The following is a 72,089-nucleotide window of genomic DNA, read 5'->3' on the forward strand; positions in this document are numbered from 1 at the left end:
ATACACACGGGCTAAAAATGTCGTGATACCGCCCGAACAATGATATGATGTGCCAAATAACAATAATCGAGACTGTGGTATCATATAATATGCATAAACAAGACTGAGTACACAATATCAATGAAACAAATGATATGACAGCAAGAAACAACCTTCCGGGTCACAACAGTATTGGTGTAAAGCCTTAACATGATAATTAGCATGATTTATAGCTCAATAACTTGATCACATAATTATAACACAGATATCAGTAAGAAAGAGTCACTAAGTAGTGCCATGGAATGATCCAGGCCGCGATTCTCACGGTACACGCCACATGCCCATCACTTGGCATTTGCGTCACCTCAATAGTAATCATAGAACACATAGTTCGGGGTTTCGAACCCTCAGAACCAAGTTTGGAAGTGTTACCTACTTCAAGCCAAGACAAACTCTAGCCCGCGACGCCCTTGCCTCTCGATTCGGCCTCCAAATGCCCCTAATCTAACCAAAATTAGTATATAACCATCAATATACGCTAAAGGAATGAAACTCATATGAAAATTATCAAATTAACTCAAAAATCCCTTAATTGGCCAAATCCGACCCCCGGAACCACGTCTCGGAATTTGATAAAAATCACATCACAAGAATCCCCATCCTCCTATGAGTCCATACATACCAATAACATCAAAATCGGACCTCAAATGGCCCTTCAAATCCCCAATTTAAATTCTTCAATTCCAAGCCCTAATTCCCCAGTTTTTGGCTTTAAATCCCACTAATTTCATATCTAATTAGTTAGAAATTACCATAGAATCGAGTATTGAGTTCAAAAACCTTACCTCCAAGTGTTTCGCTTCGAATCCCTCTTCAATCCTTCTCAAAAGCTTCAAAGTCGTTCAAAAATGGTGAGAAATGGGCTAAAAATCGCGAAGATGGGTTTTTATACATTTTGCCCAGGTATTTTCTTCTTCACGAATGCGGTAGCTCCCTCGCGTTCGCGAAGCACAAGCTGCATCAGACCAATATTTCCCTTCTTCGCGAAAGCGAGGGCCCACCCGCGAATGCGAAGACCAAACAGTCGACCCTACGCGAACGCGGAACGCTCCTCGCAAACGTGTAGCTTTAACTCATGAACCTTCGCGAACGCGGGACCTACATCGCGAACGCGGAGAGCAGACATGCTGACTCTCTCAACAACCCTTCGCGAATGCGAGAGCCATCTCATGAATGCGAAGAAGCATTCTCTGCAACAAAAATACCAGCAATTCTGCCAACTTTCTAAGTCCTAAAATGATCCGTTAACCACCTGAAATTTACTCGAGGCCCTCGGCACCTCAACCAAATATGCCAACACATCACATAACATCATTCAAACTTGTTCCAACCTTCGGAACGCTCCAAACAACATCAAACATCAAATTACAATCGGATTCAAGCCTAAGGATTCCAAATCTTCCGAATTCCGCAAACGATCAAAAAGTCTATCAAACCTCACCCGAATGACCTGAAATTTTTCACATACGTCACAAATGACACAACAGACCTAGTCCAATTTCTGGAATTCCATTTCGACCCCGATATCAAAATTTTCCACTGTCGACCGGAAAATGTCAAATTTCCAATTTCGCCAATTCAAGCCTAAATCTACCACGGACCTCCAAAATATATTCCGATCACGCTCCTAAGTCCTAAATCACCTAATAAAGCTATCCAAACCATCAGAATTCACATCTAAGACCTTTTTCACATAAGTCAACATCCAGTTGACTTTTCCAACTTAAGCTTACTCAAGAGAGACTAAGTGTCTCATACCTCTCCAAAACCACTTCGAACCCAAACCAACCAACCCAATACCACATAATACAGCTGAACAAGACATAAAGAAGCAAAAATGGGGAAAACAGAGTGGTAACTCATAAAACGACCAGTCGGGTCGTTGCATCCTCCCCCTCTTAAACAAACGTTCATCCTCGAACGAGTCAAGAAATATACCTGAAGCCTCAAATAGGTGAGGATATCTGCTCTGTATCTCCCGCTCGGTCTCCCAGGTAGCCCCTTCCATGGGCCGACCTCTCCACTGCACTTTTACTAAATCTATATCCTTTGATCTCAACTTTTGAACCTGACGCTCCAAAAAGCCACTGGCTCCATATCATAAGTCAAATCACCGTCCAACTGAACCGTGCTGAAATCCAAAACATGAGACGGATCGCCAATATACTTCCCGAGCATAGAAATATGAAATATCGGATGTACACTCGACAAGCTAGGTGGAAAAGCAAGCTCATAAGCCACCTCCTCAATCTTCCGAAGCACCTCAAAAGGCCCAATGAACCGAGGACTCAATTTACCCTTCTTCCCAAATCTCATAACACCCTTCATTGGTGAAACCTTCAGTAGAACCTTCTCCCCAACCATGTAAGACACATCACGGACCTTCTTGTCAGCATAACTCTTTTGTCTCGACTACACTGTACGAAGCTGCTCCTGAATCCCCTTCATTTTGTCCAAAGCATCCTGCACCAAGTCTTTACCCAAAAGCCTAGCCTCACCCGGCTCAAACCAACCAACTGGAGATCTACATCGCCTCCCATATAAAGCTTCATATGGAGCCATTTGAATACTCGACTGATAGCTGTTGTTATAAGCAAATCCGCGAGCGGTAGAAACTGATCCCATGACCCTCCAAAATCAATGACACAAGTATGCAACATGTCCTACAATATCTGAATAGTACGCTCGGATTGCCCGTCTGTCTGAGGGTGAAAAGTTGTCTCAACTCTACTTGAGTACCCAACTCTCTCTACACGGCCCTCCAGAACTGCGAAGTGAACTGAGTACCTCTATCTGAAATGATGGAAACTGGGACACCATGCAAGCGAACAATCTCTCGGATATAAATCTCTGCTAACCGCTCTGAAGAATAGGTAGTACACATAAGAATGAAGTGCGCGGACTTGGTCAAATGATCCACAATTACCCAAATGGCATCGAACTTCTTCAAAGTCCGTGGGAGCCCGACTACAAAATCCATAGTGATCCGCTCTCACTTCCACTCTGGAATATCTAACTGCTGAAGCAAGCCACCCAGTCTCTGATGCTCATATTTCACCTGTTTACAATTGAGACAGCGAGCTACAAATCCTACAATATCCTTCTTCAGTCTTCTCCACCAATAATGCTGTCTATAATCCTGATACATCTCGCGGCACCCGGATGGATGGAATATTGCAAGCTATGGGCATCCTCTAGAATCAACTCCCGAAGCCCATCTACACTGGGCACACATATCCGTCCATGCATCCTCAATACTCCATCATCACCAATAGTCATATCTCGGGTATCATTGTGCTGAACTCTGTCCTTGAGGACAAGCAAATGAGGATGATCATACTAGCGCTCTTTGATGCGATCAAACAAGGAAGACCGAGAAACCACACAAGCTAAGAACTGACTGGGCTCCGAGATATCCAACCTCACAAACTGATTGGCCAAGGCCTGAACATCAACTACAAGAGGTCTCTCACCAACAGGAATATATGCCAAGCTGCCCATACTCACCACCTTCCTACTCAGAGCATCGACCACTACATTGGCCTTCCCCGGAGGGTACAAGATAATGATATCATAATCCTTTAGCAGCTCCAACCATCTCCACTTCCTCAAATTGAGATCCTTCTGCTTGAACAAGTGCTGGAGGCTACGATGATCAGTAAACACCTTACAAGACACACCATACAGATAATGCCTCCAAATCTTCAATACGTGAACAATGGAAGCCAACTCTAGATCATGGACAGGGTAGTTCTTCTCATGAGGCTTCAACTGACGAGAAGCATAAACTATCACTCTACCCTCTTGCATCAACACACACCCAATACCAACTCTCGAAGCATCACAATACATTGTATATGAACCAAAAGCTGATGGCAAAACTAACACTAGAGTTGTGGTTAAGGCAGTCTTAAGCTTCTGAAAGCTCGCCTCACACTCATCCGACCACATGAAAGGAGCACCTTTTTGAGTCAATTTGGTCAAGGCTAATGCTATAGATGAAAATCCCTGAATGAACCGATGATAATAGCCTGCCAAACCAAGAAAGTTGCGAATATTTGTGGCGAAAGACGATCTGGGCCAACTCTGGACCGCCTCTATCTTCTTCGGATCAACCTGAATACCCTCACTGGACACTACGTGCCCCAAGAAAGCCATTGAACTGAGCCAAAACTCATACTTGGAGAACTTTGCATAAAGCTTCTCCTCCCTCAACCGTTGCAATACAACTCCCAAAAGCTCGACGTCCTCCTCCTGACTACGCGAGTACACCAGAATATCATCAATGAAAACAATCACAAACGAGTCGAGATAAGGCCGAAACACGTTGTTCATCAAATGCATGAACGATGCTAGGGTATTGGTCAACCCAAATGAAAGCACAAGGAACTCATAATGACCATATTGGGTCCTGAAGGTTGTCTTAAGAATATCGGAGTCCCTAATTTTCAACTGGTGATACCCTGAATGAAGATAAATCTTGGAGAACACCCTTGCTCCCTGAAGTTGGTCGAATAAATCATCAGTACGAGGCAAAGGATACTTGTTCTTGATTGTGACCTTGTTCAACTGCCTGTAATCAGTGCACATCCTTTTTCTTCACAAATAGAACGGGCGCACCCCACGGTGACACACTAGGCCAAAATAACCCTTTATCAAGGAGTTCCTGAAGTTGTTCCTTAAACTCCTTCAAGTCCGCTAGTGTCATACAATATGGTGGAATAGAAATAGGCTGAGTGTCCGACACCAAATCAATACCAAAGTCAATATCCTTATCCGGTGGCATGCCCGGCAGTTGTAGGAAACACATCGGGAAAATCCCTCATTACCAGAATATAATCAATACTAGGAGTCTCTACACTGACATCCCTCACAAAAGCTAAGTATGAGAGACAACCTTTCCCAACCATCCGATGGGCCTTCAGAAATGAAATCACCCTACTGGGGACAAAGTCAATCGAACCTCGCCACTCAATCTGTGGCACATCCGGCATTGCCAACATCACTATCTTAGCATGACAGTCTAATATAGCACGATATGGAGATAGCCAATCCATGCCTAATATCACATCAAAGTCCACCATACAAAGCAACAAAAGGTCCACTCGGGTCTCCAGACCACCAATAGTCATCACACACAACCGGTATACATGGTCCACAACAATAGTATAACCCACTGGAGTAGATACATGAACAAATGAAACAAGAGACTCGCGAGTCGTATCCAAATAATGAGCAAAATATGATGACACATATGAAAAAGTGAAACCAGGATCAAATAATACAGAGGAATCTATGTGGTAGACTAAGACAATACATGTAATCACTACATCTGAGCAGTAGCATATGGTCTGGCTGGAAGGGCATAGAAACGGGCCTGACCACCACCTAATCAACCTCCCCATCTAGGGCGACCCCTAGCTTACTGACCTCCATCCCGAGCTGACTAAGCGAGTGGGGAAGTAATTGGTGCTGAAGTCGAAGGCTAACTCCTCTGCTAAGATGAACCTCCCATAAGACGGGGACAAAACCTCTTAATATTACCCAAGTCTCCACACTTGAAGCAACCTCTCCCGGCAAATGGCAGTGGGGACTAAAGGGATCCCCATGCACCGGGATGCCCACTAGAAGAACTAGGCATAGATGACCCCTAAACTGATGGTGCCTCAGTCGAACTTTGAGCTGGAAGGGCACTGAGAGATGAGTGAACTTGATGTGAACTGTGAGAACCGTGGCCAGATGATCCACCACGGTGGCCCGAACGGGCTGGCTAAGCATGTCTGAACGGATGGCCTCTGCCATGCTGAAACTGGATGGCCTCTGTCGTGCTGAAACTGACCTCCAAAAGGAACACCACCAAAACTACCAGATCCCCGAGGCCTCTTGGCCTCCCTCTTATCTCGCTCCTGGTAGCGAATTGACTCTATCCTCTGGCATTGTCAACCACCTCCTCAAAAGAAGCGCCAGATACTCTCTCTCTGGTCAGAAAAATCCGAAGCTGATAAGTGAGGCCATCAACGAACCTCTTGATCCTCTCCCTATCCGTGGGAACTAGCCAGATAGCATGACGGGCCAACTCGAAAAATCTCATCTCATACTACGTCACGGTCATATCCCCCTAACGCAGTTGCTTGAATTGCTTGTGTAGCTCCTCTCTGCGGTAATGCGATACATACTTCTCTAGGAAGAGAATGGAGAACTGATGCCAAGTAAGGGGCGCTGCACCAATAGGCCTACACCTCTCATAAGCCTCCCACCAAGTGAAGTCAGCTCTAGAAAACTGAAAAGTAGTAAATAAACCCCCACTGGTCTCCAGAATACCCATTGTACGTAACCTCCTATTACACTTGTCTAAGAAACCCTGGGCATCCTCGCCTTCTGCACCACTGAAAGTCGGAGGCTGAAGTCTACCAAACCTCTCCAATCAATGTTGCTCATCATCAGGCATAACTAGAACCACATAATCCTGAGTAGGTGCAACCGGCTGGGCTGGCAGTGCCTCCGGTGTCTGCAGTTCTTGAACAACCTGCTCGGGTGTACCGGGGGCGGGAGTCTGAGTGCCTCCCCTAGCTTGAGAAGTTGTTGTTGTGGTAGAAACTGCGAACGCCTGATCAAGGCTAGTGCACACGGTCAAGATCTGAGCCAAGGTCTCCTGAAAATCCGGAATAACAATAGGCATAGCCGGTGCCTGAGCTGGTATTGCTGGAGCATCACCCGTTGGAACCTGATCATGAACTGGGGCGGGTGGTGGATCTGTAGGTGCTGCCCTAGCTGCTATACGGGCTATACCCCTGCCCTTACCACGGATTCGACCGTGTCCTTGGCCTCTAGTGGCAACTAGTGGTACTGGTGGTCGTCCGTGTTGACTGGTAGCACGTGTCCTCACCATCTGTGAGGGAATAGAATAATAGGAGTTTAGTGACCAGAATCAATAGATTCGCACGACAAGAATTAAAGAATGTGACATTTTTCCTAAAGGTTCTGCAGCCTCCCGAGGATAAGTACAGACGTCTTCGCACCGATCCGCGAGACTCTACTAAACCCGCTCATGACTCGTGAGACCTATGTAACTTAGGCTCTGATACCAATATGTCACAACCCCAAAACCGATCCGGTCGTGATGGCGCCTATCGTGAAACTAGGCCAGCCAACTGATTTCCAAATACTCCATATTTCATTTAAGACTTAAGTAAAACCATGTTATTAACAGAAATCCGATAAAAGATATAAAGTAGAAAATCAAAACAAAGCAAAAAATACAAGCCCGACCTCGGGTGTTACTAAGTCATGAGCAAAATACTACAACTGTTCGAAATAAACAAGACTAACATGGTCTGAGAGTAGCCAACAAATACTCTAAAAGGGGGATAAAGAAGGAGAAGGTGGGACTGCGATGGCCAGGCAGCTACCTCACTATCTCCAAGGAAAGTCCACCACTGAAATGATCAGCAACCGCTACCGTGACCCGAGATACCTGGATCTGCATACAAGGTGCAGGGGGTAACGTGAGTACACCAACTCAGTAAGTAACAAGTCCAAACTATGGACTGACAGGTAGTGATGAACCAAACCTCAACAGGCAATACCATTAAACTATACAGAAAAGTAGACATGTTTGCAGTTCAAGTAAAAACTCAATAGTAAATAAATGCAGTCTGAACAGTACGGAGTAATAAGCTTAGGAAATCTCTATGTACCAATGCACAAATAGCATGTTCAATGTTCTGTGTGCCTCCACTCACAAGCGCTCAACCACTCGCCATTGTATATGGCCATCCGGCCCAGGGAAGATCCATCCTGGAGTATATATATCACTGACCGCAGTCCCATCCCAAAGTATATATATCACTGACCGCAGTCATCCAATACCGAGGAAGGTCATTCCAGCCCTATGGAGAAGATCTATCTCCAGGTATAAATACTTCGGACAAGATCTATGTTCAGGGAAGATCCATCCCTCAATATCATCAATTGCGCTCACTGGGGGTGTAAAGTCTCCGGAGGGGCTCCTTTCAGCCCAAGCGCTATAACAAGCCAACGAAGGCATAATCAATATCTCGATGTGGCGTGCAGCCCGATCCCATACTGTCACTCAATATCAGGCTTTCGGCCTCACTCAGTCATCAATCTCCAGTCTCTCACACACGGGCTAAAAATGTCATGATACAGCCCAAACAATGATATGATGTGCCAAATAATAATAATCAAAACTGTGGCATGATATAATATACATGAACAGGACCGAGTACAGAATATCAATGAAACAAATGATAGACAACATGAAACGACCTCCCGGGTCTCAACAGTATTGGCGTGAAGCCTTAACATGATAATTAGCATGATTTACAGCTCAATAACTTGATCACATAATTACAGCACAGATATCAACAAGAAAGAGTCACTAAGCGGTGCCATGGAATGATCCAGGCCGCGATTTTCATGGTGCACGGCCACACACCCGTTACTTGGCATTTATGTCACCTCAATAGTAATCATAGAACACATAGTTCGGGGTTTCAAACCCTCAGAACCAAGTTTGGAAGTGTTACTTACCTCAAGCCAAGCCAAACTCTAGCCCACGACGCCCTTGCATCTCGATTCGGCCTACAAATGCCCCTAATCTAACCAAAATCAGTATATAACCATCAATATACGCTAAAGGAATAAAACCCATATGAAAATTATCAAATTAACTTTAAAATTCCAAAATTGGCCAAACCCGACTCCTGGGCCCACGTTTCAGAATTCAATAAAAATTACATCACAAGAATCATCATCCTCCCACGAGTCCATACATACCAAGAACATCAAAATCGGACCTCAAATGGCCCCTCAAATTCCCAATTTAAATTCTCCAATTATGAGCCCTAATTCCCCATTTTTTGCCTTTAAATCCCACTAATTTCATGTATAATTAGTTAGAAATTACCATAGAATCGAGTATTGAGTTCAAAAACCTTACTTCCAAGTGTTTCCCTTCGAATCCCTCTTCAATCCTTCTCAAAAAGCTTCAAAGTCGTTCAAAAATGATGAGAAATGGGCTAAAAATCGCGAAGATGGGTTTTTATACATTCTGCCCAAGTATTTTCTTCTTCGTGAACGCGGTAGCTTCCTCGCATTCGCGAAACACAAGCTGCCTCAGACCAATATTTCCTTTCTTCGCGAATGCCAGGGCCCACCCACGAACGCGAAGACCAAATAACCGACCCTACACGAATGCGGAACGCTCCTCGCGAACGCGTAGCTTTAACTCATGAACCTACGCGAATGTAGGACCTATATCGCGAACGCGAAGAACAAACCCGTTACCTCTCTCAACAATCCTTCGTGAATGCGAGAGCCATCTCGCGAACGTGAAGAAGGATTCTCTGCAACAAAAACACCAGCAATTTTGCCAACTTTCCAACTCCTAAAATGATCCATTAACCACCCGAAACTCACCCGAGGACTTCGGGACCTCAACCAAACATGCCAACACATCCCATAACATCATTCAAACTTGTTCCAACCTTCGGAACACTCCAAACAACATCAAAACATCAAATTACCATCGGATTCAAGCCTAAGGATTCCAAATCTTCCGAATTCCACAAACGATCAAAAAGTCTATTAAACCTCACCTGAATGACCTGAAATTTTTTGCACACATGTCACAAATGATACAACGGACCTACTCCAATTTCCGATTGCATTCCGACCCCGATATCTAAATTTTCACTGCCGACCGGAAAATATCAAATTTCCAATTTCGCCAATTCAAGCCTATTTCTACCACGGACCTCCAAATACATTCCGATCATGCTCCTAAGTCTCAAATCACCTAACGAAGCTATCTGAACCATCAGAATTCACATCCAAGACCTTTTTCACATAAGTCAAGATCCAGTTGACTTTTTCAACGTAAGTTTACTCAAGAGAGACTAAGTGTCTCATACCTCTCCAAAACAACTCCGAACCCGAACCAACCAACCTGATACCATATAATACGGCCGAACAAGACATAAAAAGCAGAAATGTAAAAATGGAGCGGTAACTCATGAAACAACCGGTCGGGTCGTTACAATTCTGGATTCTCCCATTAACAAATAGTACCAAAGCAAATGTTTTCGTCTTTTTTTATGTGCCTAGGATTTGTTTTCGTTTGTGCATGTTCCTGTACATACAAAGATTAGTTGGTGGAATAAGTTTAACTAAAAAAATAGCATTATTAATTTGTTAAGTAGGATGATAAAATAGTTTAATAGCCCGTTTGGCCAAGCTACAAAAATCAGCTTATTTTGAGAAGTGCTTTTTTTAAAAGTGCTTTTTTCAAAAGTACTTTTGGTGAGAAGTAGTTTGTGTTTGGCTAATTAGTTTGAAAAGCACTTCTGAACAACAATTAGTGTTTGGCCAAGCTTTAAAAAACTGCTTCTAAGTGTATTTTTCTCAAAAGTGCTTCTCAAAAAATTGCTTTTGGAGAGAAACTACTTTTTTCTGCTTCTCCTAAAAAGCACTTTTTTTTTCTTCCAAAAGCTTGGCCAAACACCTCAATTTCTGGTCAAAAGTGCTTTTGGCCAAAAACAAAGGACTTTTGGCCAAAAAGAAGCTTGGCCAAACAGGCTATAAGTTTGGTAAATAAAACAAATATTTAATTTTGTTTTGATATTAAAAAACTACAAATGATCATTTTTATCATAATATTTCAGATATTCCTATCATCTACTCCTTGCATACATTTTTATTCAATAAATGAAAAAGGACTCATTATCCAATTCAATCCTTCATATCTACAAATGACATTATAATTCTAATATATATATATATATATATATATATATATATATATATATATATATATATATTGTTATGAAGCAATAAAAGAAGAAGAAGAGTATTACAGAGAAAAGTAGAGAGAGAGAGAGAGAGAGAATTCTTATTGATTTGGGATAATTTACAATAGAATAGAACCCTCTATTTATAGGGAGATGGTGACTTAGCCACCAAGTAATAAACCCTAAAATTTCTCTAAATATAGACATTCACCATAAATAAAATTCTATTTATAACACTCCCCCTTGAATTTCTATTCAATAGATAATGTGCCTCGTTAAAACCTTAATTAAAATAAAACCCAGTGGAAAAAAATTCTAGAGAAGGAAAAGAAGTACACATATCTAACAATACGTCCTTTTGTTGCCTCGTTAAAAACCTTGCAAGGAAAATCCAGTGGGACAAAATCTTGTAAGGAAAAAAGAGTACAACGCGTATTAACTCCCCTTGATGAGAGCATCAATTCACATCCTTGAGCCTTCGCATTCCAATCTTGTGCACCATCTTTCAAAGGTCATTGGTAATGATTCGATAAACAAATCAGTCATATCAACTTGTATGAATATGTTACACCTTGAAACTATCATTCTTGATAGAAATGTAATGTCTTCATATAATGTTGTGGAATAGTCTTTTTAATATCTCCATAGAGGTATTCTCGCTATCATATTATCATGCTTATAGTTATAGCAAGATACATATGTACACAAATTGCACTTAGGATGTAGTACTTCAGGACCAAGAATTGTATATGCTTTAAGCGATCTGAATCCTTCATGGATTGTCATATAAGTATAGTCATATAAGTCATTTAAATAGATTTTAGATGCATATCAAGTTTCCATGTCATACCAATATATAAAATACATAAAAGTGATTGCACACACCTATTGACTTTATACTTTTGAGTGTTTGAACAACATAGACAAAACTATATGTCTTACATATGAAACCAATTCTACTTAAATTGTTTTTCTTCCATTTGGCTAATATTTTTGTGTATGTATTCGACAGACTTAAGATCCTCATCAGCGCTATCATACATGTCGACGACGAATATTTTATATCGGTTCCAACCTCCTTATTTTTATAAAGACATAACATAGAGATCTCTTCATTCATATTTTCAGGTACCTAAACCTCTCATGAGATTTTATGAAGTGTTATGTCATGTGATCTTCTAGATCACTTGTCTCCTTTATTATGATCATTTGCTCATCTTCTTTATGAAAAGGTTTATTTGAAACCGATTTGTCTATATGCTTTAAGCGTACCATAGACTTTGTCCTTCTAGGACTTAATATGAGCATTTCCAATGAGAATATAGTTACTTTCTTTGGGTCAGCAAATGCGTATGGCATGTTTTGCAATATGTTGCAAATGAATTATCTTTTTATGAACTTCAAGTTCATATTATCTTATTCGAGGATCTAGATGTACACACAATAATTCATTCCACGAAACCTTTTCCCAATTATTTATCCAGTTTCCCCCTCATGTTAGAAAATTAACTTGTTTCTTCAACTTTGACAACCCATTTTTGTGCGTTATGGTGTTAATCAAAGTATACACCGCACATCAATAATAATAAGATGGAATTATTTGGTTCCTGACCTTGAACCACTTGTAAGGGGAGAATGTAATATACTTTGGTATATAACGTATATCAAATTGATATAGATAACTTTGTTCTCGTAAGCAATTATTTAGCTATTAAGTGGAGGCACTCAATAAATTATTCTGTTAAACCAACTTATCAAGATGAAGTATCTTGAATAAAAAAATCTGGAATATGCTCTAAATTAAATTATTGAGCAGTTACCTCGCAAATACCAGGTTGCAGGTTAATAATAATCGCACATGTAACCATCTCATAGATGCATCTTGCGTGATATACATGGCAGGTGAATGAGCCCATATTCACCTTTGATATTTCCAGCATTCATGGGATTTAATCCCAATTTTTGTTGGTCTATTAATTAATGAGAACAACATAAGAGAATTCGTATAAAATTTTCTAGCTCTTCAATATTTACCCATGTGAATTCCCTTTTGTTTTTCACATCATACTTAAATTAACATGGCTAAACCAATTATGTCAACTGAATAAATTATCAATATTAATAAAGTTCAGGTTTACATCATGACATATGCAATCATCAATAAACTCTAAGTTTATTCTGATATGGGTTTTTATATCAATAAACTTTTATTTTATTGTGGCATTCTTTTGTTTGTGTAGTACAAACTGGAGAATAAAGCGGGTAATTTTTCACATACATATTACCCCGCTACAAGTTGTAGTAATAGAAGATATTAAATCTTTCCTTTATTTATAGTCTCAATATAATCAACCGCTTTCACGTATACTTTGGAAACTGAATAAGTTTCTTTGAGACTTACTACAACACAATACCTTATTGGTAATCAATTGTGTTTCTCCAAAATAATATAATTGGCTCTTGCAGAGTTCCCAATTAATTTTGTAGTGTAAGCACGTGATTTTTGCCCTATATGAGAATTACTCCCAAAAAATTCAAAAAATAAAATAATTTTTCTTGGTGTGCAATTTTTGTGATATTTTGTGATATTTTGAATAATTATTTGTATTTGTCTGTACATGTTTATTTGCTAAATTAATAAAAAATACAAAAATATGTTGCATTTTGCATGTAGGATTTAATTCTACAATTGTTAGTAATTAAATTTGTTTTACAAAAATTAAAAATTACAAAAATAGGCATTGTTTGCATTTTTAGCATTTAATGTCCAAATATACAATTTTATGCTTAATTATTACTTAATTGTGCGTTAATTGTTATTGGGAGTTAATTTGCGCTTTTATAACTTAATTTAGTTCTTAATAATAGTTTAAGTATTTTTATAATTTAGTTTTAGAAAAATAAAAGAAGAAAAGAGGGCGAAAATACAAAAAATCGGAATTGGGCCTCTTCTTCAATTTCAAGCCACAGGCCCAAAAAATTGCCCAACCTTCCCTACGACCCAGTCCATTTCGAACTGGGTCGACCCAGTCCATAACCCAACACCCCTATTGTCTAAAAAACAACACAAAACAAAAAAAAAAAAACCCTAAAAAAGACCTAAGTCATCCGCCCCCCCCCCCACTTTTGCTTCTTCTTCTCCAAGTTTCTCCAAAGCTCATCCATGGCTTCCCCCTTAAGCTCCAGCAACTTCGTCTCCTTCGACACAAGCGCACACACCACCAAGAAGCTCATCTTCTCCATGTCAAGCTCAAAAGGCTCGTCCATGGCTACGTCTTCGTCGTCGACCCATCGCCATGGCCATAACGCCATGTTTGTTGCTTCTTCTTGCTGCCTCTGCGTCGTCCATGGCTTCCCGAACTGCTGCTCCATTTTCTCCATAAGCTGCTGAACGCAGCAGCAGTAGACGACCAGCAGCTTCCTCCGTCGTAGTTGTCGTTGCTGCTGCTCGAACTTGCTTCAACTGTGCAAGGCTGCGACTCCAGCTCCTCGCCATTGTTGCTGGCTGCAAGCTTCTGCTTCACGCTGCCATGGTCGCCACTGCTGCTGTCGTTCCAGCTCGTCCAGCTGCTCCTCATCAACGCAGGCAGCCATGGCTGCCATTGCGTCTCTTCTCTTCGAGCTGCGTCTGCTTCACGTTGCTTCGTCTTCTTCGTTTCGTCAAAGTTCGAAGGTCTTTCGTTGAGTCGAGGCCCGAACAGATTTGTTTACAATCGTTGTTCGTCGTTTCATTTCCGGTTAGTTGGTTTTGAGTCTATTTCGTTTTTATATTTTTTTTCGAAGTAAAAGTCGATAAATGTTCGATCCTTGCTTTGTTCATGTCTTTCGAATTAATTTTTAGTTTGTTCATGTGTTTTGATTGAATTAATTTTCAGATTTCAAATGGAAAGTTAATTAGTGTTTTTTCATGTTTATTTCATGTTTGTTTTGTTGTTTAGGTAAGATTTTGTTAGTTTGATGTTTGTTAGATTCAAATTGAAATTTAATTAATTGTTTCTTCAATTTGTTTCATGTGTTTATGTATTGTTAGAAATTGTTAATATTGTTAAGTTCAAGCTTAAGTTCATAATTGTTTCTTCGTCGATCTTGTTATTTGTCTAAAAAGAATTTAGTTGTGTTAAAGGAAATATATTGATTTAATCGTTTGAATCCGTCATGTTTGTTGTTTAATATTGATTTCATCCATGTTCATACTTTGTTTGTTTGATCTTGAATCCGAAATTTGTATAGTTTGATTTTTGTTTACCATTTATGATTATTTCTTGAATTTGTCTCATAATCTTGTTTAAAGTTTAATATAGGAATTGTTGGTTGTAATGTTGTTAGAGTTGATTTTAAGTTCAATATGATTGAATTTAGAAATCTAAATATACTTGTTTGTTGTTGTTGTTGAATCCGAAAATAGGATTGTTTGTTGCTAAAATATTGTTCAATCAAATTTTAGTTGTTCTTTGTTGTTCAATTTGTGTTCATGTGATTTGTTGTTGAAATGTTGTTGAAATCATGTTCATGTGATTTGTTGTTGAAATGTTGAAGAAATCATGTTCATGAAATTTGTTGTTTGAACATTGTTAGAAATTAATCATATTGTCTATATTTTGGTTAAGTTTGATTAATTGATGTGTTATAGCTGATGGGTAGTTTGGTAATTTGCAGTACGTTCAGGGGTAGTTTGGTAATTTCAGTAAGGTCGGAGGGGTAGTTTAGGAATTGTACATTTTGTAATTTTTTTATGTGAAGCATGGGGGACAAAATGAAATGGGGTGGGTTGTGATATAGTTGTTTAATATAAAGGAGGGACAAGACAAAATTTAGTAGGGGGAATCTTGTATTTATTTATGTTAGGCATGGGGGACAAAATGAAATGGGGTGGGTTGTGATATAGTTATTTAATATAAAGTAGGGACAATACAAATTTTAGTGTGGGAGAATCTTGTATTTGTTTATGTTAGGCATGGGGGACAAAATATAATGGGGTAGTGTGATATATTTATTTAATGTAATGGGGATGAGTGGGAAGATAATGAGTTTGGTAGAGAAAATGGGTTGATTTTAATTGGTTAAAAGATTTATGGAATGGGATATAAGTAGAGGTCTTGTAAAACAGAACAAAAAAAAACAGACACAGACAAAGAAGAACGAGAGAGAGAAACGAATCTGAAAATAAGAGAGAGAAAAAGGGCTGAACATTTAAGAGAGAGAAAATTCCAAAAAATATTTAAACTTTCAAAAAAAAACTAAAAAAAATCTTCTGCTTTCTTTCATTGTTTGAAATCAGAATTAATTGTTGTTTCATCAAAGCTTGAAGCTTTTGTTATTTTTTTTGGGATTACTGCTCCACTGGTTTGCAAACTCTGTTCCTGGGTTGTTACTGTTGCTGGGCTGTTGTTGCTGTGTTGTACTATTATTACTGCTGCTGATTCTCATCTTCATTTTCTTTTGCTTCCAATATCAGGTACACAACTGAAAAGCTGGTTATTGTAATCCGAATATGAAGCATGAATACGAAAAATGAAGAGTTGAAATTCTGAATTAGCTTTAATTATATTTTGATTTTTATTTGTATGTACAAATTATTTAGCTTGCAAAAAAATCAGAATCATGTAGCTATTTAATACACATAGTGGAACGTTCGACGATAGTTTAACAGTTGAACTATCTGCATATATTGCCTAAATAAATAAATGGTGTAGTAACTTCGTCGAGTCAAAAATCAAACGAATAGGCCATCTAGTAGGAACTTGGTAGAAATATTGTTTAGAGTAAATATTATTGGTTAATTTCAGCATGTAAATAAATTAAGACATTTTTTTATTTTATTTTGTAGAGACAGATTTAATAGAAAATAATGTAGGCATTTTAGGATTGTCTTTTAAAAATAAATGAGATGAGCCTCGCCCAATAAAATGCACCAATTGCGGGGCCCTCAATAAATGTTTAATTGAGTATTTAGAATTCGGGATGGACTGTTTAGTGAATTCCACGGTCTTACCCATAAATAATAATACGTTAATCGCTTTAGGCACGATGTTAATAATAATACATTCTTAAACACGGGTGCGCATTTTTGCGACCCAAATCCAAATCCCAAAACATTGAATAAAATGTGTTCCGGATTGCGGGTGCATTTCATGTGACGTAATCCAAAGACATGTTTTAAACAATGTTCACATTCTTGTAAAAATAATAATAATAACAATAAAAGCGGTTAAAAGTTAAAATTGCACTATAGTTTTTGAACATGTATTAAAATCAGATATTTTAGCCATTACAACAGTTTAAGCGACCGTGCTAGAACCACGGGATTCGGGGGTGCCTAACACCTTCCCTCGGGTCAACAGAATTCCTTACTTAGAATTTCTGGTTCGCAGACTTCATTTGGAAAGTCGAATATTTTCCTCGATTCGGGATTAAATTGGTGACTTGGGACACCCTAAATCTCCCAAGTGGCGACTCTGAAATAAATAAACAAATCCCGTTTCGATTGTCCTTTAATTGGAAAAAACTCCCTACGCCCCCCGCGGGGGAGGAAAAAGGAGGTGTGACATGTAGTACCACATATTCATCAACATCCATATGATGAATATCTCTTTTAAAGAGAAAGTTATACCATTATGGTAATTGTCAAAATTATATGCAAGATTTGTTTCTTGCATCATTGTTGTCCTTTAATAATCACATTGCATAATATTTTGGCGTACAACAAGTACGTGGTCAGTGATATTCATGCCATATAATGATATTATTTTCTTATTTCATCACAAACCTCCCTCTAGAGATGAGTGTGGTATATTCACTACCACTAGCATGTTCATATTCTTCCAAGAATGAATATGTATTCATAAATCAGATGTTGTCACATTCACATCATGAATGGACCATAATCATATATATGTGCTTTATAAAATCTCATGTCAAATCGATGACAAATATTACTTTCACAGAGTGAAGAATTATTTTGAGAATCCCTATTATTTTCATTACCACAATGAGACGATTATAATTTCGTCTATTGTCACGTCTACATCCATTGATATATTTATAGTAATAATTTTATCTTCTTTCAAACGTATCATATATTGCTATCACATTCTCTTAAGGGAATGAGAATGAAGCAAATTCAATGGGACGGGTTTTCACTTCTTTGCCCACAATCATACATGAATTTGATCATGGCAAGATAGAGAAATTTTACCACTTCGAGTGGTTATAATTTCTTACAAACTCTATTCGAGTTATAATCAAAGTTTATTGTCTTTTCTTGTATTTAAAATCAAATTATAGAATTCAAGAATTTAAAAAAAAAAAAGAAATAAGGTAAAATACTTACCTTAAATCCAGAATTTAATCATGAAGGAAGTTCATGGATCAATTGACAATCATTATGCTCCATCCCAAAGCTTCTACTCAATAGGTTAGAGTCTCATGTTGATAACGTGTTATGAAACAATAAAAGAAGAAAAGAGTATTACAGAGAAAAGTAGAGAGAGATAATTCTTATTGATTTGGGATAATTTACAATGGAATAGAACTCTCTATTTATAGGGAGAGGGTGACTTAGCCACCAAGTAATAAACCCTAGAATTTCTCTAAATATAGACATTCACCATAAATAAAATTCTATTTATAACATATGTGTGTGTGTGTGTGTGAAGAAGACGAAGAATTTGTGCATGATGTGTTGGTTTTTTTAAGGTAAAGTGTGAAAAAAAATGGAGGAAAAAAATATATTTGAAATGATTCATTTTTGCAACCGAACTTTGTCCTTCACTGGAAAGGAAGAGAAAGATAGGTGTTCCTCAAGCAAACTTATACCTACGTCATCATTGAGTCAATTCCCTGTTTTTCTCATTTAGCCTTTTCTTTCATAAACAATAATACTCCTAATAGTTTGATCGTACATATATTAAAGTTTTGAAAGTATCTTTTCATATTTTAAAAAAAATAATGTTAACCAGTAAGAAAGGAAATTCATCTTACGAATGTTAACTTGCATACGGATTACTTATTTATTTTAAATGATTATGTTTGGACAATATTTGGTTGTAGTTTGAAAAATAAGTATTTTGCGTTTGAAGTTGGAATTATTTGACATGAATTTCACTTAGAGAAGAAGTTAGAACTTTTGTGAGGTAAATATTACATCCTTTTAGATACTCAAAGGAAACTTTTAGGTTCACATTTTTTTATTTAAAAGTAAAATTAAAAATTAGATAAAATTATAAATTAAATATTTAATTGCAAATAATGTGTGTCCAAATGCCTTTATAACTAAAGAAATTTTTAAAGCATGCATATGATAAAAGTTCAGTATATTGCAATACAAACTTTATAATAATGATATAAGATAAAGGTGCAACGCACGTTCAGAAAGACTAGTTAATTAAAAAAAAATGCAATCCTATTTGGCGCCATTTCTCCATATATAAATAGGAGTAATTTATTTTGGTAGATTTAAAGGGTAAGACAAACCAAGGACAGAACACCCCCCCCCCCCCAATATTTGTTCTTTCTTACACAAAAGTGGATCTGGAATACCAGGCAGAAAACATAGATATGTTTTATGTTTCAAATAGACTAGTGATAATGTAAATGCCCAGATAGTAGTGTCCAAATAGCTCTTTTACACAAGAACGGAAAAGGGACAAGTATATCCTTCTACTATCCAAAATAGTTTAAATATATCCTCTATTTCACTATTAGTGTATTTGTACCCCTACCGTTATATTTTTGATCGAAATTACCCTTAATTCTAACGGAGGGATACATGGCAGCTCAGGAACAAAAGGACCAATTTACACCTGGATCCAATTAAAATCCACCCTAATTTTGTACCCATACCCGACTCAATTTTCCACTTAAATCAACAAAAACCTCAAGAACATCTGATGCCAAAATTCTACAATCTTCCGGCGTCGATGCTGCTTCTGATACATCCGATGCCGAGTTCGGTTTGTTAGAAAGATTTTATTCTCCCAATTGACCCACTCTATCACAAACACAATCACAAATCACAAATTTATTTAAGTGTTGACCAACGAAGCAACATGTAAAAGGGTTTTGATTAATCGGAAAATAAAACTGTTTCCTAGTTCGATGAGGAATTTGTGATTGTGCTTTGTTAGGGGAGACCTGAGGCACAAATTTGATATAAGCAAAAGAAACTTTGGTGATAAAATAAATAAATTGAAACCCATCCTAAAGAACAAGCTTTGGATGTGGGTATGAAAATTAACTTTTGTGATTTCGAAGACAGTGATAGTTGGGTCTCAAAATTGAAGATAGGTGCCACAAGATGAGCAGTCGCACAAAAAGAAAAGGGGTCATCTTCTTCCACCGAAAGCAGCGGCAACTAAAACACTCACGAACTCCTTTTCATTTTACTCTCATTGTAACAGTTTTCTTTTTAATTCCATTAAAAAGTTTTAACTCCATTAAAGACCTCACATCATCCTAAAATACCGTGACCAAAGCTCACTCACACGCAGCGGCTCCGCCGAACCACCCCCATTTCGTCGCCGTGAAATCGATACACCACCATTGCAGCTCTTTTGGGTCTTGAATTTCCGAAATCTGAAATCGTTAATTTGTTGGAATTTTGAAAGTTGTTTGAGTTGTGAAGCTACACATTATTAAAAATCTGATTTCAATCCATTGTTGCTGTCTGAAATTAACTTAGAAACCAAAATGTTAAGAGTTTAATTTGGAGATATTCTTTTGATTTTTGTTTTTTGTCAAAACTCATAGTAATAGTAGGGAATTGAGTCGGGTTTGGGTACAAAATTCGGGTGGATTTTAATTGGATCCAGGTGTAGAAACGCGGGGTGGGTCCTTTGTTCCTAAGCTGCCACGTGTCCCTCCGCTAAAATTAAGGGTAATTTTGACCCAAAGTATAACGGTAGGGGTTCAAACATCCTGATAGTAAAACGGAGGGTAAATTTAAACAATTTTCGATAGTAGAAGAATATATCTGACCTTTTTCCGTATTAAGAACTTCCTCCACCTCAAAACTGTCCCAACATATTAACTTGCAAAAGAAGTTGCAAAGTCACGCCAAGATCGAGCTGAAACAATGTATATACTTTGAGGGAGCTTTAAACATCCATAAACTTCATCAGCAAACAACAATCTCACCCTGTAACATAATTCAACAACTGCTCGCGCAAAATCTGCACTAAAACAACTAAAGGCATTATGATCGTTCTGATTTCACAGGAAAATACACAAGAAGAGAGACAACTACCTATAATTATTTTCCCTACATTGACCTCTTCAGACATATTTCTACTGAGAACTCAAACAGACGAGAGAATCAATTCAAAATTTATTTGACTAAAGCTTATAAGTAAATTTTGTAATCAGCCTTCCATGCGATTAACTGCTGATCAAAGTGTGGTAATTGGAAAGATATTTAAGTTATAGCAACAATGAGACAACACTCACCTATGCTGCATATGTAACTTTAAGGCGCTCTTCCAAGTAGTCTCCGGCCCGAATTGGAGGGTATCTATTGAAAAATCAACAGGAAAGAACTGATATGAGACAATAAGAGATCATAATTGTCACATGCAGAAGCATCCATATGGCTTATTTATCCTGATTAGTTTCTTTACCACAAAATTCAAGTGGCCAATTTCTCAACCACAAGGAAAGAATAACGCAATCCATCTGTGAGTTCGTGCCCTGAGAATTTTTTTCTTTATTTTATCTTTTTCAGAATATAAAGTCCACATCCCCACCATTTTCCCTCTTAGTTTGGATTCTCCTTTTTTTTTTTGGGTTTCCTTTTTGGGGTTTTCCCAAATGCTAAACTACAAAGGAGTCTAGCATAATGAAATGGAATCGTATTCTGGCACCTGACAATGGTATTCGTTGCAATGAATGCCGGAAAGCAACCAAAATACTTTAATCTAAGTTTAGTATGCCAATTTAACGAGTTACCAATGAAAAGATAACAGTGTCAGTGAATAAAATGTGGAACACCATATATGAGATGGCTGGCGGTGAGGAGGGAATAGGTGTTGGCGAAACCTGAGGGCAGAGGGGCAAGGATGAAGGCCGGGGGAAAAGACGGGAATTAATTGTCTTGACCTAGGGGAAAGTAGGGGGTAGGCTAGCTTAGGAGGGGCAAAGGGCAGTACTCGAGATTGAGGAAGGAGGAAGGGGACTGCCATACACATACTCAAGAAGCGGGAGTAAGGGGAAGGCGAGAGAGAAGAAGGCTCGTGAAAAAGTTGAGGGTAGAATAGCATTTTATAGACCATTCCTTAATTGCACCCTTTAATGGAATGGAAACTCCACTGAAGGCATGAACGGTGTCAACTACTGAATCAAAATTATGAAGGAGTCAAGAATACCAAACATGAGAATAGAACGAAACATCAGAATTACCTTTCTGTTCTGGGAGAGTGGGATAATCAATTTGCATCAAGTAGGCTTAAGGGGCAGCCAGAAAACCAACTTTGGAAAGAAAAAGTTTTGGGAAAGACCAGGAATAGGAATTATGACGGAATCAAGATTACCAAATATGGGAATAGAATGACCACCAGAATCGTATTGCATTTTGTGATCATCCTACCGTATCGAACAGATCATATGAGAAAGCCTGCAGCTGCCTCTGAAGGAAAAACTTTATGACAAGAGCATAAAGGCACATCGTCAGATCTCCCAATCAAAGAAGATTATGATTCATATAAGAAATTAATTAAGTTTGCAGAATTTCACGATAGAATTTTCTTTTTACGACTTCAACATCCATGAACAATAAGAGCAAAGTCTAGGAGATGTTAAAAGGACAGAATAAAGCTTTGACCAAAGTCATCAACATATTTTCAAAATAACAGCATCAGGCTCACCACTAGCACAAAAAACTTGCAAGTACCTGGGAGGAGATGAATCACTACAGCAACTCTTCAAGCACTCCACCACACAATCTGGATTTGGCTCTAAAAAGAAAGCCATCTACATGTTGCCACCAGTATTTGGTTAGCTTAAGTTGCATAATTCTAATGCCAGCAGAATGAAGAGTCAAGAGTATATTTAGAATGCTTTGAATTGTTCATACATTATCAGATTGCATATGGCAAGAAATGAGATATATTGCATAAGCCGCAACAGAAAAAGCCAGAGACATATATTCTTTTCACTAAAACACTTTACTTCATAGGAACTTCTTACAAAGTACTTTTTAGGATATCTCATGTAAGAATATGAAAAAGAAAGATTGCGAGAATGTGTCACTTAATGCGGAATTCCTTCATAGACATTCTGTATAATATATACAACATTCCACCGAGCAGTGGAGATATTTTCCAACATACAATAGCTACCATCTGCGCTAGATCAGCTCTCTTGGGAGTTCCCTTTAATTGAAAGTTCAGAGAATACGGCTATTATTTCTCTCTCCCCACCCCACTGCTAGTAATACTTGTATCCTCCTCTCTCCACTTTCAAAGATGATAGATCCAAAACATGTCAGAACAAGGATTCAACTAATCAAACCATAAATACCAATATTTCCCAGACATGCATTGATATGAAATAAGGGGTAAAACACAAAGAGTTTGACAAGAAAAAGGAGAGCAACACATGATGAAATCTTGATTACCGAAAAACGTTCTTGCCCTGTTGGCATAACTCTATGCAACGTAGACCTACAAATGTATAATTTATGTTACTGAGAATTTGGTAAAATGAACTTTCAGCACAGAAAAAAGCAATATGAAGAAATATAACATCTCTCGACACAGAATAGGTAAAGACCCTAGGGAAGGATTATGCTGTCTTTAGATATAAAAGAGAACAGAAGAGATTTGCACTACCGAAATAAGCAGTTTGTCCATCTCTCCATCATATCTCCAATATTAACTATGAAAGTCCTGCAGAACAACAATTGGAAAGAAAATTCAGCAGTTAAGTGATGATACCATGTATTATACTACATAACCAAGCCAAAGAGAAGATTAAATATTAAACAGAGTAGAAAGGGAATGTTGGCGATGACATAGGAAAATACTGGCCGAAACATTCATGGTATAATGCTTGGAAATAAATTAGCCCCTTAATGAAGCAATTCTCAAAAACTTTTCCAAAAAGGTAAACAAGAAGGTATTTAGACTCGTTCACGGAGAGAAAGACATACAAAACACACCTACTAATAAATCTCTGACTTTATAAAGCAGTTACTTTTGAATAACAATGCCGCGAGAAGTACCTTAGTTGAAGGGATCTTGGAAATTAACAAAGAAAGATGAGAGAAGTTTTGAGGCTTTTGCCTGCTATTCTGACAATCTTCCTTCGCAATTTAAGTGAAGAAAACTTGGTCAACTCGAACATATCTGGTTCTGGTATCTCATCTACAAGGGAACAATCTAAGACTAACTCATCCAGTTGAAACAAGGTTGAATTAAATCTAGTTAAAGCAAAGGATCCTAAATTTTTCATTTCCATTTTGGATCACTAATCAACAGCAATCTGTAACCTGTAATTGTGATAGACTCAAGACCGTAGGACTGTTTTTTAAGCCGAAGGGGAAGGGCTCTTTCTTCTTCTATTTTTTTTCTTTTTTGGGTGGAAGTGGGCATCTGGGAAGAGGTCTAGGACAACTTGGCAGCCATTAGAGAATATTAAGCATGATAAAGAGCTCGTTCAACTGGTTGAGAACATTCATGACGTCACTACAGGATGCAGATAGGAAGCCCCTATACGTAGAAAAAAAAAAGGAAAAAAGAAAGATAGAAGAGAACTTCTCACATATTAAGTAGTGGGAAGCTCTCTGAAGTAGTAGACGACACTCAGGATGTGCATAAGAATGCAGATATAGGAATGTCCCTTTATCTCAACAAATTTAAGAGATGAGCTTGAAATGGATCTAAAAGGATCATTTGCAATAGAACCCCAAATCATTAAATGTGGTGAGAATATCCCATTATAGCATCAAGAAAACAGAAGACCTTTCCACATCTGAATAGAGTTTTGCAGATTGTCATCCAGCATCAGCAGATTAATCGTAATGATTGACACCTCACATTGGTTGCAACCTTCTAGAGTGGTGCACATGGACAAAAGGGAAACAGTGGAATATTGCAAAACTAGATAAATATAACAATGCTCATCATTTTCACGTTGAAACTTTTCACTCATTAGGAGAGGCTCAAATTCAATCTTGATCAGGCTTGTCTCTGACTCCAGAATACATCAATCAAAAATATCTGTATTTGAATGACCATCGAACCTACCCACTGAGGTGATGCACATCTTCCCATATCTGAGGTCGCTTAAATTTCTCCCGGCAAACCTGTTAGCTCTAGAACCAGTTAATATATGCATTCATGAGAACCAACATTTGGATAAAAGAAAAAACATTTCATATCAGACGTGCCTGAAGTCCACCAACACCATCAGTAGCTAGAAGAGTTAACATCCCATAGTCTGAATGAGCAGAAGCACCATACACCACTTGTTCAGATAATTGTAACTCACCTACAGAAAGTTTACATAAAGCATTTGATTTAATGATCAAAAGCCCCACTGTTCAATTTGCATGATTTAAATCATTTTGCCAAGCACATCGTTATCCTATAGTTTATAGGAAATTCAAGTATTGCATAAGATGCAGTTATCAAGCATGGAAACATTGACTGTGTAAAAAGGAGCAATAAGTAGTCACTTCTCCAGTTCAAGATGCGTCATTAAACAAATACGCATAATCAAAAGAAAGAACACTAACAGCACAGAAACTGCAGTCCACCCTGAAAAAACTTTTTTGCATATTCACAAGCAGCAATCAACAAAGATGTTTCCCCTTTTCACTCCCTCTTCATATCATCTTGAGGTGCAACAGCAAAACTAATATTTAGACAGGAAACAGGTACTGATCACCTATTAAAATACAGGAAGAAAAAAACTCAAAAAGATGGATGCCGTTTAAGGGACTAAACCTGGATAATGTAACAAACGAAGGAATGCATTAGGTGAGTCACATGCCCCTGCTTTGTGAAAGAAGTCCTCATCCAATTCCAATGCCAAAGCAATCAGTGAAATTAGTCTTATCCCGGCATCCCTGAGACAAGAAAGTCAAATCAACCACAAATCAAGTAACCTAGCCATCTATAAAACACTGAGCTTTTAGCAAGAAGATGAAGACCAATGATCAGAGGTGCAACTTAAACATTTAACTTTCAGTTACACAAAATTATAAGCACAGGGAACTGAGTGGTATGAAATATTTATAGGGGTTGGTGTTACAGTTGATTATATCAAGAGGAAGTTTAGGGAATAAGGAAATCTAAAATTGCTTTTAAAAAATATCAAAGTGATACTCACAAGACTCTTTTATAGTAATCCTCCATGATTGATCTCCAACATGGCAGAATTTCTGGACATTCCAAATGTAAGAAAACATCAAAGAGTCACCACATAAGTCTGGAGAAATCTGTGCTTCAAATATAAATCAGTCTCGAGGCACACGTGAATTGATGCACGAATAAACAAATCCGAGCATTTGATGGTAGTATCTTGTTACAACTTACAAGGATTATCCACCATAATAAAGACAAACAAACCCCAAGAGCCTAAGTATATTAAGGACAAGATCATGCTGTAACCTCAAATAAAGATGTAGAGAATACCTACTGCAGGCCACTGATTCAAGGTACCAACAGCCGTACTGTCTTCCAGAGGACCAATGTAGAAGCTTTCTTTTGAGTCGCCTGCACTCCAATGATGAGACAAAGATTTAAGCTACCTTCTGTCTTACCATCCCCAAATGCAGATCACAACTCGCAAATGTAACTAACAAAAGCCTACTGAAGAAAAGTGGCATAAGAGGAAAGTCTATACACGAAAAACATTTGTTAGGCAAAGAGATAGCCTTTAGGTAAACAAGACCTTGGATAGGACAAATGTAGCTTAATCTATGCTTATACCTAATGAAATTAACTGATTTACCACATGGTTGAGACCAACTCAACCAAATTGTTTTAATCATGTTGTAAATTCAGCAGCAAAATTAATTTTTGTACAGAATTTCAGCCGTCTGCTATGCAGCAGCTAACGTTCTGTGTCAATGCAAACAACAAAAACATCTCCATAGAATGTTCAGATCAGATCAATAGACATTCCTCTTTTAGATAAATTTTATCACCTTAATTAATATGCATTCTTACCTCAACCAGTGACTAGTGCTCTCATGTTAGTGCTAAATTAACTTGGTTTTGTGCAAACGCCGAGGGCATGAAAAAGCAAAACTACCTTGGGTACCAGAAGAGGGATCGAGATTCTCAGCATAAAGGGGAGTATAACCTCTGTTGTTCCTCCGTACCAGTTTCATCTTCTCTTCAACTGGCAGAGAGAAATACGTTTTGCTGTGTTCAAGCACTTTCTTAAACAGCTTTTCCTCTACCCCATGGTTTATAAGGTAAAAGAAACCAACTTCAACACATGCCTACACCAAAACAATTCACAATGGATTGAGTAACTGGCCTTATAATTCAAGATCAAAAATTTAGTAAAAGAGTCCAATTACGTTGGTTTTGAGATAATAAAGAAAAAGAGAGACCTGACGAATTGCACGAGCGGTGGAAACACGATCAGGGGAAATAAGGTCGATAATGGGTAGTTGAAGTGATTCTGCCATTATAACTACTCTTACAATGTTTTGTTGGTCCGTCCAAAAATTGAATGGCTTTTCTCCGGTAAAAATTACGACACTACAAGAAGCAGACCGTCAGTCCAAAAAATCAAAACCACCTCTAGTTTTTCAATTTGTGACCATTTCTGATGACTTCGTTTCGATTTGTGGGTCAACGTTTGTAAGAAAAGATTGTTTATGTTTTAAGTTGAAACAAAAGAAGTAAGTGTTTGGATAGTTGTAGTCTTTAGCAAACCACGAGAGGAAAATTTTTACTTTGGTATCTTTGCTCGCTTCCGTGCTACCTTCCGTGACTAGCATCAATATATTACACGCACCAATCATATTTTGACATGTGTTTTTCTTATTTAACTGTTTATATTTTCTTTTTTTCACTATTTATTTTAAAATTATATTTTATTTTATTTTATTTTCCTTTTAAAAATAAGGTACTGGTAAAGTTATTGACATGTGACAAAGAGGTCACGGGTTCGAGCCGTGAAAACAACCTCTCGCAGAAAAGTAAAGTAAAGCGACCCTTATGGTCCGGTCCTTTTCGAACCCCGCACATAGCGGGAGTTTAATGCACCGGCCTGCCCTTTTTTTCTTTTCTTCTTCTCCGTTTCGATCTCTGAAACTCCATCAATGGCAGATGGATATTTATCAAGTTTCAGTCATTCAAATCAATATAACCTCAAATTTTAGCATCGAATATCAAATCCCACAAGGTTTGAATAGCCAATCATATTTAAATATGAGGATTCAAATCATCGGTAACGGACTTTCGAAGAACCCGCAATGAAGTTCAAAATTTGCGTTTAAATCCTAAAAATAAAATAAAAAATCCGTAAGCAACCCGAATTTGCACTCCAAATTTGATTTTTGGACTTTAAAAAGAGGTACCACAATTTCCTTCGATAATTTAAGTTCGATTCTTCAAAACCCATCATTTCGTTCGTCGGCTTCAGTCCTTTTCGTAATCAAGGATATTGAAATAGTTGTTGCGGAAGCCAAATGTATATGGTGTGAATGAGTCACAACTATTATACAAAAAATTATGACAGCAACCAAATAATAAATAAGACAATAAAGCAACAATAAAAGGAATACCAGAATTTATGAGGTTCGGCCAATTTTGCCTACTTCCTCGGACACAACCAATATTTTATTCCGCTCCAAAAATACAAGTGAAATAATACTAAAGAGAGAAGATACAAATGCCTTAAGAAGATAAGAAGGCAAATGAGAGGTGTGTTTAAATCCTAAACATTAGGCCTTCTTTTATAGGGAGAAATTCTTCCAAAATTAAGTCTCCCACCGATGTGGGAGTTTGCCATTTTCAACAAATCTCCACCTTGGCAAATTTTCACATCTTTAATTTTCTCTCGGTAACAATTTTTGGTTGTGTCTTCATTTTCAATCTTCAGTGTTCAACAATGTTGATCAAATCCAAACAATGTTGAAACTTGACCGCAGTCACCACTTTTGTCACCATATCAGCAGGATTCTCTGTAGTATGAATTTTCTTCACCGTGATCCACCTTCTTCTATGATTTCTCGTACGAAATGATACCGAACATCAATGTGCTTCGTCCTTGCATGATAAACTTGGTTCTTCGCTAATTGAATAGCACTTTGACTATCACAAAAAATTGTGATACCTTTTTGTTCAACACCAAGCTCCTTTAGCAATCCTTGAAGCCAAATTGCCTCTTTCACAGCCTCTGTAATAGCCATGTACTCTGCCTCTGTTGTAGACAAAGCAACTGTTGACTGCAAAGTAGACTTCCAACTAACTGGTGCCTTTGCAAAAGTAAACACATAACCAGTAGTTGATCTTCGTTTGTCCAGATCACCCGCAAAATCTGAGTCACAATATCCAACTACAGACTGATTGTCTTCCTGCTCAAAAACTAACCCGACATCTACAGTATTATGAATATACCGTAGAATCCACTTCACAGCTTGCCAATGCTCCTTCCCTGGATTGTGCATATATCTGCTAATAACTCCAACAGCTTGTGAAATGTCAGGCCTTGTGCAAACCATTGCATACATCAAGCTACCAACAACATTTGCGTATGGTACCTTTGACATATACTCTCGTTCAGCTTCATCCATTGGCGACATAGTAGTACTTAGCTTAAAATGGGAAGCAAGTGGAGTACTAACTGGCTTAGTCTTGTCATCTATGCCAAAACGTTGAAGTACTCTCTTCAAATATTCCTTTTGAGATAAACAGAGTTTCTTTGAACGTCTATCTCTAATTATCTCCATGCCAAGAATTTTCTTTGCCTCACCCAAATCCTTCATCTCGAACTCCTTCTTCAGTTGAATCTTCAACTTATCAATTTCTTCCGAATTCTTGGAAGCTATCAACATATCATCAACATATAGGAGAAGATATACAAAGGAACCATCTTTAAGCTTGTGCAAATACACACAATGATCGTATTTGCTTCTCTTGTACCCTTGCCGCAACATAAACTCGTCAAATCGCTTGTACCATTGTCTAGAAGATTGTTTCAATCCGTACAACGATTTTTCAAGTTTGCACACCATATTTTCTTTTCCAGCAACTTTGAATCCTTCTGGCTGAGTCATGTAGATTTCCTCCTCCAAGTTTCCATGTAAAAACGCAGTTTTTACATCCATCTGAACTAGTTCCAAATCCAATTGTGCTACCAAAGCCAACATAATTCTAATGGAGGAATGTTTTACAACTGGAGAAAACACTTCATTGTAATCAATTCCCTCCTTTTGAGCATATCCTTTGGCCACCAATCTTGCTTTGTAGCGAACATCTACTTGGTTAGGAAATCCTTCTTTCTTTGCAAATACCCATTTGCACCCAATTGCTTTCTTTCCCTTCGGGAGATTGGCCAATCTCCATGTATGATTCTGATGAAGGGACTGTATTTCATCATTCATGGCAATCCTCCACTTATCTTCTTCTGAACTTTGGACTGCGTCTTTATAAGTGGTAGGAACATCATCAGCTACAATTGAGGTTGCACAAGCAACTGTCTCTATGAGACGAACAGGTTTCGTTATTGTTCTTTTTGGCCTGCTGGTTGCTATTGATTCAAGTTGTTGTTGAGGTTCCTGAGTTGGAATCTCCTCTACTGGCTCTCCTTCCAGAGGGTAATCTTCATTTGTTTCCTCCTCTGCTTCTTGTGTAGGAAAAATAAATTTTCCCTCAAACTCCACTTGCTTAGAAGCACCCTCATTTTGTTTGGTATCTTCTGTTACCTTATTTACCATAGCAGATTCATCAAAGGTAACATCCCTGCTGAATACTACTTTCTTTGTCATAGGACACCATAAGCGATATCCTTTGACTCCAGAAGTAATCCCCATAAAAATAGCCTTCTTTGCCCTTGGATCCAATTTTGACTCTGTCACATGATAATATGCAGTTGAGCCAAATACGTGCAAAGAGTCATAATCTACAGCAGGCTTTCCATACCATTTTTCAAATGGTGTCTTGCCATCAATAGCAGTAGATGGTAGACGATTAATGAGGTGGCATGCATATGTAACTGCCTCAGCCCAAAATTCTTTGCCCAAGCCAGCATTGGATACCATACATTGTACCTTCTCCAGCAAGGTCTGGTTCATACGTTCTGCCACTCTATTCTGTTGTGGTGTATGTCTAACAGTGAAGTGTCGGACGATGCCATCATTTTCACAGACCTTATTGAAATAATCATTTTTGTATTCACCTTCATTGTCCGTGAGAATACACTTGATCCTCCTGCCTGTTTGATTCTCCACCATCGTCTTCCATTTGAGAAAAATTCCCAATATTTCATCTTTGTTCTTCATTGTATACACCCATACTTTTCGGGAAAAATCATCAACAAAGGTTACAAAATAGTGCTTCCCACCCAATGAAGGTGTTTTGGAAGGACCCCAAACATCAGAGTGTACATAATCTAAAATGCCTTTAGTATTATGGATTGTTGTACCAAATTTAACCCTTGTTTGTTTCCCTTTGACACAATGCTTGCAAAACTCCAAGTTGCAAGCCTTTACTCCTTTTAACAATCCTTGATCTGATAAAGTTTTCAAGGATTTTCTTCCAGCATGTCCCAAGCGCATGTGCCATAGCCTGGTTGCTTCTGCCTCTTTTTCGTCACTGGATGTTACTATCGCTATCCCAATAACTGTACTACCGCGATAACGGTACATGTTATTGTTCTTCCGATTGGCCTTCATTACCACTAGTGCACCAGAGCATACTCTCATCACTCCATTTTCTGCAATGATTTTGAACCCTTTTGATTCTAGGGCTCCCACAGAGATGAGATTTTTCTTCAAACCCGGTACATATAGAATATCTATTAATGTTCTGATCATGGTTCCTTAATCGTATTGAACCAATGTCATATGAGGTAAGAGGGCTGTTATCTGCTGTGTGGATGACTCCATATTCTCCTTCTTGAAAATCCACGAACCAGTCCCTGTTGGGACACATATGATAGCTACAAGCCGAGTCCATCAACCATATGTCTGATAATGTTGATGGCTCTGTTGTAACTAATGAGAAGTCTGAATCATCACCATCAGCTACATTTGAATCCATAATGGCCTTTACATTATTATGTTTGGCCTTATTCTTCAACTCCGGACAGTCTTTCTTCCAGTGCCCCTTTTCTCGACAAAAGGCACATTCATCTTTGCTGGGTCTAAATCTTGACTTGGATCTTCCTTTCTTTGTCCTCGTTTGATTTTGAGGACGACCCCTCACAACCAGTGCTTCTCCTTCTCCGCCCTTCTGTTTATCTCCCTTTCTTTGTTCATAGTTGTACAAAGCCGAACAAACTTCTCTGAGAGAAATTTCGTCATTTCCATGGAGTAGAGTAGTTTCAAGGTGCTCGTACTCATTAGGAAGTGACCCCAACAACATCAAGGCCAAGTCACCATCATCAAAAGTTGCATCCATATTTTGCAAATCTGTGACAAACTTATTGAAACTGGTGATATGTTCATTTATCGTGGTACCGGGAACATAGGTGAAGCGAAACAGTCTCTTCTTCATGTACAATTTATTTTGACTGTTTTTCTTCAAAAATTTATCCTCCAGTGCTTTCTATAATTTACTTGCAGAAGTTTCCTTTGTGTATGAATATTTCTGCTCTCTAGCAAGGTAGGATCGAATGGTACCGCAAACAACACAGTTGATAATTCTCCAATCTTCTTCTCCAATAACATCTGGTCTTTTTTCTTCAATGGCAAGATCTAGCCTTGTTGAAAAAGGACGTCTAGAACCTCACCTTGCCACATCCCAAAATGTCCTGACCCGTCAAAAATTTCTACCGCAAATTGTACATTTGACACAATTCTTGTCATAAGCGAAGATGCCAATGATGACGTATTGTTGACACTTGATGTAGATTCTTCTTGTTTATTGTCTCCCATCTTTGACACAAATATTATTTAATAATTGACAACACAAATCAAGATTATTTCTTTTCTGGTGTGGAAGATCAGACTAAGCTGCAACCACAGAGCATACTCAGACAGAACCTTGACTCAGTTACCAAGATAAATCTTTTCTGATGTGGAAGATCAGACATCCAGCTAAGGTACTGTCTAAGTATGCTCTGTGGTTGCAGCATAGTCTGATCTTCCACATCAGAAAAGATTTATCTTGGTAACTGAGTCAATGTTCTGTCTGAGTATGCTCTGTGGTTGCAGCTTAGTCTGATCTTCCACACCAGAAAGGAAATAATTTTGATTTATGTCGTCAGCTATTAAATAATATTTGTGTCAAAGATGGGAAACAATAAACAAGAATAATCTACATCAAGTGTCAACAATATGTCATCATTGGCATCTTCGCTTATGACAAGAATTGTGTCAAATGCAAAATTTGCGGTAGAAATTTTTGACGGGTCAGGACATTTTGGGATGTGGTAAGCCGGGGTTCTAGACGTCCTTTTTCAACAATAGTAATCTCAAACAAAGACTAATGGAGCTACAACTAAGAAGAAGAAAGAGAGATGGAGAAGAAAGAAACCTGAAAATGGAGAAATAACCAGAAAGTGGGAACAGAGGAAAAAGAAAAAGTAAAGGAAAAAATAAGAAAAATGGAGAAATAACCAGAATTTGGGCAAATTTTTACTTCCACGTGCATTGATTGCATGCAAAATACTAAAGGTGCCCCGTCATCTCTAAGGGAGATAGTTATTATTCTTTGAACAAATATAAGAAGGTCATAGAACGCTCGCAAAGTTTGAGGGTGTAACTGAAAAAGTAAAATAACCCTAGAGAATAATTATGTATTATCCCAAATTTTTTGCATCAAGAGAATCTGCTTTCAAGGAATCTTACTGCAATCACCGATCTTACCAAACTACAGTATAATTTTTTTTAACACCTAGCCGAGTAATTGACAAGATTGTGAACTCAATAGCTGTTTTGTTCAGTCGAAGCATATACTCCCTCCGGTCCACCATAAGTGACCAATTTGGGCACGTTCATTAAGTAAATACTAAATTCTAAAAATAGTTAGTGTGACTAAAATACCCTTAACTAAATATTGCAGCATAATTTAATGTGAGGAGTAAAAGACTTTTTAGGGATACGTACATAAGGGTAATTTAAAAAAAAACAAATTGAATATTTTCTTGATTATATAAATGGACACTTATTTTGGACCAGAATAAAAAAGATCACTTATTGTGGACCGGAGGGAGTAGCATTTTTGGGACCTCAAAATTTGTCAGAAATACTACCCGTTTTTCCGATTTTTTTTTCAAACAACTTATTTGTCCATGAAATTTTACAAGTTTTTTGAAAAACTTTCGAAAATGAATATTTCAGAAACCAAAAAGTGATTGAGATGCATGTCCAAATATCAGTTTTCAACTCAACTCCAAATACTACTTTTTTTTCAAAAATTACAATTTTTATGTCCAAAGCATACTAAATTTTATCACAAAGAATTCGGAAACTTGAAGAAAGATTCCAGGGACTATGCCAGGAGCAGCATGTGTTTATTATTGCACGTGTCACACTTCATATTCACAAAAGGTTTAAACTAATCAGGAAAAGAGGGGAAAAAAACAGACAAGAGACGCTTATTTACTGTTAAGGCGAGTCCATCACATCATTGTAGAATATCATCCTTAACGATGAACCAATTAGTGACTGAAACAAATCAGAAAGTTTTCAATTCGATGTCGTCAACTGAACCAGGATGGGGGGATACACAAATTGTAGAATATCAACACTCGTTTATGCTAATCTAATGAATACATAACGTGTACCTACACATACATTGTTATCACTAAACCATAGTTAATATATACATATTCTCACTTCTATATATCATTTAAGCATAGTAAGTTAATATAGTCTTGTGTATACGAGAAGTTAGAGATCTGGCATCTATCATTGCCATTACAGCAATCTTTTTAGCTTTTCTCCCATTGATGACAAATACCATAAGTTCATCTGTGAGACTGTGACTTTCACAAAAGGAGAATCTCATGAAGAGGCATCTCTAACTAATAAGTTATAACAATGCACACACACAAGTGTGTGTGTGTGTGTGTGAGAGAGAGATTGCACAAAGGGGTATTTGTTATTAGAATTAAGATTTGCCGCCACATATTTTGCATGAAATCTTGGAATAATATAAATATATAAGACGAAGCTGACTGCATGTTGTAAATGCTGAGAAGCGCAACAATCTCGTACTGAGAAAAAATCACTCCATCTTCAAGTGTTCATTGGCCTGAAAACAAAAAACGTGAAGAACAACTCAAATTATTCTCTTTAAACCAAACAATTCCATGTCCCCTTCCCACACCCTCAACGACAAATAAGAAAAGATTGATTTTGGGGGGTTCGGGGTTGGTTGGGGGGGGGGGGGGTTCAAAGGTAAACTCTGAGAGGATTGGTGTGATCAGTTGGACATTCATCAGCATATTAAAGTGTACCCTAAATTATGGTTAAATACCAAAGAGATACACCACTACTACAACAGTAGGGAAACCTTACGAAAGCAATTCAAAATTTCTCATATTTTGCATCTTTAAAGGAGATTTGAGTTATCCAACTTCTAAACACAAGATATACGATAAGACAAAATTTGTTTTGTTTCTACTAATTTAGTAGAGAGACAGGTTCAGGGGTGACAGGCAAAAAGAGCAAGGTTTGTTTTCGAAAGCGAGAGATATTACCATTCACAGCTATATAAATGTTATACATACCATAGTTTTGATGCACCTTTGTGAATTTATGGATGGCTTTTATGAGGGACCCAAATTTCATGGACTTCAAGGGCCCCATATGTCTGCAACCATAAATGAATATGAACTCAGATCCAAAACCCTTTTGTAACATGTCCTAAAAATAGTGCATGCTCCAGAAACATTAGCAAGTTGCTAATTATTAAAAAAAAGAAATTCTAACCAAGATTTGACCACAAGTGAAAAAGAAGAAGAATCAATTCAAATATGGACTAGCTTCATACTAGGAATACAAATTTAAGAGAATCTTGTAGTATCCCTTATGTTATTTAGTGACTCCAGATAATCAACAATAAAAATTTCATAATAGATGCATGGCGCGCTGTCACTGTTCAAGACTATACCACAGTGGCAGTACCTTGATAGAATCAAATCAAATGAGCTGAAGCATTATCTAGAGAGTACATCATGCCACAGATAAGCAAAAAATGGCTAAGTGTTTCAGCAGGAGTTTACTTACACAATCTCAGTGTATCGGATTCTCCATGCTGGGAACCCCATGTGACATCTCACAGGACCATAAACTAATAAAAGATCAGGCTCTCGTCCCCCATAACCTGCAGGATTGATAATTTATTCACCTTTATAGAAAGCTATTGTTTAAGTAAAGATGAAACATATTGATGAATACATCAGGCAAACAGGGGGAAGGAAGATAAATCGACAGACCTGCTGCTTGTAGAGCCTCAGACATGTCAGACTCTGTAATATTCGGTTTTCCTGGTTTAGTGCTGGCGTAATGCTTGACAAAAAGTAAATTAGCTGCTTTGGCCACGGCAGGTTTTGAATCAGCAAAAGAGACAAACTCCAGATCTACATGCTTGTGGCACAGAAGGGTATCGGCAAAAGAAACATAAAACTGTCATTAGTGCAATATTATGTAGATTTAACTTTAAGCTGAGACCCGGACGGCATTTGCCATTAAATCATTTAAACCTCATTATTCCACAGTTTTCATTTGATTTTATCACTTAGTTTGTTTTTGGCTCTTTTCACTTTGTATCCAGTATTTCTAGGTGTGCTTGGCTCTTTATCACTTCTCATTCAATCTTTCAGGTCTCTGCACTCCTCCCTTTTCATTTGTAAGATATTTATTTATAAAACTGGTTGCAAAGAGCAAAATTTTAAAAAAAGCAAAAATGACAATTGTAACTGGAACAAAGTTAGATGTCAATCACATAGAACCTACTCGAAAAAATTAACTTTCTTATGTACCAATAATCTCTTCCCCTCCACCCCCTTAACCTCACCCCATATAACAAAAAAGAGGAAAAGAACATAAACATTATATAGAGAAAAAGTGACGAGAAAATCTTAACTTATTTTGTTTATCATTTCTCATTCTTCTTTTCACGATCCAGGTTCACAGTCCATCATAATTGTGAAAATAGCACTGGTGACAATTCATGTGTTTAAAGTTGCTTCAGATTAGCATTCGGTAAAAAAGAAGAGAAATATAATTCGAAAGAAAATATTGGTCACTGTCCTAGGCACGTCAGAATATTAGGATTTAACAGACACCCTATAACTTAGAGAAACTAAAATATACTGAATGACGAGAAAGGATCTTTTGAGGGTCTTCTGTTTTTTCTCCGACTTTCCTATTTTAAGTGACATAATGAAAACTAGAGGTGGATAAAATATTCTCAGTAGGTTATCATTATTGAGCTAGTTAGAGATATCTTTAAACATAATATTTTCTAGATCCAGAAAATGTAAGAAATATATGTCATTGTAAAGGTAAAAATATTGGGCACTCCTCCCCCTTCCCAGAGCATTGCCTGTGTGCTTTTCGAGAGTCAACAGTCTAATGTTCTGAAATGAGAAAATCTCAACTCTTGTCCATTTTTAATTCCATAGCTGTCAAATTATTTGCAGAATTCAAGAAAATCATGGGGGGGAGTAAAGTTTACTATCATCCATTAATCAGATTCCTCACAGATATAACTTCTGACAGTATGCCAATTTTTTCGGAATAATTCAAGCTAGAGAGCACGTCACATAGATTTGCAGATGCCTTAATTTCCAACAAGAATCACGCTTCACTTGAATATATCAGGACTTAAAAGAAAAGAAATGAAAGTAAAGGTAAATGTGTACCAAAATGTAAAAAGTACCATAACCCATAAGTCCAAAACTACGCAGGAATTTGACAATACCTCAGGCAAGGTTCCATGATCCGATCCTTCTATGATGGATTCCTGGGACTTGTTCAATCCTTCTATAATGGCTTCCTGGGAATTTTTCAGCACTCCTACAATAAGCAACGGCTGTGGGAATCATATTTTTAGCAGAGTCTTGTAGATGCATCATAAAGCACTCGAACAAGCTGGTGATAACTTTTTGACGACCTTACCTTCTCTATCATAGAGGCAGATGCTTTTTATACCAATAGATGCAAGCCAATGCAATAATTCAAGAACTTTTGAAGTTTGGCGAGCTTCTTCGCTTTCAATCACAACAGCCAGGTATCGCACTTTATTAATGTTAATGGCATTGTAACTCTTTAGCAGCCGGCTAGAAATGAGGGTACTCTCCACTTTATGAGCTATACCCAATACAGAGTACCAAACATTGATGATCAAGTGTAGGATAAGCCAGATCAAATGAAGACCAAGGTTACCACACTGAAAAAGATGTCCAAAACCAAAAGTAAGCTAACTGCTAATATATAGATTTTAAGAAAAATGAATATTATGCTCCTCTAAACAAAGAAGGAATCTTTAAACCTATGTTGCCTAGACTCTCCAAGGATACTCCAAAAATACACTATTTTGGAGGATCCGATACGCACCCGGCGACATTTTCGAAGAGCCCTTGCAAGATAGCTTTAAACTACAATCCCCTTAAAGCTGATAGCCTAATCACCCAAGAGGCTAAAAGAGTGATTGAGGAAAGGGACTTCTACTTTATCAGCGTTTATTACTTAGAGAGCTGAAAAGCATGATGAATAACTTTTTATTCATAGCATTCTTCATTGCTTACAGGAAGAAACTGCAAACGATGGTTGGGCAGTGTTGAGTCCTTAGTAAATGAATTAGATTCAGCCATAAGGAGATTGATACATTTCATCTCTTTCATGTTTTACTGCTCGCTCTCAATGAACTTGAATGAGCTACATTGTAAAACAAGGTATCGGTTCAGTGTGACCAAAGATACTCAAAAATTAAACTCAATCCGGTAGAAGCTCAAATGTTCCGAACACCCCTTCATGGAGCATTTGACTTTGGGGTTTCTGGGAGGGGGAGAGAGGGGGGGGGGATATAATGATGGATAATGTAGGATCTTAAATCAACTTTTTACCACCAAAAATCAAATCAAATTTTCACAATATAACTCATTCATTGAGGGTTCGTAGGAAGCACTACATATCGTTGAAGGTATCCAGGTGAACTTTTAGTATGACTATCTCAAATTGACCTCCCTTTGAAATGTCTAGTACAATCAAGATTCTTATACTTATATTGAGCTAGAATTAAAAAAAAATACAGACTCAACACAATTATTTGCCAAGAGATACCTTGAATCAATATCAACGGGACAGGAACATTAACCAAAATTACGATGGCTTACCACAGATGTCCAGCTTAGAATCTTCTGCACCTCATTCCCTAGATCCATTGATCTGCAAATACTTCAAGCAAAAACAGGTGAAAATAAATAAATACCTCCAATTTCCCCCACAAACTAGTAATAGTAATTACCAACAATCACACATACAAGAAAAGATAAAGCAAAACTTAGTACTATCTGACATTAATTAAGCCAAACAAGAAAGCACCATAACAAGATGCAAAGCAACAAACTTTAGCAATTTGGGAGTGAGAAGCTCAAAAAGAACCTAACTTTGAATTATTTTTCCTCCAATAAAATAAACCCGGATGATACAAATTAATGAAAAGGGGAACTGAAATCCGAAAAAGTTTAACAGAAAGGAAAAAAACAGTGAGCAGCATAACACTTTAAAGAAAAAGGGATCCAAAGAAGAGATGAAACAGTCGCCAATGAAGACGAAAAGTAAATAAAAATTTTTGGAGAAAGAAGAGAGATATTTTAGAGGGCAATGAGAATAATACCTATATTTGGTCCTAATTTGAGGGAAGTAATGGGTGCATGATTTGATCTCAGTTCAGTTCTACCCAGAGAAACAGAAATACGTTGTTGCGGTCGCGGGAGCTTCGTCTGCCTCTCTCTAACTTGATGATGAAATTTGTACACGTGACGCAATCATCTAATTATTCAACCAATGCACGCGCACTGCTTCTCACTTGTCTCTCCCACTTCTTTTAGTTTTGTGGACAAAAGAAAAAACGTTCGAAATGTCCCTTAAATTCATCCCTCTTCCCTAATGTATAAGATGTGAAAACCAATTTTAAGCCTGCCACTTAAAAAATACTTACATTTAAGAATTAGTCAATTCACCTGACTAATTATTTTAAATTTTTGTATCCTCAAATTTTGAGCTACTACTTAAAATTGAGGACTTAAATTCAGGACAAAGGGTGTGTTTGGTATTAAGAAAAATATTTTTCAATTTTTTCATGTTTGGTTGGCTTAAATGTTTTGGAAAATATTTTTCTCATGAAATATTTTCCTTATCAAAAGAAGGGAAAATATTTTCCAAAACTCTTTTTCAACCTTCCCTACTCTATTCCTTATCCCCACCCCACATCTGCACCTACCACCCATACCCCGACCTACCCCCTCCCACCCTCATCCTAAACAGAAATACTATTAATAGTACTTTCTTTTCATGTTATAGATAAAGTATTTTTTCATTTCAACAAAGGAGTATTTTCTTTTTATGAGATAAAAAAAGTATTTTTTATTTTAACAAAAAAGTACTTTCTTTTCATGATGTAGAAAAAGTATTTTCTTTCATTTCAACAAAATGAGTACTGTTATAAATAAAGTGAATGTATGGATGTTCATTTGATCCATCTATAGATTCTATACAATGTACTACTTGGATAGATGCACCTATTAATTCCTAGGATGTATCTAGTGAGTTTTGGGTGTATCTTATATAGTATAAATAAGATATTCTTTGCCTATGGAAGAACACACAAGAAACACATTTGAATAAGATAACTTCTACATTCTCCTATACATCTTGTCTATATTACTATATTGTTCTATTTTACTCTCATTTCTTAACACGTTATCAGCATGAAGTTCTAACCAAATTTATTATCTCTAGGTTGTGTTTACTTTTATTTTTTCTTCTGAATAAGTTTTACTATGTCGAATTTATCAAAGCTGAATTTGTGGCACTTGACATCTCTGGGAATAACTATTTTCCATGGGTACTTGAAGCTGAAATTCACCTTGACGCTAAAGGTCTTGATGACACTATTAAAGAAGGAAATGAAGCATCAAGTCAGGATAAAGCGAAAGCCATGATTTTCCTTCACCATCATCTCGATGAAGGGTTAAAAAGTGAATATTTAACCTTGAAAGATCCATTTCAATTATGGACTGGTTTGAAAGAACGATATGACCACCTAAAGGCCACGGTATTGCTAAGAGTTCATCGTGAGTGGATGCACTTACGGCTGCAAGATTATAAGACCATAAGTGAATATAATTCTGCTGTATATAGAATAATTTCCCAACTAAAATTATGTGGGGAACCTATGAATGATGAGGACATGTTGGAAAAGACTCTTTCTACTTTTCATGCCTCAAATATGGTGTTACAGCAGCAATACCGTGAAAAGGGCTTTAAGAAATATTCTGAATTAATTTCATGCCTTTTGGTGGCGGAACAACATAATGCCATTTTAATGAAAAATCATGAAGCCCGCCCCACTGGATCAACTCTATTTCCAGAAGCGAATCTGGGAACGATAGATCCAAAGTTTGAAAAAAAACATAATAATTATCGTGGCCGTATAAATATATGTGGGCGTGGCAAGGGGCGAAATAATAATCGTCATGGTGGTTGTCGTTATAAACAAGAGAACAATAAGGGTTTTCAGAATAACCCTTCAAAAGGCAAAGGTAATGTTTGCCACCGATGTGGTATGAAAAATTATTGGGCACGAATTTATCGTACACCTGAACATTTTGTCAAACTTTATCAAGCATCTATAAAAGAGAAACAAAATAAACTTGAGACTCACTTGACTTTTCAAAATGATGTTGAGGCGGGCCCTATGAATAATCATGATAAAGTTGAAGCAAACCTTGCCTATAAAGATGATATTATTGAAGGTCTTGCAGATATTACTCATTAGAAGCTGGAGACTTCTTTGAGCATCATAACTGAAGATTTATTATTGAGAAAATTATAAGAATAAATGTATTTCTTTTTCTGAAGTTCATATTTTGAATAAAACTTTTTATGTTGTCGGTATTTAATTTCATAAATGTAGTTTCTTTTGTTCTTAAATTTTTCAATATTACTTATGATGTATTTTTTTCTTCTTCTTGAAGAATATGAAAACTTCCCAGTCTTCAGTTGGCCGTATGAATAATAAAGAAGAAATATGTCTTCTAGATAGTGCTACGATGCACACCATATTAAAAGATAAGAGATATTTATCTTATTTAATTATGAAAAAAGCCAATATCATAACAATATCTGGTAGTACAAAATTAATTGAGGGCTCTGGAAGAGCGACTGTATTACTACCAGGAGGAACTATATTGGCTATTAATGATAGCATTATATTGTAGTAGGTCTCAAAGAAACTTGTTGACTTTTAAAAATATTCGCCAAAATGACTATCATATTGAGACCACCAATGAAGGAAAGGTTGAATACCTTTATATTACTACAATAAAAGCAGAAAAAAATATGTGCTTGAAAAGTTTTCTGTATTTTCCTCCGAATTATACTACACTAATATTAGTGTAGTTGAATCACATGTCATATTAAACAAGGAGTTTACTAATGATTTTATTATTTGACATGACCGGTTAGGCCGTCCCGGTTATAATATGATGCGCAAAATAATTGAGAATTCACATGGTCATTCATCGAAGAACCAGAAGATTCTTCAAACTGAAGAATTCTCTTGTGCTGCATGTTCTCAAGGAAAACTGATTATTAGACTATCAGTAATTAAAGTTGGAGTTGAATCTCCTGCATTTTTGGAACGCATATATGATGATATATGTGGGCCCATACACCCTCCACGTGGACCATTCAAATATTATATAATTTTGATAGATGCATCTACAAGATGGTCACATGTGTGCTTGTTATCAACCCGCAATTTGGCCTTTGCGAGGTTACTAGCTCAATTAATAAGATTAAGAGCACAGTTTCCAGATTATGCAATTAAGACACTTCATCTTGATAATGCTGGTGAATTTACGTCCCAGGACTTTAATGATTATTGCGTACCAACTGGGATAACAATTGAGCATCCAGTTGCTCATGTTCATACTCAAAATGGTCTAGCGGAATCATTAATCAAACGCCTCCAATTAATTACTAGACCAATGCTTATGAGAAAAAAACTTTCCATTTCGGCATGGGGCCATGCTATTTTGCATGCATCAGCTCTTGTGCAGATTAGACCCACAAGTTATCATAAAGTCTTCCCAATACAATTGCCTTTTGATCAGGAGCCAAATATTTTCCATCTTAGAATATTTGGATGTGTAGTATATGTTCCAATTGCTCCACCACAACTCACAAAGATGGGACCCCAAAGAAGGTAGGGGATATATGTTGGGTACGAATCTCCTTCTATTGTAAAATATTTGGAACCTATGACTGGAGATTTATTTACGACAAGATTTGCTGATTGCCATTTTGATGAATCAGTATACCCAATATTAGGGGGAGAAAATAAGCAGTTGCAAAAAGAGATAAATTAGAATGTATTATCGCTATCTCATTTAGATCCTCGAACAAATCAGTGTGAATACGAGGTTCAAAAGATAATTTATTTGCAAAATATTGCAAATCAACTGCCAGATGTATTCACTAACCTACCAAGAGTGACTAAGTCACATATTCCAGCTGCTAATGCTCCTATTCGAATTGATGTCCCGATTGGACAATCTATAAATGCAAATGAGTCTAATCCACGCTTGAAACATGGTAGACCAATTGGTTCCAAAGATAAAAATCCTCGAAAGCGAAAAGAAGCAAATGATCTAGGAGATCATAATATGGAGGCAATTGCTCAAAAAGATCCTTGTGACATAATAAATGATAAGACCTCGGAGGAGGTCCAGGTACCTGAAAATAATATGAATGAAGAGATCTCAATAAGTTATGTCTCTACGGCAAAAAGGTGGAACCGAAATAATATTATTGTCGACAACATTTTTGATTATAATGTTACTGTTGAAATAATGCAACAAAATGAGGATCTTGAACCAAGATCTGTCGATGAATGTAGATAGAGAAATGGCTGGCCAAAATGGAATGACACTATCCAGGCAGAATTAGCATCACTTGAAAAATGTAAAGTATTCAGACGTATTGTCCGAACACCTAAAGGAATAAAGCCAGTGGGATACAAATGGGTTCTTGTGCGAAAACGAAGTGATAAAAATGAAGTGGCACGAGTTGTGGCACAAGGATTTTCACAAAGACATGGCATTGATTATATGGAGACATATTCTCCTGTGGTGGATGCGATCACTTTCAGGTATCTTATAAATTTGGCAGTCGATGAAAAACTTGATATGCGTCTTGTGGATGTTGTCACAGCCTATTTGTATGGCACATTAGACAACAAAATTTATATGAAAATCCCTGAAGGGCTTAAAGTTCCTTAAACTAATAAAAGTTTTCGGGAAACTTGTTCAATAAAGCTTCAAATTTTTTTATACGGATTGAAACAATCAGGGCGAATGTGGTATAATCGCCTAAGTGAGTATTTGCTGAAAGAAGGGTATAAGAATGATCTAATTTGTTCTTGTGTATTTATAAAAAATTCTGGATCAGAATTTGTTATAATCGATGTGTATACTGATGATCTAAATATCATTGGAACTCCTAGGGAGCTTCCAAAAGCAGTAAACTGTTTGAAAATGAGTTTGAAATGAAAAATCTGGAAAGACAAAATTTTGTCTTGGTCTATAAATGAAAGATGGAATTTTTTGTCCATCAATCAACTTATACCAAAAAGATCCTAAAGCGTTTTTATATGGATAAAGCACATCCATTGAGTACCTCGATGGTTGTGAGACCACTTGATATAAATAAAGATTCATTCCGACCTCATAAAATGATGGAGAGCTTCTTGGTGATGAAACTCCATATCTTAGTGCAATTGGGGCACTAATGTATCTTGCAAATAATACTCGACCAGATATAACTTTTGCAGTAAGTTTATTAGCAAGATTTAGTTCCTTTCCAACAACAAGACACTAGAATGGTGTTAAGCATATTTTTAGATACCTCCGAAGGACTATTGATATGGGATTATTTTATTCTTATGAATTCGATTCACAGTTGATTGATTATGCAGATCCAGGTTATTTGTCTGACCCACATAAAGCCCGATCTTAAACATGCTATCTATTTACTTGTGGGGGTACAACTATTTAATGGCGTTCAAAAAAATAAACTTTAGCTGCTACATCTTCCAATCATGCAGAGATAATAGCTATTCATGAAGCTAGTCGAGAATGTGTATGGTTGAGATCAGTGACTCAACTTATTCAACAATTGTGTGGTCTTTCTTTAAAAATGAAGATTCCAACGATATTGTATGAAGACAATGCTGCTTGCATAACTCAACTTAAAGAGGATATATCAAAGGAGACAGAACAAAGACCAAAGTTCTTTTTCACACATGATCTTAAGTAAAATGGTGAGATAGATGTTCAACAAATCCATTTAAGTGACAATCTAGCAGATTTATTTACTAAGGCATAACCAACATCAACATTTGAGAAGCTGAGACATAAGATTGGAATGCGTCGCCTCCGAGATATCAAATAAAGCTTTCATTAGGGGGAGTATAATATGCGTTGTACTCTTTTTTCCTTAACCAAGGTTTTGTCCCAAGTGGGGTTTCCTGGTAAGGTTTTTAATGAGGCAGCATGCAATGCGTATTACAAGATATGTGTACTCTTTTTCCTTCACTGGGATTTTTCCCATTGGGTTTTTTCTAGTAAGGTTCTAACGAGGCAAATTATCTTTGTATATGGTTAAAATCAAGGAGTCCGATTTCGAAGTCTTGGATTAGGCTATGAGTTCGAGTTCGGGCGACTCGAAGTAGAGGCCGGACCAGGCTGAAAGACACACACCTCGAGGAAGCAGATCGAAGGCTTAGCACGACCTACATAGAGGGCAGTACATTCTCAAGGACAATCAAGAAAGAGCGGAAATTTCTCAAGGACATGTGGATCAGGGCATGAATTAAAGGATAAGATTTGTACGAAATGGTACAGGTCCGTACTAGGTTGTTATAAACCTGTACCAATAGAACTCTTTACCTTTATGAGTAATGTACTATATTGGGGTTTTTTCCTCCTATATAAAGGGGACCCCAATCATTTTGTAAGGATCAGATTATTCACACAATAGAACATTCTATTCTTCTCTTGTTTAACGTGCTCAACAATTATTCTCCAGCTTTATTGCCTTTACTTTATTATTCATACTTTATTGGTCTTAGCTGACCTCGAGGTCCCGGGATAACCGAGCTCGGGGACCCTACTGTTTCAACAACATTGATTTGGTCTATTATTTCTTCTTACATAAGCTCAATATTACTTGTATAATCACTTGTATTAGAATATATCACGTATCTTTAAAATCACTAAATATCTTTAATTGTTACTCATATTTTTCGAGGTAAACAGTTTGGCGCCCACCGTGGGGCTAAAAATAGTAGTGATTATTTTAGTGCTAGTTTTCTAATAACACACGTTATTCTTCACATTTTTTCTTGTCAAAGATTTTTTGATTTCAGGCTTAATCATGTCTAGCACGCAGAATGCACCCATTCACGAGGATGAAGGTCTAAGAGAAAACAACAAAATAGGGGCCGGTTTCCACCCATAAACCCTGGGGGAGTGCCTAACGTGGAGCCAGTTGATATCAGCTCACACACCACTCTAAACACGGATGCAGGCACAGACCCCCATAAGGAATGTACATAGGGAAGCCCAGGCCGGAGGCCAGGAAACCCGAGGACTGGAAGAAGGAGGATTCAACTTCCAAGTGATATTCGAGATGTTGCAAGCTTAGCAAGTCGCCATCGCTCAACTCCAAAGTCATAACAAAACTCCTAACACCGCCGAACCAGTAAACGCACAGCACGAACCAGTGCTCGAGAGGCCCGATGAAAGTGGCTCGGGGACTGACCCTACAATTATGAAAATGCTCAAGGAACTGACTAAAAGAATCGAGTGAGGATAAAAGAGGATAGAAGACAACGATAAAAAGGTGGAAACTTACAACTCCCCGGTGGACCAAATACCGGGAGCACCTCCAGTTTTGAAGGGTCTAGATGCTAAAAAATTTATACAAAAACCTTTCCCCCCAAGGCGACTCCGATGCCCATTCCCAAGAAGTTTCGCATGCCCAATATACCAAAGTACAATGGAACAACTGACCCTAATGAAAATATTACATCATACACTTGTTGAATCAAAGGTAATGACTTGAACGATGATGAAATCGAGTCACTATTGTTAAATAATTTTGGGGAAACATTATCAAGATGAGCTATGATCTGGTATCACAACTTAGCTCCTAACTCCATTGACTCATTTGCAATGTCGTCGGATGCCTTCGTAAAATCACACACCGGGGCCATAAAGGTGGCCACGAGAAAATCGGACATCTTCAAAATAAAACAAGGAGATGACGAGATTCTAAGGGAGTTCGTGTCTCGGTTTCAGATGGAAGGGATGGAATTACCCCCGGTCTCCGATGACTGGGCAGTCCAGGCCTTTATGCAAGATTTGAATGAAAAAAGCTCGATAGCATCTCGACAACTAAACTAGAACTTGATCGAGTACCCAGCTGTGACATGGTCGGATGTGCACAATCGATATTAGTCAAAAATTAGGGTCGAGAATGACCAATTGGGAGCCCCCTCGGGCTTAGTTCACCTAAATAGATTCGCAGTGAAGCCCCCGAGGGACACAAACCGGGAATCAAGATTCAACAAGGAAAGATATCAACCGTACGTCGAAGACACAAGGAATATTTCAAAGCGTAATGCACCTCAGAATGATCGAAGAGTAGATCGAGGCCAAAGCTCCTGGGGATTCATGGGTAAAATCGGGTCTGATAGGCGCTCAGGACCAGTAGAGGCTCCCAAGTTATTAGAATGCAACTTCAGTGTCGAAGCCTCAAATATCGTCTCAGCCATTGGCAAAATTAAAGATACTAGATGGCCCAAGCCCATACAGACAGATCCTTCTTAGAGAAACTCCGATGTAATGTGCAAGTACCATGGTACTCACGGGCATAAGACCGAGGATTGTAGATAGCTTAGATAGGAGGTAGCTCGGTTGTTCAACGAAGGACACCTTTGTGAATTTCTCAGTGACCGGGCCAAAAACCATTTCCGAGAAAGAGATGCAAACAGGAAGAATGAACCCGAAAAACCTCAACATGTCATTCACATGATCATCGGTGGAGCCGATGTCCCACATGGACCTACATTCAAAAGTACTAAAGTATCCATCACAAAGGAAAAATGGACTCAAAGCTATGTGCCCGAGGACGCTCTATCATTCTGTGACAAGGAAGCAGAAGACGCATCCTAGCCTCACAACGACTCCCTGGTAATCTCTATCCTTCTGAATAAAATTCAGGTTAAGCGTATTCTAGTGGATCCAGGTAGCTCGGCGAACATAATCAGATCGAGGGTCATGAAATAACTCAGCCTGCAAGATCAGATTGTACCTACATCTCGGGTGCTGAATGACATCAACATGGCAAGTGAAACAACGAGGGGAGAAATTATCTTGCCTATAAATGTAGCCGGGACCATACAAGACACCAGGTTCCATGTCATCGAAGGTGACATGAGGTATAACGCACTCCTCGAAGGCCATGGATACACAATATGAGGGCAGTGCCTTCGACTCTCCATCAAATGATGAAGTTCCCGACAGAGGAAGGAGTGAAAACAGTCCACAGAGAGCAGCATGCTGCAAAAGAGATGTTTGCAATCGAGGAAGTGGTGCCGATACCAGAACCCTTGACCTCGAAGACATAGACCTCCAAAGGTAAACAAGTGGCTAAGTAGTAGTTATAACTTCGAGCCTAGACGGAAGCGGAATAATAGGTAATCGAAGGTGAAGAAAGGAATTCCCCAGATCCTCGAACCCTCGTTGTTCCCGAAAGGCCCGATGCTACCAAGACAACCACTGAAAATAAAGGTATACCTGGGAATGGGATTAATCCCCACTCTAAGGAGAAAACTCATTTAGTTTCATATTGATAATATAGTCGCATTGCTTCACCCCGTTTAAATATGACAGGGATTTTGCTCGAATGATAAACAGGTAAAATAATTAAAGCTTATATTAATGATATGACCGGATAAGTCCCTGTGCACAGAGGACCACTTTAAATCATGTGCAGGAAATAATCAACATATCGAGGCAATACGACACGAAGCTGAACCTAGAGAAGTGTTCCCTCGAAGTTGGTGCGGCTAAGTTTCTCGACCTTCTTGGTATCAAATCGGGGCATCAAAATCATCCCTGACTAGGTCAAGGCTTTCTAAGAGGTCATGATCGCGGATAGCAAGACCTTGGAGTCATTGATAAAGGTTCTCACAGGCTCGGCACAATGGAAGCTCTCAAAGGCTCGTGATCTCGAGAATACCCCTTCCTGCACAGAGGCTGTAGGTCGTAAAACATGTGTTGCACTCTTTTTCCCTTAGCTCAGATTTTGTCCCAAATAGGTTTTACCAGCAAGGTTTTTAATGAGGCAACACTTATATGCTACCCGAGGAACGATCAACAAGTATTCAACGCTTCTTTTCAATCAACCTCGAATACTGGGGGGCATCACCCTCGGAGGTTACATTTATGGGAAAGATTTTTCACGCTTAATAGGGCCTCGATAGAACTTTGTAGTGGGCCAAACGGGCAAAACGAACCGTGTCCATATAGAATAGTCGAGCTTCGGCAACAAAACATGTACGCATGTATCGACTATTTGAAGAAGCACTCAGGTTATATCAAAAACACTTTGTGTCTCATACAAGCTCTACACTTACAATCCTATGGGAAATGGCTTAAAAGACAAAACATAGAAGCACCCCGAATACTAGGGGATTGCCACCAAAATTCGAATTAATAAGACCTCAAAGAGGCACCCCTTCAAAACAAAGGCCAAGGCCAAGGCCAATATTCTCGGGGTTTAACTTCTCGAACAAGTTCGGAAAGATATCGGGAAATAAGTCCAAGCGGCATACCCAAAGGCTACGACCATACTAAAGATGACGGTCATATAAAGGCTACGGCCAAATAAAAGACTACTGTCATATAAAGGCTACGGCTAAAAAAAGTGGCTCCGAGATGTCTGACTTGCATTATAAATTAAAAGGCCTTCAAACACTTTGTAAAAACCGGTTAAATCAGGATACCCTCGGCAAAAGCTAAATACTAAGGGCTTCGATAAATTCAGCCTCGAAAATTCTAAGGGTTTCGATAACATCGTCCCTGGGAAACACCCCAAGAGGTATTCGATTATGTTTACATAAACAAACCACTAATAAGGTTCCGATATGTTGGACCTTCGAAAAACCTACGAGTGCAAAAAACACATGCTAAGGCATAATTAAATTTTCACTAAGTCTTTTAAGCCGAAATGAGGGAAAAAATATATAGCCATTCTAAGAGGCCGAATCGGCCTAACTTAAAGAGCCTAATGGCCAACTTAAGAGCCTAAGGGCCAACTTAAAGAGCCTAAGTGCCAATATGTAAGAGCCTAAGGGCCAATAGATAAGAGCCTAAGGGCCAATATATAAGAGCCTAAGGGTCGATATGTAAGAGCCTAAGGGCCAACTTTGAAAAGCTTAAGAGCCAAAAACTTATGGTTCGAGACTCCGCTCTCGCTTCAATCCGAACTCAAGGTTCACAATATTCCGAGCTTCTCAAGGTTCACAATATCCCGAGCTTACTTTGAATCGATTTAAACTTAGCTCGAAGATTATTATATCTATCGATAAATATCTAAGGGTCTATAACACCCCGAACCCTAAACCAATCCTCGAACCAGTCATTCAAATGAAGTTTTCCATAAATAAAGGCAATGTCGAATACAGGCCATGTTAAAACCAGCACTAGCCAAAGACGAGATAAAAGTTTCCCTCGTATTTCCAAAAGATAATTATAGGGAATATTTACACAAGGGAGGCCTACAAGAAAACAAAATAAAATAACCTAAAAACTACTTCGGGGTCATATCCTTAACAACTGCATCTTCAGGAGTCACATCTTGGGAAGCCTCATCCTCGGTGGCTTCATCCCCATCTCTTTAACCCTTAGAGACACTGGCTGAATCATCCTCATCGGAAAACAGAGCGGCCGCCTCTTCTTCCAAAACCTTCTCCGCTTCAATATCGGTTGAAAGATTGAAGCCGCGAGCATGTATCTCCTCAAGGATCATCCTCCGGGATTGTCGCCTAGCATGATCAAAGGAACTTGTTAACTTAGCCTCCGCCATAGAAGAAGTCTCCCTTGCTCGGGCATTAGCAGCTTCGGCATCAGCTCAATACGAAGCCATAATGGCCGCAACATCAGATTTGGCCTTGGCCAGCTCAACATCAGATCTGGTTTTAAGCTCCTCGATTTCAAGGGCCCGAGCTAGGCTCTCCTCCTTCATACCTTGAAGCTGGTGTTCGAGCGAAGCTAACTACTCTCTTAGAGTTTTCTTCTCGAAGGCGAGATTGTCCATACCTTGCCTCAACCCTAGGATCTCGTTTTCTTTCATCTTAAGCTCCTCCCGAAGCTGCGCATCCAAGTTGGCTTTATGATGAAACTGCAAAAATTAAAAGTATCAGTCGCCAATATAAACTAGTGCATAACAAACCCTCGAGGGTTGTGTTACCTTTTCAACATACTCGACCCGTCCTTGGCATGCCTGCATCAACTCAACTCAGAGATCGTGGACTCCAACTCTTTTTTAGTATAAGGCTTTAACGACGTCCCTCTCCTCCAAAGTCTTCTTAAGCTCGGCCTTGCACTGAGCAAGATCATCTCGGGACTTGGAAAATTTCCTTTTATGGAGCACTACATCCTTCATAAAAAAGAAGGAAATTTAGATTTGGAACAACTAAAATAAAGGCGCAGGAAATAGAAAACTCGCTTGTTTAAAGAGTCTACGTGCCTCATTAAAAATGAAAGAAGCATCGGGGTCTGGGCCATCATCAAGCTCTGCAAGACAGTCTTGAAAGATGTAATGCCCTTCATGGTTTACTCCCACTCACGAAAATCTCATATTCGCAGCCTTTTGGATTTGCCCCTCGGAAAACGCAGGGCCAGGGGGAGAATCGTCCACGTTGATCACCCCGAGTGATCCACTCGAGCCATTCTCTTTTATTTGAAGAGGCTCGGGGTCAGGACGTTTGACCTCTCCCTCATAATAGTCTCCTAAACGAGGCACCTTCTTTTTGGACGATGGTTCGGGGACTTTGTTTGAATTCCTTTCGGAGACTTCCTCAACTCTGGAGTGGGCCTCATCAGCCGCCGCTGGTTTGGTAGGCTTCGAAACCTCAACATTCTTTCTTTTACGATTTATCAACAGGCAATCGTCATCTTCTTCTTCCTCCTGGTCCCGAAGGCGTTGGGACCTTTCTGAAGATAAGGCTGTTACATCGGCCTTATGCTTTCGAGCCAAGCTTTACTTTGGCTTCAGGGGATTTTCGGATGACTCTCTCCTCTTTTTTCTTTCTTTGGGAGGCTTCGGATCCTCCACTTCACCAGCTAGGGCCGACCTCAATTCAACGGTGTCTCCAAGACCTACTGAAATCAAGATCAGTATCCCGTAACAAAAACACTGAAAAACAAATAAAAGAACTCACCATGGGTTTTTTCCTCCCATCGACCCTTAGCTATATCTCGCTAGCAACGCTTCGAGTAAGAGGAGGCGGAGGCCAGCTTTCAGACCTAGCCCTCGAGGTCCGGGACCCCGCTGGGAAACCAAGCAGCTGCTATGCCATCGTAAAGAGGTTAGATCAAAGAAAAATATAAAGTCAAGAAAAAGAAAAAAAAGCAGGGTACACTCACGTTTCATGTTCCACTCCTCGGGGAACAACGTCTAATCAGCCAGAATCAGGTCGGAGGTCTTGACTCGAACAAACCGGCTCATCCACCCACGATCTTTGTCCTTATCAATACTAGATAAAAGGGATTTCAAAGATTAATATTGCAATTTTATCAAGCCCTCGCGATAAAGTTGGGGACTGTACAATCCGATTAGATGATCGAGGATAAAAAACATCCCCTCGATTCGGTTTGAAAAGGACCTAATTAAGTAAACAATTCACCAGAAGGAGGGGAAGATTTGGTCGAGCATCACTCGGTATCGTTGGCAAAAGTCGAGGATAACTGGGTCTATGGAACCCTGAGTTATAATTGCAGGGCCCAGTGTAAACGGGTAAGTATATATGCCAAGTACCCCGCTTTAAAAGTGGTGATATCTTCCTCAGAGGAAGGAATCACTACTTCCTTATTGTCCCATTTGCAATCCTCCGTTACTTGCTCGAGCTCGGCCTTGGTCACGAAATATATCGAGACATGGGCTCACATCGGCCTAGTGTGGAAATAGGTTTTTCGATTTTGAAATCGGATGTTATCTCTCACGGTGGGGGGATGCATTCCTCGATAAGAGGTGGCATTACCAGTTTACTCTTAGTCGATCGAGAAGATGAAGGAGTTTTTTCCTTTTGAGGAACAAATTTAGAAGTTTTAGCCATCACTATGCGGTAGATTCAAAAAAATGAAAAATGTTGTTAGAAAAGAAAAGGGAGAGCTCAAGGAAATTGAAAAAGGCTAAATGGGACTTTGAAAGCAATATGGGAATAAAGTTTTTAAGGTTGTGGGATCTATCTATTTATAAAGATTATTTAAGCGTGCCGAGGAAGACAAAAGGCCGACCGTCAGCCGCCTCCAATTAATGATTTTGGGAATCGTACAAAAAGCAACTTTTCAGTCACTTCAACCGCTTATGTCATGATATTGGCATCAGGACCAATGCATCGGAAATTAATTTGTCAAAAATCATTAAGGACGGCCTACAAGTCGAGTTTGAGCAAACACTCGCTCGACTACCAAGCCCAAGGGCTACCCAAGCTCGAGAAAATTCTCATTCGGGGACTATCTATAAAGCCTAAGGGCTATCTCTGTTTCGAGTTTGAGTTAACTCTCACTCGACTATTAAGCCCAAGGGCTACCCGAGCTCGAGAAAATTCTCATTCGGGGACTATCTATAAAACCTAAGGGCTATCTCTATTTTGAGTTCGAGCAAATGCTCACTCGACTAATAAGCCCAAGGGCTATCCGAGTTCGAACAAATTCTCAATCGGGGACTATCTATAAAGCCTAAGGGCTATCTTTATTTCAAGTGTGAGCAAACGTCCACCCGACTATTAAGCCCAAGAGCTACCCAAGTTCGAGCAAATTCTCATTCGGGGACTACCTATGAGGCCTAAGGGTTAACTTTATTTCGAGTTCAAGCAAGCACTCACTCGACTACTAAGCCCAAGGGCTACCCGAGTTCGAGAAAATTCTCACTCGGTGACTATCTACGAAGCCTAAAAAAGCTATATTTCAAATTCGAGACCTTGCTTTCACTCAACTTGGACTTAAGAGTCCTAGTGTCCCGAGCTCCCATCAAATCAATCTAAGCTTAGCTCGAGTGTTAACAAAGAACCTTAAGATGTATTATATTAGTCGATTAAAACCTAAGGGTTTATTATGTTCTGGGTCCAGTATTTAGACTAATCATTAGAACTATACACTCAGATTTTTCACAAACGAAGGTAGAATGGAATCCAAAACGAATCGAAGATGAAATAGAGAAATTCTTATATTGACATAGGATGTTTACAAATCCCACAAGCGGCCCTTACACAGAAACAAAGAAGCAAAAACAAAAGCCAAGAACCTAATATATTTTTGGGGCATATCCTCGAGAGCGACATCTTTGAGAACCTCCTCCTCGGGGACTCCATCTCGATCTTTAGAGAAAATTGTGGCCTAGTAAAAAACTTGGCAAGTATGGGTCTTGTCAGCACAACTATTTTGAAGCCACTTCTTGAGACGTTGTACCGATGTGGGATGCAAAAGTTAGTAGATGATAGTGACACCTCATTCCATAGAAAGCAAAAGGAATGAAGCGCCACACCAGGTTGAAGTTAAGAGAGATGAGCAGCAGTGTAAAGTTCGCATATCTTCTGATACGGGAAAAATGCGGTGCCCTTCTCTCATTTTTTCAAGCCAACAATACCAATAATAACAACAACAACGACAACAACTCAGAATAATCCCGCTTAGTGAGGAAAAGCTTTGAAAAAGAGAGCCATGACATAACTGATAAAGTTGCTGCCATGTGACCTTGTGGTCACAGGTTTGAACCATAAAAATAGGTGATTAAAGAAGGATATAGAGAAGGGAAAGGGCTAAAAGTTGATGAAGAAAGAATGAGTGAAGTCTCTGTTCATCCAAGTAACCCCTTATTTATAGAAAGACGACGATGGAACCGACGACACATTCAATACTTTTGGGGAAATGGACCGGCGGTACATTCAATGCTTTTGGAAAATAAACCGACGGGATGTTTCAATCACTTCAAACGCCTACGTCATGAGAATGATGTCATCGCTAGAGGCTCGAAAAAATCAAGGTTCAAATCGTTTCATATCATTTCACTCTAAGAAATGCGGGGACTATCTGTATATAATCAAAATCAAGGAGTCCAATTTCTAAGTCTTGGATTGGGCTATGAGTTTGACTTCGGGCGACTCAAAGTAGAGGCCGGACCAGGCTGAAAGACACACACCTCAAGGAAGCAGATCGAAGGCTTGGCACGACCTACATCGAGGGTAGTACATTCTCGAGGACAGTCAAGAAAGAGCAGGAATTTCTCAAGGACACATGGATCGGGGCATAAATTAAAGGATAAGATTTATACGAAATGGTGCAGGTCCGTACTAGGTTGTTATACACCTGTACCAATAGAATTCTTTACCTTTATGAGCAATGTACTATATTGGAGTTTTCTCCTCCTATATAAAGGGGACCCCAATCATTTTGTAAGGATCAAATTATTCACAGTAATAGAACATTCTATTTTTCTCTTGTTTAACGTGCTCAACAATTATTCTCCAGCTTTATTGCCTTTACTTTGTCGTTCATACTTTATTGGTCTTAGCTGACCTCGAGGTCTCTAGATAGCCAAGCTCGAGGCCCCTACTATTTCAACAACATTGATTTGGTCTATTATTTCTTCTTACATAAGCTCAATATTACTTGTATAATCACTAGTATTAGAATATATCACGTATCTTTTAAACCACTAAATATCTTTAATTGTTACTAACATTTTTCGAGGTAAACAATCTTTCAAATGAACATCCAAGGGGGAGTGTTATAAATAAAGTGAATGTATATGGATCTTCATTTAATCCATCCATACATTTTATACAATGTACAACTTGGATAGATGCACCTATTAATTCCTAGAATGTATCTAGTGAGTTTTGGGTGTATCTTGCATAGTATAAATAGGACATTCTTTGCCTATGGAAGAACACACAAGAAACACATTTGAATAAAATAACTTCTACATTCGCCTCCTATACATCTTGTCTCTATTACTATATTGTTCTATTTTGCTTTCATTTCTTAACAAGTACTTTATTTTCATGTTGTAGAAAGAGTATCTTTTTTTTCAATAAAAAAGAGTATTTTCTTTTTAGTTATGGAGCACAAATTTCAACATTATTTTGTGTAAAAAGGTGAAGCAGCACATTAGTTCGTTTGGATTTGTGTGAATTTTTAAAAGAAAATTAAATTCTTGAAGAAAATAGAATCATGAAAATGTTGGGTATTTGGAGGGGGGGGGGAGGGAGCACAAGAAATATGGAGACTTGGGGGAAGAGGGTGACGAGAGTAGCATAAGAAATTATTTTTCTAAAAAATAGTTTCTACGCTCTAACCAAACACTAGAAAATATTTTCTGGAAAAAGTTTTCAATCACCAACCAAACAAGGGAAATAGGTGATAAAACTACTCATTTTTCATGAAAACATTTTCCATGGAAAACGTTGTCCTTCATACCAAACACACCCTAATTGTCGTGGATTTCTAAACTACTAATTTAAAATTCAAGACTAATTGTCCTGAATTTTTGAGCTGCAATTTAAAATTAAGGACATAAGATTCGAATTTCTGGACACAATTATCGAACTTTAGGACATAATATACTAAAATTTGAACTTTGAGGTTTAAACTTGAGGACATCGTATGCTGAAATTTGAGCAGATTTAATAATCTTTACACACATTGTAAACTATGGATATATTTTTAACGACAAGCTTAAAAGGGACTGTAGACAATAAATTTGCGTCAAGAAAATAAAATCAAGACCGAAAATATCGCAACAATCAGAGTATTTGATTTCGAATATTTTAATGTTATAATCTCTATGAATCCTCTAATTCTTCTTTTCAATTGTAAATAAATTCAATGGCCTTTGAGCTTGATCTTGATTATGTAGTTCTTGCCACGAACGATGATCTTGTTCTTGAACTTGAGCTTAATTGCTTGAACTTGACCTTGATTTGTTCTTCGTTCTTGAGCTTGAACTTGATTTGTTCTTCGTTCTTGAGCTTGAACTTAAACTTGGTTGCTTGAAGCTTGAAACTTGTGGAGGAATTTGTAGCGTTTGATCCACGAGCTCTCTCTTGCTTCTTGTTATAACTTCTGGTATCTTTTCTGAGTTATGAAGACTCCTATTTATAGTTGTGAAACGGAGGAGTTGTGATAAGAACAAACTCTTTCCGGCCAATCAAATTAAAGTGTGACATGACCGCATTTGATTGGCCAAAATATGTCACTTACACACGTGGCGCTATTTCATTGGCCTTTTAATGTGACTTGGTATGCCTTGGCATTTTGACACGTGACATGATTTCATTGGCTCTTTTGTTTGACTTGGTATGCCACACCATTTGACACGTGACACTAAACTGGACATCTAGGGCTTAATGAAGTGGGCTCATCACTTTATCCCAATTAAATGGGCTAGCCTAATGGATTAAGACTTATTTATTTAACTCATATGTGTTGGATTTATATAATTAATTCAATTATATAGCCCAATAAATTTATTTGAACTAATATACCTTCAAATTAAAATATAATCCAAAATATTTTACTGATTTAATTCGAATAAAATTTATATACCTACAAATGCCCCCTACTTCATAACTCGTCGGGTACATTCGTCGAATATCGAAAGACGAAGATTGAAGTATCATGACTGCCACCCCATTGCTATCCTTTTTTCAAGAAAATCGTATTTTTTTTAGCTCCATTTCACTCGTTCCTTTCAAGATTAAGGAAATAATCCCAAGTCCAACTTATAACATCCCATGACGTCTTAATTTTTTTCTACACAAAATGACAGATTCCTTAAACAAACTCCACGTAAGGCAAGCTTGGATTGGCATGAACTTATATTTAAATAAGGACTTCCAAGGCAAGTCCAAGATTTCGTTATATAAGCCTTAAATTGCTTCTCAAAAAAATTGTACAATTTAATGCACATGGCTTCTGTCAGAATCAAGCCTCTTTCAACTTCTTAATTGGATTTCTACTCAAATTATGAAACACGGACATTATTATCCGAGAATCCGTTAAAGTAACGCAATCCAGTTCATGTTGGGGAGCAATTGTTGAAGCCGCCTAAAATATTAGTCCCACATCAATATTATACTGTTGCAGGTCATCTACAGATCAATATAAACCCATGCGTCGTATTCGGTTAGTATCAATTCGCAGTAATTGTAAGCCATATTGAGTCTAATTTTGCGGACTCGGAAGCATTGACGCGAAGGTAATTTCTTCTTTTTTTCTTGTACTTTTCTTCTTTTCTCATTTTTTTGTAGGTCAAACAAGAAGGATGTATTCTTGTTTAACGAGATGATTCATGCATGGAGAAGATATTCTTAGGATGTGAGGGGATGAGTACTCATCCTTGCCCGAATATCGGAGAGATTGCTCTCATGACCCGACTACCGGAGAGATTACTCTCAATGTGGCTCGACTACCAGAGAGATTACTCTCAATGTGGCTCGACTATCGGAGAGATTACTCTCAATATGACCCGACTACCGGAGAGATTACTCTCAATGTGACCCGACACCGGAGAGATCACTCTCAAAATGACCCGACTACCGAAGAGGTTACTTTCAATTGGCCCGACTACCGGAGAGATTACTCTCAAAATGGCCCGACTACCGAAGAGATTTCTCTCAATGTGGCCCGACTACCGGAGAGATTACTCTCAAAATGACCCGACTACCGGAGATATTACTCTCAATGTGACCCGACTACCGGAGAGATTACTCTCAATGTGGCCCGACTACCGGAGAGATTACTCTCAATGTGGCCCGACTACCGGAGAGATTACTCTTAATGTGGCCCGACTACCGGAGAGATTACTCTCAATGTGACCCGACTATCGGAGGCCATTTCATCCATTTACACCTTTGTACCCATTCTAATATTCTTAATTTAGACTTTGATGACCCTTTTTTTTCTTCCTTTTTTTTTTGCAGCACGAAGAGATGGCAAATTTCGGAGACTATACCTCACCTTTCTCCAAACTTAGATATCTTATAATCGAGACTAAAGATGACATAGAACAAGCCAAGCTTTTAGTTCACACCTCACAAGCTGACCGGTATGCAGCCTCAAGGCCTCCTCTAAGGAACTCCCTTCATGTAGAAAACTGGACCTTGGAGGACAAATCGACTTCTAATCCATTGTCCAAGATGTGGTCTCTCCCAATGACAATTCATCGCCACTTCATTGCTAGCACCCTTCCGAACTTAGGACGTTGCATAATTCAAGACGAAGTACTTTGGGGGAAACACAAAAACCATTGAGGGCGAGTATCATCATATTCCAGGATATTGGGAATGGGCTGAAGATGTACTTGGTGGAAGCCAACAAACCCTATGCACAACAAAGATTTACGATGCTGTCTATGCCTCACTTTTCACTTATGATCGAAACTCGCATTTTGCAAGCATTTTATGAGGCTTGGTGCCCTAAGACGAACACGCTTCTTACATCAGCCGGGGAATTATCTATCTCTTATTGGGATTTATATATCCTTGAGGGTCTTCCCATTGCGGGTTCTCTGTACGAAGAAGTGGTACTTGAGACAAGAGAACTCATTGGTTTGGATGAAAAACAGATTAGATTTATTCCTCGATCTTGCGAGTATTTATTTGCTGCCTTTCATTACCTTAAGGAAGGTACGGGTGCTAACCAAAAGGTCTCGTTCAGCAAGTGGACAAATTTTTGGTATAAAAAAACTTTAATATATAGACCTTCCCGCTGCGAAAGGAAAAGAAATCTGCACGCCTAAAGTCAAAACATAATCCTAACAGAGTTATTCCCAAGACAACGAGGTGGTCGAGTGATCAAGACGTTATATTCTCCGAGCTTAGGGTGAGGTCTGACAGGAAAGATGAAACATATGTAGCAACATTCTTATCAATTTGGCTATGTGCCTTCCTGTTTCCCAAGGCATAAAACTTCATTCGTCCCGAGACTTTTAAGATGGCAAGCATGATGGTAGGCGGGCAAAAGATTAGCCTTGCGATCCCGGTTTTGGCGAGTATTTATCATGGTTTGAATAAGATTTCGTGTTTTTCCCAACTTGATCAGGTCAAAGTTTGTTTTCCCATTCATTATGTTTATGGCTAGCTTGCACATTAGCTCAAAACCCACTATCCACTTGCTAAGGGGCCGTCTGTCCCTTTGATGGTGGCATACTTAGGAGAGGGAGCTGCGAGGTACTTTGATGAGAAGGATGCAAGAAAACGCATCCACAATGGGGAGGATATAGTTTGGATACCAACAATGTTAACCAATTCTTGTCCTTATTATTATGTGGATAACGATTCCCCTCAAGAGTTGGAGTCAAAGTACTTCATGAGCTTACGTTTTAATTACCTCCCTTTGAGGTATAGTAACTTATTCATCATCGAGCCATATAGCTCGCATCGGTTTGGTCATCAATTCGGGTTTTACCAAAACGTCACCAGTTTTTTGGAGAATGATATCCATAACGCCTCTCTAGATGAATGACTCAGATTTTAGAGGATTTGCACACTATATCGGTCTATGTCACGTGCGGTTTTCCCCCCAATGGGAGATCCTATGAGAAGCCTTTCTCCGCTAATTATATGTCTTGGTGGGAGAAAGCGCATGGAGAGTTTCTCGAGAATAATTTACAAGCTCTGGTAGACAATGTTAGGCTAAAATCTACTACTCCTTTAGGAGGTGAAGATCAAGGTGTTGGAAAGATTCTCTCAAAAGTCAAAGAACCACCAACTCCAATCCCAAAAGTAGTTACACAACATAAAAAAAGAAAGCTTAAATCCTCAAAGGCAGCTTTGAAAGAAGTGGTGTGCACTTCAGCAGATTTAGAGAAGCACCCTCTATTTCTTCTATTTAGCACATAAGTTCCTCAAGATACAAGCCAGAGTACCAATGAAGATCAAAATTGGAAAAGGAAACAACCTAACCCAGTAGAGATTGTAGAGGTTCCAAGTGTTGATAGCCCCTCAAGAACGCATACAGCTTGTAACAAAGAGGTAAAATACAATCACCTCGCCTTTTCCCTTCTTCTTTTTTACGAGTAGCTTCACTATAAATTACTTACTTTCTTTGCCTTTTCTTTATGTAGTTAAACGCCATTGGGCATCCGATGATATCCCCATATGACAAGCCACAAGTGAGTGATGAATCTATTGGAGGGCCTACGTCTAAAGTGAAGTCATCTTTAAAGGCATCATCTCTTCCTCATGACAAATCCCTAAAAAGACAAACTCCGAATGAGATAACTCGCATTCCACCAATTACAAATACAACGGTATCTATTTTTGAAGGAAAGAGCATTGTTTTTAATCGCAAAAGGAATTCATCTTGGGACTTTAGGAGTATATTATTGCAATAGGCTCTCCAAAACTTGTGCGGAATTGCTCTCATCTTATAGGGAGCAAATCATTGAGATTTTCGAGGATATGAAAAAGACGAATATTTTGGATCTTTCTCCATTAGAGGGTTTATTGGATTCTCTTTTTGAGCTTGCCGCATCATATGACCAAGAGCGATCCAATATGGCTAATAAGACGAGTGAAGATGAGAAGCTAGAGCTGATTTCCAAAGCTAAAGAGCGTCTCGAATCGTTCAAACTTGAAGCAAGTGAGAAAGTCAGGAAAGTTTCCTCTACTGAAAAGAAACTGAAGAGACTTGTGAAGAAGTTGCAGACATTACAACAAGAGAGAGAGAACCTCGAAGGTGTTATAGAAGCGACTCAAAAAGGAGGTTGAAGAGATTCAGGCAAAAATTTTAACTGCCAAGAGTGAGGTCTCTTCATATGACAACGTAAATTTGTTGACTGTTGATCATTCGGCCAATTTGGAGGAGAATTAGAAGAACTTGGAGACTAGTTGTCAAGAATTGATCAACTACAAGTTTTGTTTAGATAGGCTATTAGGATTATCTCCCCTTTTATCTTTATGTTAGATTGACCTAGTGGATATTTATTTCATCTTAAATAAGATTGCTTCTCTTTTGCTTTACATTGCCCGACATCTATCTTAGTCGCATAATTTTCAGCTTTATGCGCTTGTAACGAAAGGTTCATATCTTGCCATGGGAGAGTTCAAATAACAAACCGTTTAATTTTTCGAAAATTAGACTTCAATATCTAAAACATATCCAAAACATATAATCAAACACCTGTAGAATCGACCCAGATAATATTTTGAAACCAACTATAGATTCCACCATGTAGAAAATTTCAGATCTGTGCAGTTTCACCAAAAAGATTATATCTTGGCGTAGGAAAGTTGAAATTTTGAACTGTTTAATTTCATGGAAACTAGACTTCACAATATAATACATATATAAAATTTAGAATCAAACATTTTGAGAAACGTCCCAAATATTATTTTGAATGTGACTTTAAATTCCGACACGTAGAAAATTTCAGATCTACGCAGTCTCACCAAAAAATTATATCTTAGTGTAGGAAAGTCAAAATTATGACCCGTTTAGTTTCATGGAAACTAGATTTCGAGATCTAAGACATATCCAAATTTAGAATCAAACACTTTGAAAATCGTCCCAGATATTATTTTTGAATCTGACTTTAAATTCCGACACGTAGAAAAGTTCAGATCTGCGCAGCCTCACCAAAAAAAATATATCTTGATGTATAAAAGTCAAAATTATGAACCATTTGGTTTCATGGAAGCTAGACTTCAAGATCTAATATATATCCAAAATTAGGAACTAAAAAATTTGAGAAACGCCCCAGATATTATTTTGAAGCTAACTTTAGATTCTGACACGTTCATAGTTTCAGATTTGCATAGTTTCACTTCAAAAATCTAAAACATATCCAAAATATACAATTTAATGCCTTAAGGATAGTTTCAGATGATATCTCGGAATCGACTTTGGTTTCTGATATGTCGACAATCCCAAATTAGCACGACTTCACCAAAAACAATTTATATCTTGATGTGGAAGCCTAGAGATCACAAGACCCCTTTTTTAATTGCCAAATTGAAATTCAAGAGCTTCATTCTCATCAAATATCTTGGGTTCAAGTCTCACTGAGTTTGAAACATCGTGAAGGCTTCACCAAAAAAAAACTTGAAGGTTTGGTGAACATGAAGGCATAGCAAATACCCAAACTTTAATGCAAATGCTTGGAAACCTCCTAAAAGATATTAATCATTTCATTGAAGACACCAATTTACCATAGCGGCATCCCCATACTTTGATGCAAATATTGTCATCATTTTATTGAAGACACCGTTTTACCATAGTAACTTGCCCCCATCAAATCAAATAGGGCCAAAGTTCAACAGGAGGATGGCGTTTCAACTTGATTTTACATTCCTTTCATACTTCACTCGGACAACAATTGGGGCACTATGTATCTTTTGAAATCATGCGACTGAACTCAGAATGAAACTCTAAGCTGCCTACGTACCTCGGTGAAGAGGATCAAGTCATACCGTAGTTCAAACTGGGTGATTTTGTTTGTCCTAACTTTTGCCTAGGCCGCCTCTTTCGATGTTTTCAACCTAGCAGACTCTTTTTTTTGTGGGGGGCCGTACACAGTTTAAACTCATACGGGTCAGGAGTGTAGCAACATGCAGTTTAGGCTCATGCGTCAAGGAGCGTTGCAACTTCAAGGATAATACTTCTTTAAAAACTTTCCATTGATAGGGCCGATTCTCATGCCATCTGCATCAACCAACTTATAAGCCCCACTTGAGCAAACTTCTTGTACGACATATGGCCCATCCCATTTTGAAGTGAACTTCCCTACAGGTTTATGGGAAGTAATTATGGGTCTTCGTACGTCAAGGACTTGATCTCCTAATTGAAAGTATCTCGGGCGAACTCTTTTATTGAAGGCACGAGACAATCGAGCTTGATAACATTCAAGACTCTATTGAGCTTCCAACCTCTTCTCATCAAGAGCCTCCAACTGTGCTAATCCAAGTCGAGCATTTTCTTCATCAGTGATCCCTTCTTGAATAGTCAGTCATAACGAAGGTATTTGACGCTCAAGTGGCAAGACAACTTTGACTCCATAAACAAGTGAATAAGGAGTTAGCTGTGTTGGCGTGCGGTGAGTCATCTTATATGCCCATAGAGCTTCTTTCATACAGTCATTCCAATCTCGTTTGGATTTGGAGATGACTTGTTTTAACAAAATGCATAGATTTTTGTTGAATGCCTCAGCTAGACCATTGGCAGAAGCATTGTACATCGAAGAGTTATGTTACTTGAAGCCAAAGAGATCACAAATCTTGTTCATCAACCTATTATCTAATGACTTTCCATTATCGGTTATTATGTAACGAGGAATGCCAAAGCGATAAATAATGTTTACTCAGATGAAACTTGTAACATTTTCCTTCTTTACATCCTTAAGAGCAACAACTTCAGCCCATTTTGAGAAGTAGTCAATTGGAGCCAAGATGTATAGGTCCCCACCAAAGGACTTTGGCAATGGTCCAACAACATCCAATCCCCAAGCGTCAAATGGCCAGGATGCAACAATCGGGTGCAACACTTTAGGAGGTTGATGAATAAAATTTGCATGGAATTGACAAGCCTCGCATCTTCGAGCATAGTCCAAGCAATCTTTTACCATCATTGGCCAATAATATCCCATCCTTTTTATATGGAAGTGGAGCTTTGGTCCAGACTGGTGTGACCCACATACCCCAGAATCCGCTTCTTGCAAAGCTTGGAGTGTTTCATCTTCCCCTAAGCATCACAAGAGTACTCCCTCGAATGATCTTCTGTATATGGTATCTTTGTAGTAAAGGAAACGAGGTGCACGACGACGGATTTCAGTTCTTCTCCTCGGATTTTCTTTAAGTATCCCATAGCATAAGTAGTCGATAATGGGTTGTTGCCATTCTTCTTTCTCAACTTCAGAAACAACAACGAGATGCTTGAGTTCATTTTCTTCACATTTAGCCTCATTTGGTGGCGGTACTACCCATTTTTGGCAGATAGTAACTTGCGCTTAATTAGGCAGGATTAATGATGAAATTAGGGCAGCTAAAGCATTAGCCTTCTTATTTTCTTTCCTTGGCATATGTTGAATAGTCACATCACTGAGCCACCCCATTAATTTTTTAGCATAATCATGATATGGGCGTAGTTCAGGTTTCTTGACCTCGTAACTACCTAAAAGCTGATTGACCACTAACTGAGAGTCACCAAAGACTTGCAATTGCAACCGCTTCATTTCGACAGCCATTTCGAGCCCAAGTATCAGCGCTTGATACTCAGCAACATTGTTAGAGCAGAGTTGCGTCAACGTAAAAGAGTAGGGCAGAACTTTACCTTGAGAAGTGACAAATACTACACCAGCACCAGCTCCTCCGCGATGTGTAGCACCATCAAAGTACATCTTCCATAGAGGCTGAACTTCGATGACCATGGCGTCCTCATCAGGTAGTTCGTCAGTTAGCTCCCAATCATCAGGTATAGGGTGATCTACCAAGAAGTCCGCTAACGCTTGTCCTTTTGTAGCCTTTTGAGAGATGTACACGATTTCAAATTGTTGAAACTGGAGGTACCACCTTGCTAGTCGATCACTAAGGACAGGTTTTGACATCACGAACTAGATGGGATTTGCTATAGAAACCAAACGAACGACATGAGCTTGAAAGTAGTGCTTCAACGTTTGGATTGAGAAGACTAGAGTCAAACATAACTTTTCAATTGGCGAATAATTTAGCTCATTTGGTGTCATCATCCTGCTTAAGTAGAAAAGAGAGTTTTCTTTCCCTTCACTTATTTCTTGGGCCAATAGTGCTCCAACAGACCTTTATTGTGCTGAAATGTATAGTATCAGTAGCTTTCCAAGTATATGGGCTGCCAGAACAGGAGGCTTCATTAAGTAGGATTTAATGCTCTCAAAGGCATTGCTACACGCTTGGTCCCATTTCAAAGGGCCACCTTTCTTCATAAGGCGACTGAATGGTTGGCACCTCCCAGCTAGGTTTGAGATAAATTTCCTAAGGTACACTAACTTTCCCTGCAGACTTTTCAATTCGTGAATGTCCCGAGGCTCAGGCATTTTCAAGATTGCATCTACTTTGGCTTGATCAATTTCAATCCCTCGATGTCGAACAATGAAACCAAGGAACTTTCTGGGAAGTAACTCCAAAGGCGCATTTCAATGTATTAATCCTAAGTTGGTACCTCCGGAGCAACTCAAATACCATTCTCAAGTCTTTCAAGTGGTCATCCTTCTCTCTTGATTTTACCACCAAGTCGTCAACATAGCATTCAACATTCTTGTGGAGAAAGTCGTCAAAAATATTCTGCATAGACCTTTGGTAAGTAGCACCAACATTTTTCAAGCCAAAAGGCATTACCTTGTAGCAATAAATACCCTTGGAGGTACGGAATGCAGTAAGCTCTTCATCTTTTGGCGCCATGCAAATTTGGTTATAGCCTGATGAACCATCTATAAATGACATTGCCTCGTACCCAGTAGTAGCATCGATCATCAGTTCTATAATGGGAAGCGGGAACTCATCTTTCGGACACGCATTGTTAAGATCCCTAAAGTCAACGCACACTCGAATCTGGCCATTTTTCTTCCTTACAGTGATAATACTTGAAACCCATATTGGGTATTTAACTTCATGAATAAATCCAGTTTCTATGAGTTTGTTAACTTTGGTTTCAATCAAGGGAACGAAGTCCGACCTAAAATGCCTTTGAGCTTGTTTAATAGGGCGAGCACCATTTTTGGCTGCAAGGTGATGGACTGTTACTTTCGGGTCCAAGCCAGACATCCCTTTGTAACTCCAAGCGAAGACGTCCCTGAACTCCTTGAGTAACTCAATATAAGTGCTCTCTTCATCAGCTTCAAGTAAAGCACTTAGTGTCATACCACCTTTTTCCTACCCCAAGAGGGGTATAAGGGAGTTTTTTCCAATTTAAGTGACAATCGAAACGAGATTATTTATATTAAATTCAAAATCGCCACTTGGGATAATATATGGTGTCCCAAGTCACCGGTTTAGAATCCCGAATCGAGGAAGTTTGACTCTATTTATGGTCTGCGAACATAGAAATTCGGGTAAGGAATTCTGTTAACCCGGGAGAAGGTGTTAGGCATTCCCAAGTTCTGTGGTTCTAGCACGGTCGCTTTGATCATACTTGGCTTATTAAATTGTATATTTACTTATTTTAGAACTTATATGCATTTGCCTCTTTTAATTAAGAAATTATCTTAAAACGGGTCACGCGTACGTATACCCATTTGTTTGGCACATAAAAAATCATGTCGCCCGAACGTGTCCACAATTAATAACGCTTTAATTTTATTAATAAAGTTTGGCCAAAGTTGCGCGAACGCGTACTCCGATTTTATTTTTAGAAATCGTAATCATGTCACGCGAACGTGTCCACAACCATGATAGTATATTAAACGTGCCTAAAGTAAACTACGAACATTTATCATTTTTATATCTAAGTTATGAAATTAATACGAGGGCCATGTATGATTGAATGGTGGATGGCATACCTCAGACTATATGAACTAAATTTAATTGGTGGCCTATTAAAACAATTTATTATTAAGAAAGTTTGCTCAAAGTTGCGCGAACGCATACTCCGAATTGGTTTTTAGAATCGTAATTATGTTACGCGGACGTATACACAATCACGATGGTATTTTAAACGCGCCTAAAGGCTTTTCTACGAATACTAATCTATTCCTCAAAGATGACTCTCCCTTTAATTCATTGGTAGCATGCATTGCAATTACTGGTGAATCGATAACATACAAGTCTAGTCGAATCACTTAAACATTAAAGTTCTGACATACAACAAACTCAAAATTCATTTTAAAACCACTTGCATTTGTGATTTCAGACGTCCTCAATCAAACAAAATTTCGCGAAGGCCCAGTCATTTCGACACTAGGGTTTTGATAGGCCCAATACATTTTGCTCGCATGGGGGTCAATTTAAATTCATATGATTTATTTGAAAATAATTCCTAGACTCAAGGCCTAAAGCATTCAAGCTCATATTCACAACCTTATTTGGGCCACTCGTGAGTTTGGCCCAATTTACCCTATATGCCCAAATCAACATTAGTCACGAAAATAAAATAACATAAGATCCAAATTAGCAAATTTATCACATGGTACATAAGGAAACATTAATACGCAAATCATGATCCTAATCTATGAAAAACTGAACAACATAATCAACTGATAATACATGTTTTCATACAGATATGCGTTAAGCCACAAAACTGGACCTTATTTCAAACACATGAAAGGTCACTAGGCCTAAATTGAGTCCTACGACGTTTGATCCAATTCCTACTAGGATGATCCTTTCTTCTTTCAGGCCCACAATGTGAAATACACCAGAGGAAAACATGATATTACACATTCAGTCACCATATCAAAAGCAATTAAATTGAAATCACACAAAACCAAGCAACACAACCTGCCAGAATTATTACAAAGATAATCTTATGTGTAATTTACAAGTAAAATTAATTGTAAAACACTATATTTATAAGCCAAATTGCTCTTTTCACTTTGCATTGGCAAACGCATAAACACTGGTCAATTTATGACTGTTATAATTTCAAATTTAAATGTCTGTGCAGATTCCATTTCAAGTTGTAACACTACCTTAAGGATATGCATTTGGCAGCACACCAAAAGAAAATTCATACTTAGCACATCAAGTCCAACATTTATGATTTAAGCAAGCTGAATATGCACTTTTATTCAGTACTTAAGCTAACTATATGGAATTCAAATCGACAACCAAATTTAGCCAACCAATATAGCACATATATCCACAAACAGAATGCTCATAAATTCTACAGATAACAGTATTTCTAAAACAACATGTGACAGGCATGGTATTCAAATAGCTTCCTACATTACTTAGGCTATTAATACATACCTTAATTAGCAACCAACTAAGAAGAAGACAAGGCTTCTGGACACACTAGAGAGCAAAGCAGGCAGAAACAACAAGAAATCAGTAGAAAAGCAGTCTTGAAATCCCAGAAACAAAATTGAGCTTGAATCCAAATTCAGCTTGAGAAAAAAAAAGACTTGATCCCAAAACAAACTTCTTAAACCATTTTTCTTTGTGTTTTGCAAAGGAGCTAGACTTGACAAAGGGAAACGCTAGCCTCACAATTCTGCTCTCCAAATAGTCTTAAGATGAAGAAGGAAATGGAATTTTCAGCCAGGATTTTAGAGACTGTTTTCTCGTGTCTAAAGAGTGAAGGGAAGGCCTTATTTGTACAACAGAAATCTGTTGTGTGCCTTCCAAGGAAAGGAATAAATTTCTTGAAAACACCCCTCACAAAGCATCTTTTTAATAGCAATTGGACAGCTGGGCATTTCTAATTGGCTTCAGCATTTGTACTGGCAGAATGAAGCCAGCTGTCCATGCTCCAGAACCTTCTAAATACCTTATCTGAAACCCTCATTTCTAAACCCCAAATTCCCCCCATAAGTTACTAATTCGAATCCTTTTACCCGTCACAAGTTTAATTTGTTCACAAAATAAAACCAACAAACCAAGTAGAACTGGACATGAATTAAGAAATTAATAATAAGAAAAAAAACCTAATTTTTTATGCAATTAAATCCTGAATTACCCCCAACCATAACTAATGAATCAAATTGAGAAACTACATGAACAAACATCGACAAGAAATTGTTAAGGCTGACTAATCCAGCTACTGAACTGAGAACTCAAACAAATTTTAACAGACCAACATGAAACTTAACCCTAAATTAATCTACAAATCAGAATCATGCAAGCTAAGAAAATGATGAGAAGATGAATAGCGAGAGCTCTTACTCCAAACCTGCCTCAAGAAAGGTGCATACAATGAATTTCAACCGAAATCTGATGAGTCACCCAAATCCGGCGGTCTCGAAGTGACTAAAAACTACTGTCAATCGATTGCTCTTGTAGAGATCAATCCATTAACGTAAGTTTTCAGTGAAATCGACTCAGATTTATGAAGAAAATCAAAAAGGGGAGAAATAGGGCTAATTCTGGAATCCCTAGATCTGAAATTAAGAGCAATTGGTTTGATTCTTCAGGATTCTAATGGTGGCTCTTCAGTGAGGTGGGAGTGAGCAATATGGGGTGTGGATCTAAGTGGATTTGGAAGTCGTTTGGTGGGGTTGGAATGACGGTTGGTTGATGGAGGTTTTAGGGGCGGCTAGGGTTTGACGAGATCAGAGAGGGGGACGAAGTGGGTTGTGAGTTTAGGGTTTGGGGGATTGAGTTTGGACAATTAAATATAACACCGGTACCTTATTCACAGCCGTTGGATCACATAAGATCAATGGCTGTGATGATAAGGACCCTAAAACGACGTCGTTTGGTACGGGGAAAGGCTGGACCGAGTGTTCCGATTTGGACCTGGATCAGAGGAGATTTTGGGGCGGGTCTGGGGTTTAAAGGGGTTTGGGATTCAGTAGTTTTAGCCCAATTAAAACAACCCTTTTCAATTAACCCCCTTCTTATTTCCTTTTCTCTTTTGATAAGAAATTATTAAGGCTGACTAATCCAGCCACTGAACTGAGAAATCAAACAAATTTTAACAAACCAACATGAAACTTAACCCTAAATTAATCTGCAAATCAGAATCATGCAAGCTAAGAAAATGATGAAAAGATGAATAGCGAGAGCTCTTACCCCAAATCTGCCTCAAGAGAGGTACATATGATGAATTTCGACCGAAATCCGATGAGTCACCCAAATCCGACGGTCTCGAAGTGACTAACAACTACCGTCAATCGATTGCTCTTGTAGAGAGCAGTCTGTTAACGTAAGGTTTTAGTTAAATCGACTCGAATTTATAAAGAAAATCGAAAAAGGGAGAAATAGGGCTAATTCTGAAATCCCTAGATCTGAAATTAAGAGCAATTGGTTTGATTCTTCAGGAGTCTAATGGTGGCTCATCAGTGAGATGGGCATGAACAATATGGGGTGTGGATCTAAGCGGATTTGGAAGTCATTTGGTGGTGTTGGAATGACAGTTGGTTGATGGAAGTTTTAGGGCGGCTAGGGTTTGACGAGATGAGAGAGAGGGACGAAGTGGGTTGTGAGTTAAGGGTATGGGGGGAGATTGAGTTTGGACAATTAAATATAATATCGGTACCCAGTTCACAGCCATTGGATCACATAAGATCAACAACTGTGATGATAAGGGCCCCAAAATGGCATCGTTTGGTACCGGGTAAGGATGGACCGGGTGTTTCGATTTGGGCCTAGATCGGAGGAGATTTTGGGGCGGGTATGGGGTTTAAAAGGGTTTGGGATTCCGCATTTTTGGCCCAACTAAAACAACCCTTTTCACTTAACCCCCTTCTTATTTCCTTTCTTTTTTTTCCCTTAATTAAAGAACAAATTAAATTTCTAAACTAATTAAATTGGAAGATTAAGCTAATTTTTTACTAAGATATTTACACAAATTAATTATTCCTAAAAAAAGAAATTACTAGCCTAAAATTAAAAGCAAAAATTTCCACAAAATCCTATAAAATTGTAAAAATGGATAAAATTATTTTTCTTGTATTTTATG

General features: G+C 38.2%; 4 protein-coding genes across 9 annotated transcripts; 1 reads left to right on the forward strand and 3 right to left on the reverse strand.

Moving 5' to 3' along the window:
- Window positions 1-20,743: 20,743 nt before the first annotated feature.
- LOC104236516 (2-oxoglutarate-Fe(II) type oxidoreductase hxnY-like) lies at window positions 20,744-27,762 on the reverse strand. Of its 4 annotated transcripts, none has more exons than XM_009790442.2 (12): window positions 27,409-27,762; window positions 27,102-27,294; window positions 26,480-26,560; window positions 26,175-26,226; window positions 25,790-25,911; window positions 25,231-25,331; window positions 25,088-25,146; window positions 23,672-23,728; window positions 23,458-23,503; window positions 22,732-22,811; window positions 21,294-21,357; window positions 20,744-21,019 (listed from the first exon to the last, which is right to left on the reverse strand). In XM_009790442.2, the coding sequence occupies exons 1-11, from the start codon at window positions 27,484-27,486 to the stop codon at window positions 21,294-21,296; spliced, it is 933 nt and encodes a 310-aa protein (XP_009788744.1). In that variant the 5' UTR covers window positions 27,487-27,762; the 3' UTR covers window positions 20,744-21,019. The 4 variants fall into 4 exon arrangements, 3 of the variants coding, with proteins under 3 accessions (XP_009788744.1, XP_009788745.1, XP_070003706.1); XM_009790443.2 differs by having other exon boundaries at window positions 20,744-21,024; XM_070147605.1 differs by having other exon boundaries at window positions 20,744-21,033.
- A 7,293-nt stretch (window positions 27,763-35,055) lies between these two features.
- On the reverse strand, window positions 35,056-40,044 carry LOC104215675 (uncharacterized). 3 transcript variants are annotated; one of them, XM_009765530.2, is made up of 8 exons: window positions 39,821-40,044; window positions 39,318-39,378; window positions 38,101-38,371; window positions 37,904-37,998; window positions 36,414-36,564; window positions 36,205-36,301; window positions 35,706-35,788; window positions 35,056-35,227 (listed from the first exon to the last, which is right to left on the reverse strand). In XM_009765530.2, the coding sequence occupies exons 2-8, from the start codon at window positions 39,363-39,365 to the stop codon at window positions 35,220-35,222; spliced, it is 753 nt and encodes a 250-aa protein (XP_009763832.1). In that variant the 5' UTR covers window positions 39,366-39,378; window positions 39,821-40,044; the 3' UTR covers window positions 35,056-35,219. The 3 variants fall into 3 exon arrangements, with proteins under 3 accessions (XP_009763832.1, XP_009763833.1, XP_009763831.1); XM_009765531.2 differs by having other exon boundaries at window positions 39,318-39,369; window positions 39,821-40,019; XM_009765529.2 differs by lacking the exon at window positions 39,821-40,044 and adding an exon at window positions 39,591-39,815.
- A 695-nt stretch (window positions 40,045-40,739) lies between these two features.
- Window positions 40,740-41,983, forward strand: LOC138871591 (uncharacterized). The gene is made up of 2 exons (XM_070149476.1): window positions 40,740-40,748; window positions 40,979-41,983. Exons 1-2 carry the CDS (start codon window positions 40,740-40,742, stop codon window positions 41,981-41,983), a joined length of 1,014 nt encoding a protein of 337 aa, XP_070005577.1.
- A 23,522-nt stretch (window positions 41,984-65,505) lies between these two features.
- Window positions 65,506-66,102, reverse strand: LOC138871592 (uncharacterized). Its single transcript, XM_070149477.1, has one exon. The coding sequence runs from the start codon at window positions 66,100-66,102 to the stop codon at window positions 65,506-65,508; it is 597 nt and encodes a 198-aa protein (XP_070005578.1).
- Between the last annotated feature and the right edge of the window lie 5,987 nt (window positions 66,103-72,089).

Source organism: Nicotiana sylvestris, chromosome 6, assembly GCF_000393655.2.
Source record: "Nicotiana sylvestris chromosome 6, ASM39365v2, whole genome shotgun sequence".
Lineage (NCBI taxonomy): Eukaryota > Viridiplantae > Streptophyta > Magnoliopsida > Solanales > Solanaceae > Nicotiana > Nicotiana sylvestris.

What these genes read in the sequence shown, in the direction of transcription:
- LOC104236516 (XM_009790442.2), bottom strand. Translation starts at nt 27,486, where the DNA reads ATGGCAGAATCACTTCAACTACCCATTATCGACCTTATTTCCCCTGAT. An exon ending in CCGCTCGTGCAATTCGTCAG is followed by an intron (nt 27,295 to 27,408) that starts GTCTCTCTTTTT and finishes GTTTTGGTGTAG; the next exon opens with GCATGTGTTGAAGTTGGTTT. An exon ending in AGTGATTCATCTCCTCCCAG is followed by an intron (nt 21,358 to 22,731) that starts GTACTTGCAAGT and finishes ATTTTTCAATAG; the next exon opens with ATACCCTCCAATTCGGGCCG.
- LOC104215675 (XM_009765529.2), bottom strand. Translation starts at nt 39,700, where the DNA reads ATGCTGCTCACTGTTTTTTTCCTTTCTGTTAAACTTTTTCGGATTTCA. An exon ending in CTGCCTCTATGATAGAGAAG is followed by an intron (nt 37,999 to 38,100) that starts GTAAGGTCGTCA and finishes TGCTTATTGTAG; the next exon opens with GAGTGCTGAAAAATTCCCAG. An exon ending in ATCATGGAACCTTGCCTGAG is followed by an intron (nt 36,565 to 37,903) that starts GTATTGTCAAAT and finishes CTGTGCCACAAG; the next exon opens with CATGTAGATCTGGAGTTTGT.
- LOC138871592 (XM_070149477.1), bottom strand. Translation starts at nt 66,102, where the DNA reads ATGTCAAAACCTGTCCTTAGTGATCGACTAGCAAGGTGGTACCTCCAG.